This window comes from Mizuhopecten yessoensis, unplaced genomic scaffold, assembly GCF_002113885.1.
Source record: "Mizuhopecten yessoensis strain PY_sf001 unplaced genomic scaffold, ASM211388v2 scaffold10965, whole genome shotgun sequence".
Classification (NCBI taxonomy): domain Eukaryota; kingdom Metazoa; phylum Mollusca; class Bivalvia; order Pectinida; family Pectinidae; genus Mizuhopecten; species Mizuhopecten yessoensis.
In genome coordinates, this window is record NW_018408810.1 from 105,666 (window position 1) to 177,754 (window position 72,089).

The window sequence follows — 72,089 nt, forward strand, 5'->3', positions numbered from 1 at the left end:
ACCTCGCTACGTGACTGTGTAACCAGGTTTGTACCTCGCTTCGTAACTGTGTAACCAGGTTTATACTCGTGACTGTGTAACCAGGGTTGTACCTCGCTACGTGACTGTGTAACCAGGTTTGTACCTCACTACGTGACTGTGTAACTAGGTTTGTACCTCGCTACGTGACTGTGTAACAAGGTTCTACCTCACTTCGTAACTGTGTAACCAAGTTTGTTCCTCGCTACTTGACTGTATAATCAGGTTTGTACATCGCTACGTGACTGTGTAACCAGGTTTGTACCTAGATACCTGACTGTGTAACCAGGTTTGTACCTCACTACGTGACTGTGTAACCAGGTTTGTACCTAGATACGCTACGTGACTGTGTAACCAGGTTTGTACCTCGCTACGTGACCGTATAACCAGGTTTGTACCTCACTACGTGACTGTGTAACCAGGTTTGTACCTCGCTTCGTGACTGTGTAATCAGGTTTGTTCCTCGCTACGTGACTGTGTAGCCAGGTTTGTACCTTACTACGTGACTGTGTAACCAGGTTTGTACCTCGCTACGTGACAGTGTAACCAGGTTTGTACCTCGCTACGTGACTGTATAACCAGGTTTGTACCTCACTACGTGACTGTGTAACAAGGTTCTACCTCGCTTCGTGACTGTGTAACAAGGTTCTACCTCGCTTCGTGACTGTGTTACCAGGTTTGTACCTCACTTCGTGACTGTGTAACAAAGTTCTACCTCGCTTCGTGACTGTGTAACCAGGTTTGTACCACACTTCGAGACTGTGTAACAAGGTTCTACCTCGCCTCGTGACTGTGTAACAAGGTTCTACCTCGCTTCGTGACTGTGCAACCAGGTTTGTACCACACTTCGAGACTGTGTAACAAGCTTCTACCTCGCTACGTGACTGTGTAACCGGGTTTGTACCTCGCTACGTGACTGTATAACCAGGTTTGTACCTCACTACGTGACTGTGTAACCAGGTTTTTACCTCACTACCTGACTGTGTAACCAGGTTTGTACCTCACTACGTGACTGTGTAACAAGGTTCTACCTCGCCTCGTGACTGTGTAACAAGGTTCTACCTCGCCTCGTGACTGTGTAACAAGGTTCTACCTCGCTTCGTGACTGTGTAACCAGGTTTGTACCTCGCTTCGTGACTGTGTAACCAGGTTTGTACCTCACTGCGTGACTGTGTAACTAGGTTCTACCTCGCTTCGTGACTGTGCAACCAGGTTTGTTCCTCGCTTCGTGACTGTGTAATCAGGTTTTTATCTCGCTACGTGATTGAGTAACCAGGTTTGTTCCTCGCTTCGTGACTGTGTAATCAGGTTTGTACCTCGCTACGTGACTGGGTAACCCGGTTTGTACCTCGCTACGTAGGGTGAGGCTACGGTACCCAATATGGAACAATTTCAATAAACATGTATATGATGCAGCGTTTTTACGTTGCAATAAAAATGAACGGTATGTCTTCTCAATCCAGATTTTTATAGGTTTATGTACTTTCAGAAAAAATAATCTGTCTACCGCTTAAACATTGCTCATAAACTCGACCCAATTTGAAATTCTGAGTGAATCTGACTCGTTTAAATGAGCTCTATCAATAGACACAAGCGCTTTTGATACCTAAGAAATACATAAAATGAAGGCTAAAGGCATAATTTGTATGTTTTCTTGAAGTAAACAATTTGGTCTTTCAGAACTTTCATAGGAAAAAGTGATGCCGTATTCAAGAGCTTGCTTTGAATATCATGATTTAGTGATCGTTGTTGACTGCTGATGAATAATAACAATATTATTAATAATAATAATTCGAGGTTCTTACATACTGCTTTATCACAACCTAGTTCGTAGGTCGTCTCAAAGCGGCTCACTTATTATCCATGGTTATATATAGGGCCTTTACAACCAGCCAATGACTTTCTCGACTCCCTGGGAAGCATACAGCCGGTGCTGTCATTTCGGCGCTAACAGCTAGCATTCAACAATTCTAGCGCCGCCCAACCACGTACTCATTTACAGCTGAGTAGAGTAGAACAAGCGGAGTAAAGTATCTTGCTCAAAGATACAACACAGTGCCGTACGTGACATGATTCGAACTCGCAACCCTTCGGTAACGAGCCCGGCGTCCTACCACTAGACTACATCGCCTCCCGTAATAAGCCACGTTAATGTTTACATTGGGTCTCCGGTTATTCAGGTCGATGAAGACTATGGTCGCCATCATGGTTTCTTATACTTAGGTATGTTCTTGCAGATATTCTTTTAACGTCAGTTTCTGATGATATCTTTTTGTATCTGTATCTTACTTGTGCATTGACATATGTACACATATATTAGATATCAAACATATTTCCTACATACCCATTGGTTCGATCATAATCGGAAGTGGTGGATTTGTGATATTGACCCGGTATTACTAATTTTAGAAACAGCAGGTTAATATTCACTCCATGACGTAATTCAAAGGTAACATCACAATGCTCTCTCACAAATTAATTAAATGCGGCACTTTCCTCCGTGCGATTTTGATACGTTCCATTTTGTTTGACGATTTCACTTTGTCTCGGTCAATATCATTTTCTCGGGTCCATATAACCACAAATTCACCTCCACAAAAGTCCATAATTGATAAAGATACCGTCTTCACAAGTAATCTAGAACGAAAATAAATTAAACAGGTAGTGTACTTCATGGTCAATACATCGACACAAATCCAACAAATACTCTTTCTCCATAAATTAATCTGGGTCAGAAGAAGTGTACAACACTCTCATACATGTAACACGAGGACAAAGTCCGAGCTAAAAAATAAACAACAGATCTAGACCTTATATCGTATTCAGTCAGTATACATTTTAACTCTCATAACCGAACTAGTATGGCATTATATAGTACAACTTCTATGAGAAAATATAGATTATCGTTTATATGCTTCTTTATACCATCTACCAGTAGTACGATAAATCGACGAACAACTTAGAATGGATTTTCCCAGTTTGGAATATTTTCTTTTCTTTAAATAAAATATCTGCTCGAGCTAGGTGACGTCAGATCAGTCGCAGAGTCGAATCGGCTTTATCTACTTAAAAGTACTTCGCGTCTGAAAATGGTCCGTTATCAATAAATAATTATTGTAAAATCCCGAAAAAAACATCGCGAGGAAAAAAAACAAGTAAATGAAGCACCTTATGAATATACAGAGTACTATTAAAATCAGATGTTTTACAGTTGATGATAAATTCTCCACGTAACTCGTTTTTGTTTAAGTTCGCGTTGACCCTCTTGAAGTCGGTCATTTCATGATTGATGAGATATGTAATGCAGTAACTTACAATATTTTCAGGGTTTGCACATCTTGTTTTCATTGAGAGCGCGTGGATTAAATAGAGAGACCATTGCAGACAATTATCCCAAAGGAATGAAGAGTGGAGCAAAACGTGGACGAAAAACTTACTCTCTGGGGCCACTGGTCAGTTATATAGACAAAGAAACAGGGAGGCAGACAGACAGACACAGGCAGATCTGCACCCTACTGACAAAATACGAAATAAATTACACGAGCACGAGACAACCAGCGTAATTACGATATATCTGGCAGAGTAGAGAAACTGGGTTTCACAGGTGTGCTGCTGTAATGCCCAGCAGAAAAATATCTAGGGCCACGGTATCATATATTTTGTTAAAAGGCGACGAAACAACACACTAAAACATCCGGACTTTCAATATTTAGATAATACAAATGTAATTTGTGTGTAAAAGTTATAAGATTATAACGGCATAGCATTTTGCTGATATGTTGTACGAACATGCAATGCAAATGGGCTTAATAGTTTTCCTTCCTTCAGGTAAAAATACATTTCAGTGCTTTCTTAAAAGAAATCAACCTGACATATACATTTATATTTGAATTGCTATGCAATAAGAACCAAACATACAGCACAGTCTCATTAACTTAAAACATAATTGAAAGTTGTTTGCTTCTAGACATGTCTACAGAAATATTACCTTGCTTAAAGTATTATTTGCGTTTAGTTTTATAAGGAGAGTGAAACTAGAAGACGAAAACAACCTGCATTCTTTAAGCTCACAAATTGTTATGAGCTTTAAATAGCACTGTGTATTATGAACGACGGTTCTATTTTTGTCCTGTTTGCACCACCGGAAGCATGAAATATTCATGCCGGTGTCATATGTACCAGTAAATTGTCAAAGAAGGAAAACGGAATCGATAAAGTAGGGAAAGATATATTACCTTGACGAGATCTACCTCATACTTATGAAACCCTATATGTTGACACTTAGCAGAATCTATATCAGTATTGTGTGAAGTTCAGGTTTTCACGATCGTTAGTTACAAGACACGATTATCCCCTGATGACCGGACAAAACAATAACTTTGGTCAGACGACGACGATGTCAACTGAAGATTCGACCACACACCACCTAATGTCCACTGACAGAGTCCACAAAAGATGGGGCCATACAACACCTATTGTTATACACTGTATGACGACAGTGACCACTGATGGTGGGGCCACACAACACCTCATGTTCCAGACTTTAAGGCAATTGTCTATTGATGGTTTGACAACACAACACCTTATGTTACACACTGTATGAAGACAGTGTCCACTGATGGTTGGGTCACACAACACCTAATGTTCCACACTGTACAACAACAGTGGCCACTGATGGTTGGGCCACACAACACGTAACGTTCCACACTTTCCGACAACAGTGACCACTGATGGTTGGGCCACACAACACCTAATGTTCCACTATGTACGACAACAGTGACCACTGATGGTTGGGCCACACAAGACCTTATGTTAGACACTGTACAACAACAGTGGCCACTGATGGTTGGGCCACACAACACCTTATGTTAGACACTGTACAACAACAGTGACCACTGATGGTTGGGCCACACAACACCTAATGTTCCACTATGTACGACAACAGTGACCACTGATGGTTGGGCCACACAAGACCTTATGTTAGACACTGTACAACAACAGTGGCCACTGATGGTTGGGCCACACAACACCTTATGTTAGACACTGTACAACAACAGTGACCACTGATGGTTGGGCCACACAACACCTAATGTTCCACTATGTACGACAACAGTGACCACTGATGGTTGGGCCACACAAGACCTTATGTTAGACACTGTACAACAACAGTGGCCACTGATGGTTGGGCCACACAACACCTTATGTTAGACACTGTACAACAACAGTGACCACTGATGGTTGGGCCACACAACACCTAATGTTCCACTATGTACGACAACAGTGACCACTGATGGTTGGGCCACACAAGACCTTATGTTAGACACTGTACAACAACAGTGGCCACTGATGGTTGGGCCACACAACACCTTATGTTAGACACTGTACAACAACAGTGACCACTGATGGTTGGGCCACACAACACCTAATGTTCCACTATGTACGACAACAGTGACCACTGATGGTTGGGCCACACAAGACCTTATGTTAGACACTGTACAACAACAGTGGCCACTGATGGTTGGGCCACACAACACCTTATGTTAGACACTGTACAACAACAGTGACCACTGATGGTTGGGCCACACAACACCTAATGTTCCACTATGTACGACAACAGTGACCACTGATGGTTGGGCCACACAAGACCTTATGTTAGACACTGTACAACAACAGTGGCCACTGATGGTTGGGCCACACAACACCTTATGTTAGACACTGTACAACAACAGTGACCACTGATGGTTGGGCCACACAACACCTAATGTTCCACTATGTACGACAACAGTGACCACTGATGGTTGGGCCACACAAGACCTTATGTTAGACACTGTACAACAACAGTGGCCACTGATGGTTGGGCCACACAACACCTTATGTTAGACACTGTACAACAACAGTGACCACTGATGGTTGGGCCACACAACACCTAATGTTCCACTATGTACGACAACAGTGACCACTGATGGTTGGGCCACACAAGACCTTATGTTAGACACTGTACAACAACAGTGGCCACTGATGGTTGGGCCACACAACACCTTATGTTAGACACTGTACAACAACAGTGACCACTGATGGTTGGGCCACACAACACCTAATGTTCCACTATGTACGACAACAGTGACCACTGATGGTTGGGCCACACAAGACCTTATGTTAGACACTGTACAACAACAGTGGCCACTGATGGTTGGGCCACACAACACCTTATGTTAGACACTGTACAACAACAGTGACCACTGATGGTTGGGCCACACAACACCTAATGTTCCACTATGTACGACAACAGTGACCACTGATGGTTGGGCCACACAAGACCTTATGTTAGACACTGTACAACAACAGTGGCCACTGATGGTTGGGCCACACAACACCTTATGTTAGACACTGTACAACAACAGTGACCACTGATGGTTGGGCCACACAACACCTAATGTTCCACTATGTACGACAACAGTGACCACTGATGGTTGGGCCACACAAGACCTTATGTTAGACACTGTACAACAACAGTGGCCACTGATGGTTGGGCCACACAACACCTTATGTTAGACACTGTACAACAACAGTGACCACTGATGGTTGGGCCACACAACACCTAATGTTCCACTATGTACGACAACAGTGACCACTGATGGTTGGGCCACACAAGACCTTATGTTAGACACTGTACAACAACAGTGGCCACTGATGGTTGGGCCACACAACACCTTATGTTAGACACTGTACAACAACAGTGACCACTGATGGTTGGGCCACACAACACCTAATGTTCCACTATGTACGACAACAGTGACCACTGATGGTTGGGCCACACAAGACCTTATGTTAGACACTGTACAACAACAGTGGCCACTGATGGTTGGGCCACACAACACCTTATGTTAGACACTGTACAACAACAGTGACCACTGATGGTTGGGCCACACAACACCTAATGTTCCACTATGTACGACAACAGTGACCACTGATGGTTGGGCCACACAAGACCTTATGTTAGACACTGTACAACAACAGTGGCCACTGATGGTTGGGCCACACAACACCTTATGTTAGACACTGTACAACAACAGTGACCACTGATGGTTGGGCCACACAACACCTAATGTTCCACTATGTACGACAACAGTGACCACTGATGGTTGGGCCACACAAGACCTTATGTTAGACACTGTACAACAACAGTGGCCACTGATGGTTGGGCCACACAACACCTTATGTTAGACACTGTACAACAACAGTGACCACTGATGGTTGGGCCACACAACACCTAATGTTCCACTATGTACGACAACAGTGACCACTGATGGTTGGGCCACACAAGACCTTATGTTAGACACTGTACAACAACAGTGGCCACTGATGGTTGGGCCACACAACACCTTATGTTAGACACTGTACAACAACAGTGACCACTGATGGTTGGGCCACACAACACCTAATGTTCCACTATGTACGACAACAGTGACCACTGATGGTTGGGCCACACAAGACCTTATGTTAGACACTGTACAACAACAGTGGCCACTGATGGTTGGGCCACACAACACCTTATGTTAGACACTGTACAACAACAGTGACCACTGATGGTTGGGCCACACAACACCTAATGTTCCACTATGTACGACAACAGTGACCACTGATGGTTGGGCCACACAACACCTTATGTTAGACACTGTACAACAACAGTGGCCACTGATGGTTGGGCCACACAACACCTAATGCTCCACCATGTACGACAACAGTGACCACTGATGGTTGGGCCACTCAACACCTCATGTTCCAGACTTTAAGGCAAGTGTCTATTGATGGTTTGACAACACAACACCTAATGTTCCACACTGTACAACAACAGTGACCACTGATGGTGGGGCCACACACCACCTAATGATCCACGAGGTATAACAACAGTGACCACTGATGGTGGGGCCACACAACACCTAATGTTCCACACTGTACGACAACAGTGACCACTGATGGTGGGGCCACACAACACCTAATGTTCCACACTGTACAACAACAGTGACCACTGATGGTGGGGCCACACAACACCTAATGTTCCACACTGTACGACAACAGTGACCACTGATGGTGGGGCCACACAACACCTAATGTTCCACACTGTACGACGACAGTGACCACTGATGGTGGGGCCACACAACACCTAATGTTCCACACTGTACGACAACACTGACCACTGATGGTTTGGTCACACAACACCTAATGTTCCACACTGTATGACAACAGTGACCACTGAGGATGGGGCCACACAACACCTTATGTTCCACACTGTACGACAACAGTGACCACTGATGGTGGGGCCACACAACACCTAATGTTCCACACTGTACGACAACAATGACCACTGATAGTTGGGCCACACAGCACCTAATGTTCCAAACTGTACGACAACAGTGACCACTGATGGTGGGACCACACAACACCTAATGTTCCACACGGTATAACGACAGTGACCACTGATGGTTGGGCCACACAACACCTTATGTTCCACACTGTAGGACAACAGTGACCACTGATGGTGGGGCAACACAACACATAATGTTCCACACTGTACGTCAAAAATGACCACTGATGGTGGGGCCACACAACACTTAATGTTCCACGCTGTACGACAACAGTGACCACTGATGGTGGGGCCACACAACACCTAATGTTCCACACTGTACGACAACAGTAGCCACTGATGATGGGGCAACACAACACCTAATGTTCCACACTGTACGACAACAGTAACCACTGATGGTGGGGCCACACAACACCTAATGTTCCGCACTGTACAACAACAGTAGCCACTGATGGTGGGGCCACTCAACACCTAATGTTCCACACTGTAGGACAACAGTGACCACTGATGGTGGGGCAACACAACACCTAATGTTCCACACTGTACAACAACAGTAGCCACTGATGGCTGGGCCACACAACACCTAATGTTCCACACTGTACGACAACAGTGACCACTGATGGTGGGGCACCACAACTCCTAATGTTCCACACTGTACAACAACAGTAGCCACTGATGGCTGGGCCACACAACACCTAATGTTCCACACTGTACAACAACAGTACCCACTGATGATGGGGCAACACAACACCTAATGTTCCACACTGTAGGACAACAGTGACCACTGATGGTGGGGCACCACAACTCCTAATGTTCCACACTGTACAATAACAGTACCCACTGATGATGGGGCAACACAGCACCTAATGTTCCACACTGTACAACAACAGTACCCACTGATGATGGGGCAACACAACACCTAATGTTCCACACTGTACAATAACAGTACCCACTGATGATGGGGCAACACAGCACCTAATGTTCCACACTGTACGACAACAGTGGCCATTGATGGTTGGGGCCACACAACACATAATGTTCCACACTGTACGACAACAGTACTAGTGAACACTGATGTTTGGGCCACACGACACCTCATGTTCCACACATTATGACCGTTTTTGACAGGGTAATTATTTTTCTTCAAAACTACTATGCAAATCGTACTGAAAATATATAAATATCTTATCATATTGCATGTATGATTTGATGTTTTAGATATTTCTCTTGAACCACATGAGTAACCTACAGATATGCATCTTAATTTGCTTAATTTTATATATATAGAAATAGCATCGGTTCGTTGTCTTTTAAGATCTTATTACTATTAACTTAACAGTAGCCTTTATCTGATCAAGTTTCATCACTCATGACCCTATCTCCGTAATCTAATCGAGCTGTGCGCTCGGCGTTATCGTTCATTTTCTTATAAAATTTACTATCAGCTCATCTCTGGCAGATTACATATAGTATTGTCTGGCACTGAAGCTAGCCAGTACAAATTAGAACATACTGTGCGAAGTACACATATATGTGTACACAACTTGTCGTGACGTATTCAGCAGGATATATGTCAATAGACAATGTACTACCTAAAACATACAGGCATTGTTATTTTTTATATTATGTTTGTTATATAAAACATTTAAAGTTAGCAATCTTGTATGTGTCATTGTGACAGACACATGTTCTGTATTAACAATATCTCGTTGGAAATTTGTTTTACCGTCTTGACTTAAAGAGAATGAGATTGAACTGTTCATTTCCTTTTTTAAATCTGTTGGAGAAGCTGATGAATAACTTTCTCAAAAGGGAAAATATAGGAGTTTTTATCATTGTTGACATATGTGTATTTCTTTTCCTTTACAGCAGTGGTATACACACATATAATTTACATTTAGGTCGATTTTTTTTTTTTTTTTTTTCATTAAATTTTGTTGTCAAAGGACAAATGGGTTGGGCAGCAGGCATAGCCTATTTAAGCCCTTTCCAAACATAGTAACTGACAGTGGTACAAGCATAGACATAGACATTAGAACACATACAAACACATATAAACAAGTTGGTATGATCAAATTGATAATCAAATTAGGGGAAACAACTACTAATACTAATTTTTATTATAATTGAATATAATGGTTTAAATTCTAACCATTTTTTTATATTGAAAAGACAAAAAAATATATACCGGTATATATATATATACATATTATGAAGAGAAAAGAAAAATAATTTGCTGATGGAGCTGCATGTATAAACATTTGATGGGATTAAATTACCGCACCCAACAGATACAGGCCAAAAAGTCCATTATATCACACAAGGCCATCCACTGATGAATTTGGAAATTCAATCCCACCAAATAGTTTAATTTATGCATATTAAACACAGGTTAGATATATAATTAACATGTTGTAAAGCTTTATATTCTTATTTATGTAGTTGTTTCCCCAATATTTTTTAATAAAATAGTATAACTGGTCTTCTGAACCCCAGCCCCCCTCACTAACAATATTTAAATATTAATATTTTACCGTCTTGATTTAAAGAGAATGAGATTGGACTGTTCATTTTTTTTTAAAAATCGGTTGGAGAAGCTGATGAATAACTTTCTCAAAAGGGAAAATATAAGAGTTTTCATCATTGTTGACATATGTGTATTTCTTTTTCTTTACAGCAGTGGTATACACACATGTAATTTACATTTAGGGCTAAATGAGAATTGATGTAACTAACTGTATTCCTGACCTATTGAATGTCGGTTTTCGTGCGCAAAAGTTGTCTTCCAACTGGACGTGGGTCGAAACAAAGCTATGTTTAGGCGACAATAGGTTGGAACTAAGGAAGATAAATTAGACAGATAATTATTCGTCCGTGTGGCAAATCGATATGTCTGCTCTGATCAGCGTCACCTTGACCTTTGACCTACGATAAATCGTAAACGAAGCATATATTGTAGATAAGAAATTATTTCCAGAAGTGGTCTGACAAGTAGGCATCAAAGACCTGCGAAGGTATAAGTGTTGTTATCTAAAGCATAGACCGCACGAGTCAATTAAATGTGATTGATATAAGGCATTTTTTCATGCTTACAGTTATACAAATATAATAAACTGGAAATATACTGTGGTTTTCTCTATGTTTTCTTTTTGGTAATTAATAAGTCTTGCTTTCTCGTTTGTTCCATGAATAATCATGATGCATGTCAGGTTTCATTGCCGCTTGCCGCTCTGTATCCGTGTTCTATTTTTTGTCTTGATTTTTAGTTTAAACTGTATTTCATTTCTGGTAATATACAATACATTATATTATCAATGCATAATCAACAACGATTCGGAAACAAGCACTAAGTACTTATATAATATCCGTTTTGTTTTTTGTTTTGTTTTATGGTAACTGATATAAACCTTAAATAATAATTGTAACTAAAATTATGTCAATGATTATCATTGATCAGTGAAATTATTAGAATGTGGGATTTGTAAAACTAAAAAATAAATAAAAAATAAACATTGAGCGATCTTGAACACGCTTACTTTTCAGCCTGTACCGTATTCCTTTCACCTACCATACTAAATTTAAATACGCATTCAATACGAGAAGCATTTCGTTCATATTCTCAACAAATAGAAATCAAAAGCTGATGAAGTTTTAGACGATGAAAAATAAATGTACACTTTGACCTATTGGTTTACTGCGGCTCTTTTTGAAAATCTCTCCCTGTAGAAATATTAACTGGTTGATGACAAAAAATCTTCAGAAAACATCCGCGTTTTTACTTTTTGTGCCTGTGGCAGGAACTGAAATTAAAACGTCATGGAGCACCGACAAAGAGATAAATGCAACGGCTATCAGTTCCAAGATTTTCCGGTTATTTTTCATCCTTCCGGAAATAACAGATGAAGGCCGATGGAGCGTGACGTGCTTGTGACGTCATAGTACGATGACGACGTTTCATGTCTACTAGTATCAAAGTTTATGTGATAGATTTTTTTCACTCAGAATGTTTATTAGTTTTTATCTTAATAAACAAGTAAAAAAATGGGTATTGTTTTCATTATATGGAGATGTTCATGTATGGATTGAAACACAATTGTCTGTGCTTCAAAGATACACTTCCGGTTTCCCCACTGGACGTCTACTTCCGGACGAAAAAAAATAAAGGAAAGGTGTAGCAAGGGGAAGCAACACTGTTTACGCACGTATGTTTTACCATTAAAGAGCTTCGTTTTTATTATTACTGTATTAAGTGTCGCGTGTTTTATTAAAAACATGTGTGTTTTAATATGACTCAGGCATGTCTCGGATAGAGCGAAGCTCGTACATTTGTTTCAATATTATAGTATTCATTTTGAATCATAACATTACCCATTTTAATACATACAAAATGTACCTATAATTGATTTTTTATAATAAACTTTTATCTGTTTGTATTTCGCCAAACAGATATCATTACAAGATGATAACGCAACATATAAGAATTAAGTCACAGAGACACTTAGGTATAAATAACAAAACAAAAGTTTTAAGAATTATAATTGGAGATTCTTATATACCGCTTTATCACAACCCAGTTCGTAGGTTGTCTCAAAGCGGTTCACAAACTAATATGATTCAGGCATGGTGGCCTGTAGAGAGCGAAGCTCGTACATTTGTTTCGATAGTATAGTATAATTTTTGAATCATAACATTACCCATTTTAATACATACAAAATGTACCTGAAATGGTTTTTTTTATAATATAGTTGAATCTGTTGCTGGGCAAAATTATTCATTTTGAAAACAGGCATTGCCTGAAACGAGCGAAGCGTCTAAATGCTGTTTTTTTCAATCTTATTTCTAAATAACATTATTTAAAATATTATCTTTTTATTCATTTTATAGCGATAAAGTAATTAATGTAAAATTAATAATAAGTAAAGAAAAGCATTCGAATGAATTATGCAGTTCAAGAGAAAACACAAATGCATTTGGTACTGTTGCATTTAATTGCCCCCGGTTATGGCCTCAGCGTAATGTTGCGAAAAGAGTGAGGCACAGTAGAGGGACTTCATATTTGAATATGTATTGTTTATCAAATATAGCTGTTATTATCTGTTATTATAAATGTTAAGTATATTGGTGATTAACTTCCAATTTTATTTTCCGACATGATATACTTTGCCTGACCCCTCTAAATCGTGTAAAAAGAGAATCACAATAGCCCAAACATATCCGGATTTCCGTCTGGTTTGGTAGTTACTATATACTTCCGGTTTGGGTGGAGAGAAGAAAAGACTGAAAATTTGAAAGAAGCTTCAGTTTCTATAAATTTTAATATCACGAATTAACATAACCACAGAACAAAATTATCAAATAAAGAGATATTTTTGGGAATGTGTAGCAAAGCTAAAGAGCATTTGAAAAATAGGACCGCGGTAACTCTATACTAGCTACTTCCGTGACGAAGGATTTTGGAAGCATAGCATTTTGACGTTACCATGACTTCAATTGTTCGTACATGTTACCGGAAAAGAGCTTCGCTTCTTTCGCCTTCTTGCGCCGTGGTTATTGGGCCTTTGCACCGCTCTTCGGCGCAAGAACAGCTGCGCTCTTAAACCGTGGTAATTGGGCCTTTGCAACCAGTCATTATCTTTCTCAACTCACTGTGGAGCATACAGCTGGAACTGCCCTTTCGGCGCTAACAGCTAGCATTCAACAATTCTAGCGCTGCCCAACCACGTACTCATTTACAGCTTAGTAGTCTGGAACAAGCGGAGTAAAGTATCTTTCTTAAAGATAAAACACAGTGCCGTGGCGTGACTCGAACACGCAACCCTTCGGTCACGAGCCCGGCGTCCTACCACTAAACTACCGTACCTCACCTTTAGTCTACAATATTTTTCTGAAGTCAGCGTTCTGGTTATGGTGATACAGAATCGGAATAAAAAAAAACCTTAGACAATAGGAAACAGAATAAGCTTTGATGTATTCAGACGGCATTCTAGCATTCAATTTGTTTCATGACAATGTCCTTCTCATCATAATAGGATTGTGTGACCATATACTAATTGTTCACGTAAGTTGAGGAGGTTTGGTAGTCTGATACGGGTTTAACCTTGAACCTTGGTGTACATATTGGGTTGCCGCCATCTCTCTCTCTCTCTTTCTCTCCCCCTCTCTCTCCCCTCCCTCCCCTACTACTCTCTTGCCATTTTCTCTTTCTAATCAGATACATTTTTTTTTCATTTCAGAATATTTATTTTACAGAACAAATGAATTGAGCAACAGACAAAGCCTATGTGCGCCCTCTCCCAACAGGAATAAATCGTTTATACACAGTATATTGAATTGAAGCGATGATAAAACATATATATTTACATTTGCATGGCATTGTCACTATATAGCCTATTTGAAAGCTGTGTCGTTGATTGGACTTTAATTACCATGCAGCACGAGACATAATTCTTAGCGTATTAATACAACACTGACCGGAACTACAATATCCAATATAAATAAACATGACGGCTGCTGAAATATCGCTAGGCATTGTGAGATTTGACAATGCCATTGTAAATTTATGTGCAAAATAAAAAAATAAATAAAAATACTTTTATTACAACAAAAACAAGACCAAGGTCTTCAATATCGTACAAAAATGCACAATGGTTGAAATCACCAATGCCGACAATGGAAACAATTTTAACGCTCATGCAATTTATCAAACATATCGTCTGTTACACTGCACTGATCAACAGGGGTTCGTTACAAATGTCTGAAATACACATATTTTATAGACCTACTGACACATATGTTACAGACCTACTGATATGAGTCACATCACACATAAACATTTCAGACATTTGTAATGAACCCCTGTGCTCCGTCGCAAGATCACTCACTTCAAACGCTATCAGTTTCACGTGTCTCGCAGCCACTGTTTTCTCAGTTCCTGAGGACATGTCAAATAACGAGGCTGTTATAGAATCTACAGACTGTAGTCAGATTCCCATACAATCAACAAATAAATTCACGTCTGGATTCTTCACAAAATGAGCAAAGAGAAAAGTTCGAATTAACTTCCCAAAATAACTCCCTCGTGGAGGGCAAGGTCGGATTTACGGTGTTCACTGTATTTATCCATGCGCTAAATTTGTTCCAGGAAAAATCGAAACAATTGTAAATCTAACTTTCAGCTCAGAGTTCTATTGATAAACTTAAATCACCCAATGGACATATCATACGCAATTGTACTGATACTGAATTGTGGAATAAAATTGAATTGTTTGTTAAAATTTCAAAGTACTACTTTATTTGCCAATCAGCAGGCGACAATACGCTGTTCAAACTATTGAACGAAAATGTGTGGACTGTCGATAAGGCGGGCATTTTTAATTTTAAATATAAATTATAAGTTAAAAAAGAACATAAGAGGCAGAGAAAACGTAAATATAAGTATTGAACTGTTTTTGTATGGTATTTATGATCTATTTGAATGACACAGCTTTGACATTATATTGTTTGCTTGCAAAGCTGTGTCATTCAAATAGATCATAAATACAATTACAAAAACAGTTCAATGCTTAAATGTATTATACATATATTGATAATTGCATGCCATTTTTCACTTTTTTTTGAAAATTGTTATTACAGAAACTAGATTATACAAAAAATAGGCATTATTCCACACAGCAAAATCATGTGACAATAGATCAACAGATAAGTGCAATGTAGTTAAAGCGACTATGAATCATTGAACCATCTCCAGAATACTTACATTCATATTGATATCGAGTTTTCGACAAACATAAAGAAAAGTCGGAATATTTAATGGAATAGTGTCATTAAGAGCAGAAATGGAGTTCAGGAGAATTTGCTTTTGGTTAGTATACAGAGAACGGTTGAGGAAGAAGTGATCACAATCCTCAACAGGAAAATGAAAATTACATAAGCAGGTACGATCAAATGTACCAAGATATTTGTTTTTGTCACTTTAGCCAATGTTCAGTCCCATTAACCTGTAAAACAACACTATGCAAATAAAGTCAAATAATCGTGTATCTACAATTTTGTTGAATATATTAAGGTTATAAGAGAAAGCGCCTACCACTACTTTACAGAATGCATATATATTGCTAAATGCAAATAAAAAGTAAATAACTATGACTCAGGAGGTCACAACATCCTAATAGTTTAAAAACTAAAACACAAAAGTTGTTTGACCTTTCACTCTGAGGTCAAGGTCACATACACCTAACGACAATTCATTGCACATTGTCTGTGGGCAATGCAGGTATACTGCCAATTACTTCATGTTATCTTTTAAAAGTAACGGCCTGTACTAAACGTTACTGAAAAGTATGCACTTGTTTTATCTTTGACATTGAGGTCAAAGTCGCAGTGGCCTAATTGCAGTGCATGCATACTGCAAGTTTTCCTACGAAGTCTTAACGGTTTAATAGGTACGACTCGGGACTAAATGATATAGACAAGTATACACTTATTCGGCTTCTGACCATTAGGTCAAGGTCAAGGTAACAGTGACCTATTGACAGTGCACTGAACCACGTTCTCGTGTCGTTCATGTGAATGCAAATTTCATCAAGCTATCTTTGTCAGTTTGAAAGTTATTGACCAGATAAGAAATTATTAAGAGAGTAAGAAGGAGAAGAAGAACAAGTACGAAAATAATATGTAATATAAGTGTAGTATTATCTAGACTAATCATCGAGAGGTCGTTAGCTTTGATAACACTTTAGATATCTCTAATACTCATCACATGTTTTAAAACCCATTACAACTTTAAGCCAAGAGTCTTCTAAAAATTAAAAAGATATTTTTAGATTTTAGATTTAAAAGCTCAGAAATTAAGAAATTAATTTTTGCAGATGATCGCAGTCTGCGCATTATAAGAAATGTAGTTGGTAGATAATCTAAATCTGCGCATGGGGAAGGTTAAATAAAAAGATGGTCTGGAACTCCAAAAAAGTAGTAATTTCCTGAATATGTTATGTAGTGGTCGACAACTAATCTATCAATACACGTCAAGCAGGTATAGCCTCTTCTGACTCCATCTCGAAGTATCAAATCAACCTTGATTTGAAAACGCCAACTTTAAGGTTATTCTCAATTGTATGCAGGAGCGAGAAGACCATATTCTTGGAAATATTTGCTAGCGTGTAGCACTCTAACACTGCAGATCTAGCCGTTACCGGGAAAAATACACTCATCAGAGGCTTTGACAGACAGCAGCAACTTGTGTCCATTCAATCTGCATGTCAATCTTGACTATACTGGGAGTTTTGAATACGATAGATTTATGTTACAGACATAGCCCCAACAGATAAAGAAACAGAGTAGTTAAAAAGCAGAAAATCTTAATTCCAGCTAAGAATTGGCCTTCAGCAGCATAGTGGATGTTTAATAAAAATTGATATTGACTAGATATTGATTCCTGCTGGGTTTTGATGTTTTTAAGTATTCTTGACATGCTGTTGTTGTTTGAAGCCATTGAAACGGGATGCAAATCGGTGTTATCAAAAATCGCGTTGACGATATTAATTACTCAATAAATATTTCAAATTTCAACACATTGTTCTGTTATTGAGTACAAACTGCAAAACGAATAAGTGTTCTATGATTAAATTTTGCAAAAATATAGTATTCTTAATAATAAAAGATACCGAAGGCCTCGAGCGGAGAACGAATAAACCGCCATTTTGTTTTAAAGAAATACTTCACACCCTGTTTGCACCTCCTCCTCTCGTTACAACGACAAATTACTTTATTGAAAGGGTCTCCCTCTTCATGGAAATAATCCTATGGTTTGCAATATACAGGCATTCTCTATCTAGTTTAGGCCGATTTATATACTGACCACTGTAGGTCATTACTCCTTACAAACCTGAACAATCCTTTCCAAGATTTGCATTTGTTTTGTGTTTCATACATTGTCGTTTTACAGTAAACAATCTTGCTGATACTTACTTATCACGAAAATGACAAAGTACAACCGAAACTTAAAACATGTATAGTTGAATTACTGAGCACAATATTGAATGTATAACTTCTCTTTCGGAGAATTGATGTCTTTATTTTACCCATACACCATATGTTGGTTGCTGTCATTACTTACACTGTTTTGTAGATAATATATAAATATGTAAAGTGGGCGTGTAAGAATGGTTACACGTAATGAACAGGATACATTAAAAGTCGTGTCACTCTGATGTCAAACATCAAAATATTCAAAATATGCATATTCACAAGGCTGTATTAGATGGGGCGTCACCTGGCCTGTCTATCATCTGAGTACCGAGAGAGACGGGGTATCGGTTGCTACACATATTATTGCATACAATTACCGTAAAATATGAAATTATGAAAAATCGTGGCCAAAATCCTTTAACACTCATCTTTCCGAATATCCATGAATGATAAAAGTAGGAACCAGGTCTTTTGTATTGGATTTCGAAAACTTATAAGAACCCCCATGAACAATGTATATTACTTGTTATTCTAATTGCTCAACCAAGCCATTACTACCATTCGTAGTACCATGTAATCAGGGTTGCAGTCGCATTGTGACACTGTATACTCAAGAAGCGGAATAAATAGAAAGTGGATGTCGCAGAATTCAACAGATCTTTTCATCAACGTTGAACATCCTTTTCTGAAAAATATTTCGACTTTACAAAACCATACCTCATAGCAAACTTAAGGAACGTCTTATTCTCTTATTATGAGTGTTTTCTATTCCAAGAAAGTCAAAACCTGAGAAATGAATTTACAATTGTAAATTGATTTGGAGCAAATTGTGTGAAAAGTATGCCAACGGCAAAAATGAAAAATACTGGTGACGATTTGTAAGAATGATTGAGTTCCTGGTTGACTATAAGTTCATTGAGTGCATTGGCAAGATTTACCAGCAGACTTTAGGCATTCCTTTGAAAACAAGATGCGCCCCTTTTCTAGCTGTCCTGTTTTTGTTTTCATACAAAGCTTAGTCTATTGATGAGTATATCAGGACGGAAATATAAAACCTAGCCCAATCCTTCAATTTTCTAATCAGATTCATTGACGACAATAATAACAATAACACGAACCTTTTTGACTTCGTCGATTGCTTTTTTTTTTTTTATTATACCGCGAGTTTGAAACGAATGGCATTTCACACACTTATCTTTTTTATTCTTTACTTACGACATTACCAACAGGTTCGGTTTACTACAAAGTTGCGCAATGAGGTCGACGATTTCGATTTTGTGATCGTGAACTTTTCCTTTTTCGATATTAACATCCCTGCTTATCCAAACTACGGTGTTAACATGCCGCAGTTTAATAGCTTGTTTGGAATATCAAGACGACGCCTGTGATATAGATTTCGACTGCTGATGGACTATTTGACAACAGAGGGTTTCCAAAGATACAAATTGATGCAGACAAGGATAACTTATATGGTTGCTGTTATTATCTTCGTATTATATGAAGGTCGATGTTTTTGATATATGCTCAAACGCGTGATCAAATGCTTTTTTGTTACTATCACAGTTCTCAAGTTTAGGACGTCACACTAATATGATTTGACCTATATTTACATGAAGGTTGTTGTTGAGGTAAACCTTTTGGAACACGTCGTTTTATTCTCATTGACCTTTGTATGGGTCGCCATGTTTATCTTTTCTTTGTTTAAGGAGGCAGTACCCAAATCGGATCAGTACCCAAATCGGCCAAATCGGATCAGTACCCAAATCGGATCAGTACCCAGATCGGATCACTTTTTGCAAAAATACTTATAAATAAATAAATGTGTCAACAAACTAATTATAACAATGAAGTAGACTTAGAATAGATAGCCATGCACCATTTTTTGTCTACAGAAGTTTAGTTTTTAGGTTTAAATAGCAAAAGAAATCGTAATTCAAACTCAAATGTCAGTGTTTTGATAAACTTTTTAAAATATTTTGTCATATAAATTCATCATAAAATGTTAATATGCTAAAAAAATATTCATTTGAAGCGTAAGCTACTGCATAATTCAAGCCTTGATCCGATTTGGTTCCTGACATTTGCAAAAACAGGAGACGCTGATTGGTGACTTCAGAGCGTTCTATAAATATCTCAAGGGAGCCCCGGGTGCTAATTGCGTTTGTAAGATCACCCATCGATATTCTTCCTTTGATACAACCATAAAGGAATATAATTCCTCCTCAGATGTTTCAATGATTCAATAAAATGATGGTTTGGTGATCCGATTTGGGTACTGTCACCTTATATGCCATGGATTGATCGATTTGAGTTCGCATAACGATATTTTAAATATAAACAAAACAAAGACATTTGCGTGAAGATTTTATGACGAATTTAATCAATTAGAAAATAAATTGTAAACCTGTTTGTTTTTGTAATGCTATTTTATTTCACAATTGATGCAAGGATTACTCTATTCTTGAGTCACTCTTATTCCTAAAAAGTCAGCGATATGTCAACAATTATAATTACAACTGAAAAAGAATCGATTGTCGCCTTTCTTTTACTTTTAGTGTCATCCGTCAATACGCACTTCATTTTTCCTGAAGAGCAACAGAGATAGAATATTCGGTCGACACCGTTGCATTTGCACCTATATTTCACTCATGTAGAAAATGTTTCCATTTCTGCTGGTGAAATATATAGTGTTTGCCATACTACTGTTAAATATACTTAGTATTCAATAAAGATCATAAGTTATCCTCTATTCAATGAATATTTCCAATATAATATTTTTCGTCAGCGTTAATAAGATATACAAATGATATAAGTCAATTACAGAGAACATCTGCAGACAGGTACACAGGGAAGGTAATCTGCATTTAGATTAGGTTTGTCTCCTTTATCAAACTAAATGGAGAACAAATAAAGATGTTGTGATACGTTTTTATTTTTATAAAAGTAGATAATACATTTAGATCGTTTACGAAACATTTTTTAACGAAACGAGATATAAAACAACGGTTCCTAACCTATTCTCAGGCTTTTCGCACTTTTGTCGAGCGAAGGTTATTAGATTATGCATAAATAAAACTGATTTCAAAACAATAAAAACACGATTTTAACATTGTGATCGAAATGCATGAATTTAGGAATCATTGTATCTAATTTCTTAATACTTTATTAAGATCAGTTTTAAAGGTAGTGATATTGTTCGTTAAATTTGAAATATATAACGTGAAATGTTATTTTTGTCTTTTCGGTATCTAAAGCGTAAGCTCATCTGGACAAGCAAACTTTTAGAAGCCAAATCCCCCGCTTTTAGAACATTGTTGTCACCTGCAACTAGTATGAAAGATGTGATGTAGACATTTATAGGACCATTATCGTTGTGTATTGTAGAATATGGTTCTCCAAGTTTTGTTGATATTCAACTATTTTCAGGCAGGAATTGCATCGGAACATATTAACCTATCAAAATAAAGTAAATTAATAAAGTATGCATATTTATGCATTATGTTGTTGGAAGAGTCTTTAGTCCCTCATGTTTGCTGTTACCATGATGGCCACTGTTATCTCTTTCACGGTAATGACAGGGTTCTAAATAGCTACACTTTACGCATCTTTCATTTGAAATTACAGAGTACTCATCTCATTCTATTAATTCATATTTGTAAAGGAATACTGCACCTCCTGTGTTACAACAGTAGTTTAGACCAAACGGGGTTTCCACCTTTTTGGCACCTATCATCAAAAATGAGTTAAAGATTAACAAAAAGTCTGTCTGATACAGTGTTAGTTTTTTGACATACTGTACCTATTACCAAATCTATAGAAGCAGCCTGACGTTTATGTCTTACGTTCATCAAACATCACAATGTCCATTAAGCTGAGCCTGACATTTACCATTATACCGAAATTGGTTGAAATCGAACCATTTTAGAACAATTCTTAAAAGAACCCAGTAAACCAACAAGATAAAGTAACTTTTTTAACTCGTAAAAGCACGAATTACGTTGATGTCAAAAATAAGTGTATGTTATACATACCCCGTTTTATTTCGATCCAACCATTTAAAGAACAATTTGTAAATCTAAATGCATTACATGGGTGATAAAGGTGATGTGAGGCATGCATTTATGAATGTGCATACCCGATGTTGTTAAAGGAAGATATTTAAGGGCAGTGTTAAACCGAAAACCAATCAATCAATTGGAATACAATTGCCTCATTAACTATGTGTACATAAACACGAATCGAATTGGCCATCACGCTTAGCCAGAGTCTTGCAATTGTGTATGCACATACCAAAGTTTGTTAAATCGGACAATTTAAGGGTAAGACCAGTTGTTTAACGTAACAGACGGATGAAGGACGAATCGGCAGGCGGATGGATACACATTCGTTTTCTTCGAAAAGCGGATGGAGGTATGACATTGCCTTTTAATATCTCCCTTCAACTGTTTGAGACGTTAAATGACATGACAGCGAACTGACCTGAGATGCCGAAGTTTGATTTGTTTGTTGTTTGTGTTTTACGACCAGGCTGAGTGAAGGGGGTATCCTTACAGTGTGACAGCTAAATATCACAGACGAATGTTTGGTTTGGTTTGTTTGTGTTTTACGTCCTACATTTTTGTATTAACAGTTATGATAATTTAAGGACGTGCAATGTGTTGGTGGTGAAAAAAGCCGGAGTTACCGGAGAAAAAAACACCGACCTACGGCCAGTACCTGGCGACTGCCCCATGTAAGTCTCGAATTTGCGACCCAGCGGTGGGGGGCTAATGGTAGCAGAATGTCAGACGCCTTAACCACTTGGCCACCGTGGCCCCGATTGAAGTAGAAGTAGATGAACCTGTTCAGAAACGATCGAAATTTAACAAAGCGTGGGTCATCTCAGCCATTGTTAGTCTCTTTAATTTCCCAATCAAAGGGCACAGGGGAAACCTCCCTCTTACTTTCAAGCCAGAAAAAAATCACATTGGACCAATAACGAAGTGTTTATCTTAGGATGTGTGGGAGTGACATTCTGTCATCGATTACGTGCCCCATGCTTGCCCTGCTGTTTCGGGGAAGTTGACCTATCGTATCCTATTAAATGATAGAAAGAGGCGACATATGTGGGACCCTCTGCGAAATTAGGAATTATCATCTGTGTCTTCATATTGGGGGCGGCACAGGGCAGACCATAACCCTCCATTGTAACATTTAACGTTGATCTATTGCTTTTGGACTGTCTGACCTTTCCTTTCTGTCGAAGCTCCATAGGTACTTCTGGATCGGCAGTTTAAACGAAACGTGACCGTTCGGGGATTTCGTGTTTATGTATTCAAGTTATATTATATTAGTGAGATTACTCTTTAAGGTGGCCCTTTGTTGTCCCAATCTTCTTTGGAAACAGGCTGTATATTCCTTAGCTGTATTGGAGTCGCAAATTGATTCAAAATGTGTCCCACACATCAAAGCATTATTGTTTTGTAATATTTAAAAAAAAAAAAAAAAAAAAAAAATTCCCGTTTTTTCGAGANTCCCGTATTTTCGAGAGTTTTACAAAGTTATTATCGAAACAATAATAAATAACATCAGCATATTTTTTCATATATTCATATTGTATGGTAGAATACGACCCATGGTTAAAAAGGACTTAAAACTGCAAGTATATTAGACAAGTGATGTGCATATATATGGATATTTGGGATTGGCATGTCAGCTTGCGCTGTCGTTATTACGGAGTCTGAACACTCTTTATACTTAAGAGCCAACAGGAGTGTAGCGGCTATCGATCGCCTGGGAACCTGATGTACACAGTGTTACTGACACTTACTCGTCAGTCAGCGTGGCGTGTGAAAGACAACGTTCACACTAGCACAGCGTTATAGCGACATTCGAGCGGGAAACACGAGAACATACATCACACCAAGTACAAAACCAACGGTTTTGTGAAAGCGTAGAGGAAACATCGGACATATATATCGAATTAATCAATTTTTCCGAAAGTAGTCGAGGATTTGTTTACCTTGTCTTAAGAATGACATCTCTGTATCAGGAAACGATGTGTGCTGCACAATCTGTGTAATTCAACGAAGAGAAACGGGAACTTTCTTTATTTTAAGTGATTAAGTGTAAACCCTTACAGAAAAAGGACACATATGCATATTACAACAAATGTGATATATCATAGCATTATATGAGTATGATTAATAACGGAAATTAATTTGAAGAAACATTTGATAAACCTTCGGTATATGATAAAGGTAGAAAACAAGGATTTAGACTTGAACTTTCCTCACCAGGTACAAATATACTGAGATACTTGTATTGATTCCATTGGTATGCGAGGGGCAGTTCGGATCATGAAACACATGATCGTTTCAACAAGACGGGCGTCTTCACCGATCAGGAACCGAAATGTGATGGCTCAAAGGGTAAGTGCTATTACCTAAGTTACTAGAGGAAATCAATGATAGTTGAAGGTTTGTGTTATTGTTTAAGTTTGACACAGGGTAAACTTATAATGCCTAAAAAGAGTGAACGGTAACGTAGGGTCTCCAAGGTAACATGGGGCAAAACAAATAGCTAAAAAGGGTAAGTGGTATTCCTTTAGTCCAACACAGGATACAAATTAGCTTAAAAGAGTGAGCGTTATCTTAGGATTGCTTAGGTAAATGTGGTAAACTTTGATGGCTGAAAAAATGTGATAGTTATTGCTTAAGTAAATTTAACCCAGGGTAGAACTACCATGGCAAAAAGGGTGAGCATTACACTCATTAAAAAGATATACTGATATGGCATGACCTTTTTTCTGACTGATTAAAATACAGGAGAATGTGAGGGTTGCATCACCTATATATATCCATAGGGAAACATCCGGTTCACTGAAATTTAATGACTCTATACATAAAGTTGAAACTGATTTATCAAAACACTTCGGAAACAAATATTTTGGTTCAAAGTGAAAGATATTCTGGTTAGGATAATCCATCAAAGAAATGGGATTGATCGGTCGTAGGTGAAACGACGTGACCAAAATAAGATTGATGCTCCTGAAACAGAGAAAATAGAAAGGACTGCCACTGAAACAGAGAGATTAGAAACACAATATAGAATAACACAAATGATTCAGATATAAAATAAAAAAACAGAATATGGTAGGATACCTGAAGTGATTCAGAATGTATGAATAGAAAAGGTACAGTATGTTGACCAAAATAACTCTTGTGACACTTTGTGATTGCTCAAGTGATAGCGATTTTTCCTTACTTGTAAACTTCAGTAAACGTTTATGATTTGATTAATGCAGGGATCTACATATAAAACTTTCCCTAATTCATAATTTGCCAAATTGTTTTTGGTTATGATTTCCAATTACGGTCTTATTATTATTGTTTTATTTCCTATACTTACCTTAACACTTTTCAAAAGAAAACACAATGTCACTAATTTCTGTAACCTGTATCTCCGTTACCTTGGTACATAATGTTTATTTTTTATTGCAAAATTGTTTCAAAAAGGACAAATTAAAGAGATAAGATAAAATCATTAGATCAACAGTACATCAGGCTTCTTAAATCACTATTTACAAACGCTCTAGAACGACCGACTTGTTGGGATTCACCAAGATTGCTGCTTTATTTATAGATATCGATCCATCCTTTAATTTTATCACTGATTCTTATTTCAAATATCCAGAATTTATCCTGATATCGATTAAAACTTCATTTGATGAGCATCACAGTTCGATTGAATGATATATCAATAATCTTCTGACTCAAACATGTGTATTAAAAGTGTGTAAATATGTCCCTTTCCCTACCTGTAATGTAATAAAAATCTCGAAATAAAAATTAGTACCTTTAAATGTCCTAAAATAGGTTGGTTTCTGCTTTCCATGTTAGTAAATTCTACATATCAAGATTTATAAAAATACATGGAAAAATAGTATGTCCTGATTTGGAGATTTGGAAACTATTTGAAACCCTTTATATATGTTCGGTTATGTTCTAAGATTGTGATTAAGAAAAGGCGTTCCGGATACTGTAGAATCATTTATTTTCGTGGAGTAAAATGTTCGCGGTTTTCATATACTAGCCTGTTTCAAGGACATTATATTTCGCTGATTTTTTATTTTCCCCTATCTATATCATACAAAATACATGTTTTCGTGGGGATTTAATTTCGTTGATTTTTGTTATCCACGAAATAAACGAAAGTTAATGTCCCACGAAAGTTTATGATTTTATGATAGTTCGAAAATCTCTTTAATATCGAATCACATGAGGCGTATAAACACAGTTAGCTGGACTGTCAGGGATGGTACTATCCAGGAAAAGAAAGTTCATGATCCGAAAATGAACATAGTTACGCTCATCGTACAACCGTCCCTATTTGTCATTTTGTAAATGAATATCGAGGAAGGTGTGGAAGTAGATGAATCTGTATTGACCCTGATTAAAAGGTAAAGTAGGTAAATACGATCGATGTGATAAAAAACGAGAAGGTATTAAGCAATACTTTTACAAGTTTTCTGTTCTGTATGAGCAGTTTAATAACAGTGTTATACAATTTCCTAATTCGAAATCAATTGTGACATTGTTTTCATTTAATATATAATTTAATAAGTGTACCCTGATTTACCTGAATTTCATTCACAGCGACAAATTGTTTTCGCTGTTCATTAAAAAAGCAAGAGCATACACACCTATGAATTAGTTCTTCGTTAGTTGTAAGAGCATACACACCTATGAATTAGTTCTTCGTTAGTTGTTTAAGCAGTATTTCTGCATACCATGAAACTTATACCGTGTTTAAATATTCGTTATCTTATTAAACCCACCCTCATTGCCGAAGTAGAAGTTGAGCGAAAAATTTCCGTTATGTAGTATCTGGTATGATAGACTTAACAGAGTAGTTTTTATACTTTTACAAATTAAAGACGACAGGGCAAGGATGATGTAAACTGTTTCTATGGTACCATATCTGTAATCACTTGACAGACGCACTTTCGTTTATGTATGGTTAGTATAGTTTATTGGATTTGTTTCGAGGGACATCTCTTGGAGATTGTTCAACACATGGTTCATAGACTTTTACAAATCGTGAATCAGTTACCAAAGCTTACGAGGACACCTCTATCTCTGAAATCTAATTCAAAGCCTTTCGATTTTATTGTTACGTCATACCACAATTCCTTTGATGTTCATCAAAGACACTAAACCAGAACGCTTGTATCATCTGCAAGATATCAGGTAAGGAGCTTTCAATTTTGCCATGAAATGTTCCTGGGGTACTGAGAAGATATGCTTTTCGATAGGGGACTCCTTGGTTTACCTGGACACCTCATAGAAAACACTAGCAATCTGCGAAAAGAACTAAATAACGGATAGACAAATATAGGCTTGTAGCTTTGTTGTACGATGTACGTTACGTGTTGACGAGTATTTCTAGATGTCAATAAATACGTTCGACGTGAATTACGTAATACATGAAGACTATGTCATCCTCGTAATTTCATTTCTCTATACCTCTGGGATCTGTCATGACGAACTTGAAGGCTCTGTGTGTGGCTTACTGTGGATGATACAATTAAAGTAATTCGATCCTTTGATGTACATCAAAATAATTGCATAACGGTAAATTTGACAGGCTTGTAAGTAGGATGTCTCTCCTTTGTAAACTTAAAAGGGCAGGTATGTAACAGCCTAGCGATTGGCCATTTTTTTCATATTTAAAACCAATTAAATCGCTATTTTCGTGCCTTCAATTTTGTCATATTCCAGAGGTACAGAGTATCGAGGATGCGACAAGTGAAGCCTAAGGTTTTATGGTCACTAGCATGATCTCTTTAGAATTTCTTTTTTTATATATATAAAAGGTCAATGCTATTTTTACACTCAATAGGTAACCTTGTTTTTTCACTACCCCGGCTATCGCGGGTGTCGTTCATGAAGAAAAAGACAATTTCTCTTCCGGAACGTTTGGTTTTTCTTTTTCAATGGTGTCAATGTGAATCGTTCCTTTGTTTAATTTTTGACCTTGGTTTTTAGATTTTGAGTTGGAGTCAGGATTTTGTTGACACTTTCGTAATCTGTTGTTGTTTATATATAGGTACTTTACACATTTTGCTTATTATTGCTAATTACAAACCAGGTACCCAACTAACGGCATCCAACCACTTCTGTTTTCTGGACTATTGAGAGTTTCCTTTAATACTAACTGAGTGATAACAACAACTGCATTCAAGATTTATATAGTCGTTGTGGCTTACTCATAACTAACGCACTAAGTACTACTTTGTTTATCTGTTTGGCTCATATATTGTGTTGATGGCTACAAAAATGCCTTCTTTTTATAATATTTTTGGCTGTAAGAGAGCCGTGGTATGTAACACTCACTATACTTATGTTATTCCATATCAACAGAAGCAATATAATAGGCACGGTAGTCTAGTGGTAGGACGCCGGGCTCGTGACCGAAGGGTTGCGAGTTCCAGTCACGGCACGGCACTGTGTTGTATCTTTGAGCGCAAGATAATTTACTCCGCTTGTTCCAGTCTACTCAGCTGTAAATGAGTACGTGGTTAGGCAGCGCTAGAATTGTTGAATGCTAGCTGTTAGCGGCGAAATGGCAGGTCCGGTTGTATACTCCCCAGGGAGTTGGGAATGATAGTAGCTGGGTGCAAACGCCCTATAACCACGAATAGTAATCTGTGAACCATTTTGAGACGACCTACGAACTCGGTTGTGATAAAGCGGTATATAAGAACCTCGAGTTATTATTATTAATAGACAGTGTCATGATTTGATTTTGAGAGTTGAATGACCAAATGCAAAAATAATGCAAATCAAACTCAAATACTCAGCTTTCGGTTTGAAGCCATGATGTGACACTTCCTTGTGTACGAAATATATCTACAACTCACGTGTTTACCTGATCCTATATTTGTTTGCTACATGTATGCTGAAATAAATTTCGTAAGGATTACAAGAGTATCTATGGGTTCATATTTTAAGCAAGAGATACGTGTGCTGCTAATTAATTATTTTAATTAAGAGGTGCATAATAATAAAGGATATGTTCTTGTGACCCAAATCACATTCGATAAAATATTGCCATATTAGTGAGATCACGGAAAAACATATTTGTATTTCATTACGGTCAGGTGACAAAATACATTATGTAAACGCTTGTCACTGGGATCATTTGACAAAATATTGTCATTTCACTATGATTATGTTACAAATTGACATTTTTCTGTGATCAAGTGAACATTGCTTTTTTATGTTGTTGTAGGACTTAAAACTGTCATAAATCTGTATTCATATCAAAAATACAATTATTAAGCCTTGAAATAAAGTTACGCTATAAGATAAACAAGACATCAAAGATACCTGGAGTGACATTAATTATTATGCAACGTTTCAATAATTTTGATAAAAAATGAAATCTGCATTTTATTTGGAACATCCTGGATCAGTTAAAAAGTGTAACAAAAAATTGTAACGTAGGATATTTATTTAGAAATTAAAAACATAGATAAAAATGAAATTATATTCTCAGTATCGATGCTGATAGATGTTTTGCTGTGTGCCAATCCTAGGCTCTACCAACAAATCTTAAATGAAGTTATTTAACAAGATGTCATATTTGAAAATCGGTAAAAAATGCCTTACGTAGCTAGAAGCGTCACTGGTAGAAATCCTGGCTGGGTAGTATTTTATGTTTATTGCTTAAATCTACTACACAGTATACAAAACATAATTAAACATACAGTCGGGAACATTAACATCTGTTGTCAATACCATGTGACCGTGCGGAATACTGTGCTGGTGCTTCGGCATGGTATTTCAATAAAGTAGCACTCTCAGGTAGGCATCAACAACAAACCGCCTTCAACACACGACCATGCATTGCACACATGGAGGAACCTAAGCTGCTAATAGGACATGGGATCCTTTAAACAAAATAAAACCATGCTTTTCGGAATGAACAATTTTTAACGGAAAAACCCAACATAAAAACAGATTTGATGAAAGTGCATGTCAGTTTATGTATGTGTGCCTTGTCAAACAGAAAATAATTTATCGTAAGGCGAGAATCAGAACAATGATGGAATACTATAACTCATCTGGAAATCTCTGAACAAGATTCTAAATATTACATTTAGAATTATCGATTGTCTTTTGATGCACTCATTCAGGGTAACTACTCTTTCAGAACAACGTTAATTGAAAAATGCTAGGAACACACTAAATGTCTAATAGAGCGTTTCAAACAAAATTGGTTACGTCTGACCTAATTAGAGTTAATTATAGGAGAAAGTGTGATAATGTAATATAAACGCAACCGGAGTTAACGGAACAATAAATATGCATGAACAGGTAATCGTATAACAATTACGGGGAGGGAGGTCTAATCTCAATGTCTTTCAAATTAGGTTTTCACTGTGATAAGTAAAATGCGCCAGCCTTATTCGATTACAGTTTTTTCGAACAGTTTCATAATATTTCTTTTGTTACAAAATAGATAGGCATGGTTATATAATTGTCTTAGTAATATATAATTATATGTATTTTTATACGGTAGTTTAAAATAGCTTAGAGAAAGTAATTGAAATGTATAATATATATAAAAGGATCAAGTTGAATAAAGTCACAGCGATACATTCTTTTCAAACCTAAACCTAGACTATGATATAGCTATATAGATAAACCTAAATGAATTTCGCGTACAGAATGTGACAAATATGAGTCAAATTAATTCAATCCAATATAATAAACATTACAGCGATAATATTGAGCTTTTGACTGGATAAGTACAAGTGAATAACTGAATAAGTATAAGTGAATAAACCTATCTTTATTAATAAATAATAACCAAACTAATTGTAGTATTTCTTACTATCGACATTAAAGTTGCTTTCATTTTTTTTCCAAACGCCTTATCCATATTATAGAAAAGAATAAAAACGATGAAACGTATACAGTATGATATTTCATGAATCTAACAGAGGCCCGATAAACGTAGCAACCATAGAGAGGAGTTTAAACGGATGAGTTTCTTTACATCGGGTTTCAAAACTGATGCAACAAACTAGGTCAATGGGTCTACCGAGGCTGCCGTGAAAGTAGGGTAATCATTTGCAAGAGCGTCAACAAATGAGGGTAACATCAAAACCGGCATCGTGTCAACAATAAAGAACAGTAACCTACCATTGTTGTTCCTAGGAATCAAAGTAATAAAGCATACATCCTTCTAAGTCTCTTGTTAGTGGACAAGATTGCATATTGCTTTTTTCTCTGAATAACGTTCTTACATGACTTTTTTCCCAAAGACTGCATTCTTTGATGTCACTTAACTACATTTAGCTATTCTGATTATCGCTTACTGCTAGGAAAAAGCAATTGGTCAAGTGGTCAAACGGCCGTAGACATGGTACACGAGGCTCAATCATTAACCGAAACGAGAATTGGTCGAGTATTGAACGGTAGCGGAACGAGGAAAATCCCTTAATATAACTCTGGGGTTCAATTTGGACAAATTTTTAGATTTAGGGCAATCCAATTTGGGATTGGCGAAGAAAAGTTTCATTGACGAACTGCTTGTTCTGCTACTCTTGCTGGTTGAAGGCGAAAATTAAAGAGAATTGCTGTGTCAATATAATGTCATTTGTGTTCCAAAATCTTCACCAGTAAAACCGACGTCTCCGAATCACCAGAGATATAAGCTCAGCTCCGAAAGTCAATTTGTTAGACTAGTTGGCCTGGCTCGGACAAAAATCGATGACCAATGAGCAAAGCAAACTGCAGCCAGAACATAATGGAATAATATAGCGAAACCACCACAGAAATGTAATTGTTTCCTTTAAAAGAAATTAATACCAAGTTAAAGAAAATTACGTACTGTGAGGATTTGCACGTCATCGCAAACCCATCACTCCCCAGAACTGTTATAGCCAGTAATACCAAAGAGAAGTGTTAGTGCGACTAATTTGTTTCCCCTAAGGTAACCATCTTTCAACATCTGTGTGACACTTTTCTTCTCTTCAACCTGTTCCTGCAGGGCATTGTTAGATTAACCAATCATTATTAACAATATTTAATGATCACTTTATTCTAAATGATACGGTCGAACTTCGTTATCATGAACAAATTGGATATCTCGACACCAATTTTTACTGTAGACCAGGGCACGCTTGTTCTCGCTTTATTTACCCTCTTTTGTAAATCTATTTTAAAAATGACGTCTAATGTTAGTACGCAAAATATTGTACATTCATACTCACTGTGACGGGCAAAACATATTTACATTATGTTGATAAATATGTAAATAGTGTCTCCAAGTTGACGTTTTCATGATGGGTGTTTTTTAATACACTTATATATAAATATATTGACTACATCCGCTTATCACGATAACATTATATAGCATGAACGCATGTTGCTCGATACATCAAGACTTGAATCTGTTCGTAATTAAAAAAAACCACAGATCCTAATTGATATATTAATTGTAAATGCTTCTAATCCACTATTGTGTCTTTTGTATAGTAATTAATAATCATTTTATATTTAATAGGACGAGCCTAATGTGTTACATAATAAAATAATATTTACAAGAGACCTGCATAGAGTATTCTTGTTATTTGTTACAAAGAAGCTGCTGTATCCAATATATTGACAAATTCTGGAAAGCCAAACTTCATCTAAATGTTTGCTTATTACGATGTTCACACGTTTTGCTTTGCGGGGGAAAGCGTCAAAATAACACTGATTTATTATATTTGCTGCCATAGTCCTATGAATGCAATTTCCACTAGTAATGATGAATATGGAATAGAAACTTACATGTACAAATATATTTTTATAAAGGCGTGTAAACAAAAATCAAGCGTATCATAAATTATTGTGAACTCGGATTAGCTATACTGGTATTGTAATCTTTAATAAGATTGTCTAAAGTATCGACTGCAGCGTTCTATATTTGGTTACCTAGTTATAGTGAATTTTAAATTGGTAAAAACAGTTAAAAAAAATCTTAGTTATTAGCAATCTTTCATTTTATTTCACACTTTTTTCTGGTTTTTGAGATTGATAGTTAAAACGGGGTTATTGCTTTCTTCTTAATTCCATCATTTATCCCCGATTGGAATTGTCTACCTTACAGGACCTCTTGTATAAGAATTATTTGAATGTAATTATATATCTATATATTCAGTCTTTGCATAGTGCAGAGTTATCTTCTCCTGGGAGCAGGTATTGATTGTTACGTCACTTGTTTGTGAGAATAACGTCATCAATTTTTGAGAAAATGACGTAATTTTCTCACACAAACCAATGACGTAACAATTAATACCTGCTCCCAAGAGAGGATAACTCTGCAATACGCAAAGACGGAATACATAGGATACGTTTTATTTTAAAATATTTATGATCCCTTGTATGCTCATTGATGATGTATATCAATTATATTATACCTCATATGGCTACATCGCGGTGACTGCGAGACACTTCTAAGACTAGCTTCCAAATCATTAGAGCAAGCTAATACTTAATTCGTTGAAGCGCGTAAGTGCACCCCAGGGGACAATTATGTGGCCTATTCGTGCCAGTCGTGTTGCAACACATAGGGAAAGCAAATAACGGGTTTTGCATAGCTCATTCATCAATTGAATGGCTCTAGTTCAAGACGTAAAGACAAAAACGTTATTAATCACTGAAAAGACTAGATATTGCGCTTGCAATTCAATCCTAGGATAAATGGTTGTACCAACACATGCTACTGTCACTTTTACCAGAAAGAAAATAAAAACATTCTGAAGGAATCTAACAGATACAATTTAGTTTGTTTTGTTATTGGACTTCGGGCAAGTAGTGCTAACTCTAAAAAGAAAGGCTATCAAATTTTCTAAATTAAGACAAGCCCTTTTATTTGATCGGCAAGACTGATTTTATTCCCTTGAAACTGCAAAGAGGCCGAGGCTTCCCGTTCCACGCTATGTGTACACGCTGAGAAGATTGAATTATGTCCATGTTGGGCGCGACTGGCATTATGAGATTAAAGAGCCTGCTTGAATGGGATGCGGAGGCGACTAATTTGTTGAAATAATAATCTTAATAAGGTATTCGAAGGGTAAAGCTTGTTACTTGTTTTTCTATTTCCTGAATGCGCAGTTCTGTAACGGTAAAGGAGCAGATTAAACAACGCATACATATTAACCAAACATGATCCACTATCGATCTTAAAAAAAGTTCTTTTTACATTGCAAAAGATGAAATTAGGTCGAATTTGTGTTGGTTTCTTTTTATCCGTTGTATTACATTTATATCGCAACAGTAAAAAATCATTATCGATTTTAATTTCAATTCATTTTAAGCAGAAGAGCTGAACTTATTTGTGTTAAAAAGTATCATGTGTTTTATTTAAAGATTGAAACATTGACTATATCGATTAATATAAAAATAAGCAAGAAAATGAAATAATAATAAACTAATTGCTGTTTATTTTGGGTAAAAATAAAAATACTATTGTGTGTGTTTGGTTTAGATTGGTTATATTTGTGTAACGTCCTGATTACACCTGAGGTCATGTAAGGACGTACCTCCATGTGTGTATGCGTGCATGTGCGGTTGTGTGCCGGAGACAGAGTGTGATGGTGTATTTGCCTCCTTGTGATAGCGCAGATCTGATGCCGACTTTATAGTGCTATCTCATTGAAATATCATGCCCAAGCACAGTATTCCGCCCGGTTACATTATACTGACAATGGGTGAACCAGTTGTTGTCATTACCCTTATCGCTGAACGTTAAGCAGGGAATAACAACTACCTTTTTTAATGACTTTGATATGTCCCGCTCTGGGGAGAGGACCCATTGCCTTTCCCACCTGGGCGAACGCCCAGCATAAAAGGCAGAAGTGAGGTATCGCCAAGAAAGCCGCTAGGATACAAAAGCTAGTCAAAAGTAGAAAGAAAGATAAAGATCCCAAATGTTGCAATGGGTGCAGCAGATTTATTTTGGTCGCTTTCTTGTCCCCAAGTAGCACAAAAGCAAATCACAAATTATGCAGGGGTTCCCATAAAAGGCGCCTCGTACGATACAGGCAGTGGGTAACAGCAGGTGTATTATTTTCTCAATCTATTGTGTGTCGTCAATGAAACGATATTGATTAAACACTCCAACCGTCTAAGACCATGAGTGATGAATTCAAATATACAGGTTGGTAATTTGAGGGACTTCAAAGCATCAAACCATCAGGAATCCAAATAACATAGAAACCAAACTTGACCAAGTGTTTATTGAAAATGCGAACTAATTTTTTGTTTATATAATTTGAGGAATTTATTCTGTACCCATTGATCAGGATTTCCAACTATCTAAGTTGTAAAACCTATATATCTACTTTTGAATTACAGGTGCAGAGGTCATACAGCGTCAGCGATATTGAGCTGACAGAAGATCAGAGACAAGGTACAGTATATATATCATCTGAAGAATCACCTTGATGTTAAGATTGTTTCTTTTAACATTATCATCCTAGACAATAGTAGGATAGCACAACGTAACACGATGTGTGGTGTGCGCGCGATGTGTGCACGATGTGTGAACGGTAAAAATCTGGAGGATTAATGCTTACGCACATTTGTGCGGACAATGGACAAACATTGTGCGATGACCATCGTGGTTGGTGTAAATTGAGAAATGACTTAGCAATATCTACGGTTTCGTGTTTAAACAAATAAACTTGATTTTTAAGTATGATTATGGTTTAGCTACATATGTCAAATGATCTTTCTATCATTATTTTTCTTAAATTAAGAAATGTTTTTTTTTTTTTTTTTTTTTTTTTTTTTTTTTAAAAAAAAAATTTTTTTTTTTTTTTTTTTTTTTTTTTTTTTTTTAATCGATCCAAATCGACACATGAAAAATTATACCACAAATGAACATGGTCTAATAAACAGATAATTATAACCACTTATACATGTACCTGAATTGTAGTTTTCCCCACCCAGGGCACTTACGTAACACATCAAGGTGTGAAAATCCAAGTAAAAAGAGGAGATATAGACCAACACGAATGCAAATAACAAATACTTAACATAGTGATTTTTTTCATAACAGCGATACGGTATCACATAACAGCTCTGTTTGTCAGGCACAGGCGAGGTATAACTCTGGCCAATCCCATTCTTGACAGTCTAACGGTCACTGTCATACTGCGTAACACGCATTATCAACTTAAACATGATCTTAATTAATATAATAAGAAATTTACATAAACAGTATTTCTTATTTCATACGGCCTTCCGGATTTGTTTTCATTCCGTAGTATTGATCAACCAATTGTACGTAATCACACAATTGCTCGGAGAGAAGTGCACAACGAGGGGAACGACGGTTAAATCGCACAGCTGTGCGCACCATTAGTGGTCGATGTGCGGATGGTGTGCGCACGATGTACGGACGATGTGTGCACGATGTATGGATGATGTGCGCACGATGTATGGATGGTGTGCGCACGATGTATGGATGATGTACGCACGATGTATGGATGATGTGTGCACGCTATTTTTGGTGTGTATGGCGGTCACACATACATGTATACTTTTATTCACTGCTCTTTCTAAATTCAAGAAAGATATTAAGACCCTCCTTTCTAGATCTGCATTTTGGGCTCTTCTGCGCAGACGTCATGTACACACCACCTTTTATATCTAATTAGTTATGCATATATAGCGATACATGTGTTTAGGTCAGATACAGTTATATAAAATGCTGTTTTAAATGCGTTTTTATCTATTATATATATAACTGTCACTGTAGGAATACTATTAATCATGAACTATAAGCGCCTTTCAGTAATTTTGCAAATTAATAAGGGCACTATACAAATGTTGTGTATTATCATTATCAAAATTATAAATTTTGGCATGGGTCAAATGACTTTTTTAAGAATAACGTGTGTACTTTTTCCAAAATTTGCAAAAAGAGGATATATAGGCACCTTTCCCCTTCGGTATATTTCTACATATATTTCTTTCATTGTTTTGAACTTAGTTTTACTGACGACTCCTTAATGGTCAAACGTGACTTTGTTTTGCTTTCCTCGTCAATAAACTCAATATTTACATAGGTGCGTCCTTGCAACATATTTCTAGTGATTCTTTTATACCATAGTTAATTTGATACTCAAGAGGAAGAACTGTTCGAAGTTTTAAGAACTTTCTATGGAGGTTTCCTTTACTGATAACTTCTATGCCTTAACGGACAAAAGTTAAACATTGATTATAAGAGATAAAGTGCTGTAATAGGGTAAAATAATGAAAACAAAACTTCATAAATTGAAATTGCGGTTACCTGTAGCAGATCAGATTTTTTCGTTGATATCCTCATAGCAGAGAATGCATAATAATATGCTCAATTCTGTCATGAGCTCCATTTTGTCATTAACAAAGATACAACAACAACACTTTTGTTTGCACCTGATTGAGACAGTGATGAGATACAAAAACTGCTAGAAATTGCAGTTACCATAAATCAAATCATATTGTATATCGGGAAACATGGAACGTTGATTTGTCAGCGAGTAATGTTTAGACGAGTAATAGTGATAACATTGGTTAGAACTACAGATACATTCACAAGTAGCAATGTTTTCATTTCACATTCGAAAATGAAAAGACAAGCTCATTTGATTGATATTTATAGTAATTTGATGATAACAACAACCCATAATGGACATAAAAAACACATCTGTTTTACCACAGCTTCGACAATTGTAAATTTTCAATTTGCAATTGAAAAGAGTAAATAAACAATCCGATTATATTGATGTTTAACAATGCTATGCTATTAACATGGTGGGTAATTCATCCGTGTTACCACATATTCGGTCATTGTTTTACAATCAAAAGAATGACTAGACAAGGTCACATAGTTAAATATAGTACTTGGCATCATTGTTGTATTATATGAATTATATTAATAACAAACAAATGGTACAACGAGGGATAACCATAGCGATCAGCAATCCTCATAGCAATTCTCTTCCTCAAAATCAAATCTACTTGTCCGCCTTAATCGACAAATTCTGCAAATACTTCTCACAAATCATGAAACACGTTTCCATGATTAAAAGATAACCATACACACAGCTATATGATAATATCATTTATCTGTGTATTGATATTCTGTATATACTTGTATTGTGAGTGAAAAATTTCTGTCATTTAATCAAGACAAATTGAATCTTCTCTCCCGAAGTACAAATTGTATTCCTTCAGTAGGGTATTGTCAGTAAATCGAAACACGTATTAACATAAATAAAAGAATTAACTACATACAGCGGTAGATGTGGAAGGAAGTTATCAGTATAAAAAAAAACATGCCGTTTAGTTTTAACACTCCGAATCCGTGTAATAAACATAATTGCAGTGAAGAAGAAGACTAATGTTTAATATTTGAAGGAAAAGATAAACAAGCCTCTTGAAAGATGCTATGTTCCCTAACAATTTCAACCCCTAAATATGTCTTTTTAAAGACACGAATTAAATATTGGAATACACGCATGCACTTTTTGATACATTAAACGTGTGCTGTAGTTATTTAAATGGTTTATAGCGCGACGTTTGGCAAGTTTGTCATAAGGGATTAAAATCAATGTCTTTGGTTCACCGGAAGGAATTACAGCATGTCAATAACCTTTGCGATCCGACAGAGTGCTACAAAGTGACATTTTTTTAAGGTTCATTTAAATACTATGGTCGTAAGGGGCTACATTTCGCTATATAACGCGAGGTATTACAGCTTCCAATCAAGGTAAATGTGGCTAGGTGAAAACCACGAAATCATAGTAAAAAGCTCCGATATTACAATACGAAAAATGACGGTACCATAACTTCTCTTACAATGGAGTATGATGCGTGAAATAAGAAACAAAACCGTCATATGCGCAATTGATATTCGCAATTCGGGTTGAAAAACATTATCTGATAGGAATTATTACAAATATCAATGGGAAAGGAAAGACATGTAGTAAAGGCAGCGTTCAAATAACTCGTAACGTGGACCTGATGTTATATATGGTTAGGACATAGCAAATTATATATCATGACCTTATATTATTGCGACGTCACAATTTGAATTAACAACAAAATTAGGCATCAAAATCTGTCATCAGTACCTGGATGAACGCCAACATGCTAAATAAAAATCTGAAGAATAGGGAACTAATAGTCATGTATAGCCCATATATGGAGATGCATGACAGACTTGTATTTACTTGTTACCTCTATGTTGGACTTGTCTATGGTATATCTGACAAATTAACAAGTCGTCTGCAAAGTGTCTAGAACACAGTAGCACGTCTGGTTACTCGTACCAAAAGACAGAGCACATCACACCAATGCTGGATTTATTGCGTTGGTTGCCTGTAAGATACAGGTGGCAGTTTAAAATTACCGTATACACATACAAGGCATTGGATGACTTCACGATCGCTTTTGTTGAAAGCAGAATCCCTGCTGTGTATCCTCAAATCTCGTACTGTGACATATGGAAACAAATGCTTTGGAATAGTTTCCGTCACGCTGCGGAATAGCTTACCATATGCTACCGTGTAGTCAAAGACTGGCCATATTCAAGAAGACTATACAATCCAACCTGTTCAAGTCTCCCCAAAACCAAATATAAAATCCTAAATTATTTAATTACCCAACATGACAAGAAACAGTTGACAAATACTATATATATTGGCAATTTCTATGGCAGTATTTTTTCGTTGTATTCGCCATTCGATGAATGTTCAGGTCTTCAAATATGGCAAATAATGGAAAGGTAGGGGACATCCATATAATCTCGAAAACGCGAAGTCAATCACTTTGCACATATCCGTTTCTATTGCAAAAATGCGCAAATGGCACTTCATGAAAAAATGCAATGCATGAGATGTACTTAGATAAATACGGATATTCCGATATGACTACTAGCAACGCCCTAAACTCTCGAATCGAAGTTAATCATTTACGCATCGTTGTGCAGTTTGTTCTTCGGACACATTAGCCCACATTCTTGACACAAAGTTGTAGACCACGTGATATGGTAGATATTAAAAGCGGAATTATTAATGTAAACGTGCAAGACAGATAACTCATATTTGATTACGAAAATAAACTCGTTTTTAGGCATCGATAAAAACTATTAGAAATGCAATGACAAGACTAGAGACAAAGAATAATAAATCAAAGCGTTTTGATATGATAATGTATTAGATAGTTGTAGTCAGAGCGTTCATAAATGACTGCCTCTGAAACGTAACACGAAACAAAGATGAGGATGGATGTCTAGTTTCTGTTTGAATAAGACTTTCTGTGATTGGTACAGGAAATTGATTGATAAGATGACCTCAATGATGCTGGAAGAATTTTATTCTGTTAAGGGGAAATTTGATTGATTAAATGCTTTGGAGGTCATGGCTGGGTCTATGTCATGGAAAGTTTAAGAAGATGTGTCAGCGTAGTTAATTGTTTTATTCGTAAAAACTCTGTACCGGGCAGCTATATTTATACACAGTGTTACCGTATCTTACCGTTTATGCGCTGTAGATATTTAAATATTGATAAACGGATGCCGGTCATATGTACTGATCATTCCTGTGATTATATTGTAAATAGACATTTAAATAAAAATTATGAATACAAGAAAACTGCTATTCATTCATATCTTTATTTCCTCCAAAATAATGAAGAGTACAATGTGGATGAGAACGTGTAAGTGACATGAGAACAAAAGAAAAATGTGCAGACAAACATTTAGATACAATTGATATTAATATCATTTCATAATCACATCTTGAAAAAATGTAAAGACACGTTATAAGTCAATGAAAAGTGTTTAAAGGAAGACTCATTGCAATGACAGCTACATCATTAGCTAGATTTATTGGAAGGTCATTCAGAACGCTTTTTCCGCAAATATTAGGCAATCTTTGATAAAAGACGTGAGCGATTTAACATCGTCATTAAGAGTATCACAAATAATATCGCTTGGAGCACCCAGCCACATGAACCTCTCTGTCTGACTGGTCGAAAGACACATAAACATACACAGGATATTTATTTACAAAATTTGTCGAAAGAGTATCCCGCAAATTTGCTAATTCTAATTCGCCGCAGTCAAACAAACATAGGCGACTGCGTCTTCAAAAGTGACCTTGCAATTAGCGCAAAATAGTTTGCAATCAGGTTGAGCAATCCACATTTTGGAAACAGTTTTGCAAGTTCCAATAAAAGAAGGATGATATTTTGAAAAGTACCAGATCACTAAAGTTGTCATTTCAGGATGAAGATTTTTGAAACTCGAAAAATAAGACGAATTATTTAAACGAGTTTTCCAGTCATCTTATTCTTTACAAAGAAGAACATTTTTAACTAGATATTTCCAACGTAACTTTGGACGAAAATTACCCGCCTAAAAGAATTAATTTAAAAAGTCATGGAAGTTGTCCTTATACAGTATGTCAATTGCATCAACAATAAAACCCTTTATAGCTTTATTTACACCAAGGCGATTGTGATACAATCGCAATAAAAACAGATGTTTAGATGTACAATTGGTTTTGGTTTTACAAAATGCCGCAAAAATCGAAGCTTCCATCGATCTACATGTAAATGAAGCGATGATAAACCAAGGATACCTAATGCGATGTCAGATCTGGTCCTCAGGGGGATATTTTGAATTAGTTTGGCACACAAGTGATGTACTGATTCCAGACGACGCAAATCTGAGTTTGTAAGTGAGTACCACAACTCACAGCCAAACATGCTTCTTGGGAGAACAATAGAGAGGACTAGTTTCACTCCTGTTAAAGGGTTGATGCTGTGGCCGAATAAAGTACAATTCAAAAGAGCAAAACATTGACCACGTAGTTTGTGGATAACTTCATCGACATCAGGGCGACCTGGTTTAAACTTATTTACACTAATCCCAACATGTTTAACATTTGTACATTCAGTGACGTCATTGTCGCCTAGGTGCCACCTACGGTTCGACTGTGAATGGTTACTAGTTCGATCGTTAAAAACAATAATTACTGAGTTGGAGGGATTGTATCTAAACCTCCATTTACAGCTATACTTATAACAAATATTCATGAGCAAATCTCAATTGTGTTTAGAAAAAGCAAGAAGACATATATTGTCTGCCTGTGTTGGGCAAGTAATGTTGGTTTCACAAATACTAAAGGAATATTGAGATTCACAAAGATCATTCAAGAGATCATTAATATAAACCAGAGTATAACCAAGGGGAGATAATACTTCCCTGACGGGTTCCCTGGCATATCTTAAACATTTTCGATGCCAAGTTTTGATGAATAACAACACTAAACATATCTTTATACAAAGACATAATTACACATACATATTTCCGACTGAACCCCAAACGTGCGAATTTGAGAAACAGACCGTCATGCCACACACAGTCAAAAGCTTTCGAAGCGTCTAAGAAACATGTAAACAACTTGCTAGCATGTTCACTGGCATACTCAATGGCTTCATGTTCAATGTATGGTGTCATGGTACTACTAACTTGTTTTTGGAATCAATGTTGTAATGGATTCACGCAAAAAAAATCTGAATTTTCTAATCATGTCAGTTACAGTTTTTCATAAACTTATTAAATGACTGATAAAAGCGATATTGCTCTATAGCTATTTGGGTCATTCTTTGGTTCGTTGTGACCTTTATATGATGTGCATATCAAGCCTCGTTTAAGAAAAGTTGATACATATTCTAATTTTGCGAAATTTTGAAAAAAATAAAGTCTCTGGGAAAAATACAATGAATACACCATCTGTAATATCTTTTGGTATAAACGTCACTCTACAATTCAATATCTACTTCAGCCAATCAGTGTCTGTTTCACACTTTGATACTTCCTGCAACACAAAGTTCTTAAAAGTGATTATAGTTATAGATACATTGTAATGATTACTGCGATGAAGCTACTGTATAAACTTGATATCTTTACGAATTGTTTAATACGAGTCTGGTTATTTGATTTCACGATGGCCAAGTGGTTCAGGCGTCTGACATTCTGCTACCACTAGCCTTCCACCACTGGGTCGTGGGTTCGAGGCCTATGTGGAGCAGTTGCCAGGTACTGGTCGTAGGTCGATGGTATTTCTCCGGGAACTCCAGCTTTCCTCCACCCCAAAGCCGTGCACGTCCTTAAATGACCATAGCTGTTAATAGGACGTAAAATACAAACAAACCAAAATTATATCATGCTCTTGTATACAGATATCTCTGTGCTGTAATTGTTTTAAGACATTTGTCACATAGAAGTCAGTTTCGGGTATAGCATTCAATAATTCCTCTAAAAACGACAGCAGAACATCAATGCATAGTCAAAGGACAGAAAATGAACAAAACGAATATTTACATGAACAATTTTAAAAAGTACAAGGAGAATAACATTATGTGTTGCGAAAGTGTGTTGTCAAACGTGTACTGCTTCATCGACGTAAATCTAGGTCTAATCCAAGTAATGTCAGGTCTCAAAAATTCGCAACAGCTTAGTGACAGCGAAACTATTAGGCACAATTATGATTTTGAAAAATAAAATAACGGAAGGATTTTGTTAGCTTGTTTGTCAATCTCCAACATCCATCACGGATATTTTGTTATTCAGGGCAATCTCTTTAAAAACCGAAATATTGGCAACAGGTGAATATCGTACTTGGATGAAGGATGCTACTATCAAGAAAGGAAAAGTTCAAGATCGAATCCAATCAACTTTACCGAACGTTTGATTATTTTTGTCCATTTTGTTTTTCAAATCATTTAAATGATACAGGGCATCCAAATTCGTATATTTTATCTTAAAAATGAATACATGATAATGTGAATAGCGTTTGCACCTGAAAATCATTAAAATTCACCGTAGATATGAAATGTTTATATAAATTCACAATATTCAGGAGATACCTCGCTCTAAGCACATATAGCATATTGCTGGCAGAATATTTTACATCTAATTTAGGAGTTTATGTCTTTATAAAAAGGGATCACGTTTACATTTAAACTTCGGATTCGTGTATTGTGAATCGTTGGCTGAACAATTAAGTATTTTAAAATACTAATAAAATTTGGTTAATTTCAAATACATAAACCCTCCCATCGTCTTGCAAAACACAACAAATATAAAAAAAGTAATCAGCTGTCGTGTATGGCCAGGATAGGAGTTGATGTATAATGTTTTTACATTATTTCCTACAATACAAACTTCACTGAATTTCTCTTGATGTCTTCCCTAGAAAACACTTTGCTTCTAACAAAATCCGTACCGTTAGCATTTTCCCTGTGGTAATTGTTTTCTTTTTTATAATATGTCGTCTGCTGGATTCTGGAGATACGTTAGGAGTTGACTGGTTGCTACAGGAATGGTGTCATTGAGTGAGAAACTTGACCTTTTGTTTAATGGTTTTGCACTTGTTATTTTTCACTTTAACATCCCGCGATTGCCAAATTGCTGCCAAATGCACATAGTTTCCCACGTTAACAGAAAACTAACTTGAAAATAATAAGAGCATTCGTCGTGCAATAACGCTAGGAAGGGCGACGTTGATATTATGGGGCTGCTAGCTTGAGATGGAGGATTTTTATAAGGGAAGCCATTATAAGTATTTTGTCAGTAAAAGGGCATATAGGATTATTGTAAGAGATTCATTTATTTTAATTTACTTTAATTGATGCAAATTACAAAAATTAGGGGTTTTACTGATTCAACAGCAGTTTATACCAGTTTGTGTTTCCTTATTTTCGATTTCAAGCAGATGAGTCCTGAAAGGACAAAGCAGTTGTTTAGTGCATACAAGTGCAATCACTTGTATTCGGCATTGACATTAACATGTAAATTTACAAATGACGAACAAACCATTGCTGACATTATTTCCGTCTCACAGCAATTTCTCCGACTAGTAGCAAACCCTATTATCATTCAATATCAATAGTTATGTTATTTGAATTACACGGGATTTACCTAGAAAGACGTATTGACACTCTAAATAGCATCAATAGTATAGTTATCTTGTTTCTTAATAAAAATATACCAATTGGTAAAATTAAGCCTAATAGATCCTCTAGCATAGTTCCTTGCTTGCGTATATGTAACTGAAAGTCTGTTTTGGCACGTGACACACTAGATAGCGCACCCACATTTTAGCAAGAGAGCCGTTTTTTCTCTCTCCGTTTCGACTTGAACAGGTATAGGGTCACCATACCCGACAACTTGAGTTTCTCCGGAATCCCTGGTTTTCTCTTAAACTAATACCCTCTCCCGTTAATCACCCGGGCCAACAAGAGGAACAATACCTCATATATGAAAATCTGCGTTTAAACAAATCACCTTATCTCAAACAATAATAAGAAATACTCATTTAAATTTTTTAATAAAATGAATAAATTTGTGGAATGGAAGGAATAACAGAGTAGAACAGAATCAACAAAAATCATGTTAGGATTAAGGAAATGTTGTTTTTATCTTTAGTCTTCGAAATTTACTTACGTTATTTCTGTTCTAACAAAATTATACCAGATAATGTGAGAACAAATTAGGCATTTATTTTTTTGTATTTGCTAATTTTCAGAGTGTATTTCACATTACAATATTATAAAAATTTCAAAATAAATTATAAATAGAGGATCTCACATGAGTTTCCATTTGATATGAGATTTATGTGAAGCTCTCATGTAAGATTCTGTTTATCACACGACGTAAAATGTTGATAAAACATCAATTTTGAACTCATTTATTTAATTCCTTCCTTATCAATAGTAACCGAATAACGTTGCTCAAAGAATATCATTCCATAGATTGCCATGAAACAAAGTTCCCAAATATGTACTTAATTTTACAATGGTATCAACTCATTTCATTATTTAAATTGTAAGCTTTTGTTTGAATTAGCAAATTTACATCGAAAATGCGTGTTTGTTATCATTAATGCAAGTGAGACAATGTTTTGAACACAACGACCTAAATCATGACCTCGCCAGACTGGCAGACAGACGAGTCATTGCAGAAAGTCGCGTCATAGCGCGCGCACGCGCAAGTACAAAATCAAGGTCGCATATTTCCCCCCGCCTGACTAGTCACTGTTGCAGTCTTAAACGATTCTTCTACGATTAACGACTCTTGGATGACTGCCGAGGCCGTGTTCGTGGTTGTTGTTACAAGTTGGAGTCAACTTATTCTGTTGACATTGTTCCTGCAGGGATGGAGAATATGCGCGAGCTGAGCTTTGTGCTGATCAGAGTTAATGAATTTTGTTAAAGATTGTATATTCCTATGACTCGTTATCTGCATGATTCGGTTGGTATTCGCGGTAATATGGGGTCTAGTTGGCTCGTCTGATACAAGTTTCAGATGGTTTCCTGGCATTAATCGCAAAATCAACCCCGTACATCTACACTCTTTATTTGTTAGGTCCTTTATCAAGACGGATTTTCGCGATACCACTGTTGCCTATACTAAAAATATCATTGATTGTCGAAGTAGCCATATTGTTTTATACTACGACTCGTAGTAAAAAAATAGTTCTTTTTACAGGCTATGTCAACTGACAAATCAAAACCCTCTAAGGTGTTATTACACTCATAACAGGGTAGCCATGTGATACATTCCACTTTTACACATGCTTTCACACTAGTCCATATACCGCTTTTGGCAAGTGAAATTTTATTTATTGTAATATTCGGCATGATTTTTAAATGTTTGTTATACGTGCATGTTCTCATCTTCTCTGATTATATTATCATCTTTAAACGATATATTTACATACGGACTGTTAAAGTCATGTTAGTCAATGGCATAAGTTTGTATAAGGCAATTAACCTATAATCGCACAATACTTGAGTATTATGAATTATTAAAATTACCGAGATTTCTCTATTCTTTTCTTAAGCTAAACAACCTTTTCAACAACTTTACCCAGAGGTAACCTTTTGAAAATTTTAGTAAAAGTCGTCAAGCTTTTATTTTCTTCACAACAGACACATTTTTGTTTTCAATGTTAATGTTCAACAAGCTGAAATATTTAATAGTCACCCAAAATGTCAACCCCCTGCAAAACATATTCAAATACCAAGATCTAAACACGGTATTTCCAACAGGAAAATGATCAAAGATATGTTCTCCGACTGCTCTCTCGCTTCCCTTCGCTTCTCTTAGCTTCCCTTCTCTTACCAACCTTACCATAGGGTCAAGTTATTTCTGAACAGTCAGCATTAATAGAAAGCTGTTTAGTGTTTCTTTCTTCTGCCCCCTCCCCTTTGTGGGGATGTTAATTACCTGATGTAGTTGTGTTTGTCACCTCTGTTATTTGGACCCACCAACACCAAACAACAGTACGTATGCTGATGGTTACACAGGCAATGGTGATTGACAGCTCTGTTAATTTGACTGAGCAACATCTAAGTCTAGGACGGACAATGACTCATAATATTGTAGACAAACTAGAGGTTGAGTTTTCTGTTAGAGTTGTTTCCCTTTGTACAATGTGACGGAAGTATTTTGACCATTCTTTAAGAAATCATCTGTCATTAAGCTATTTATGTGCACTATGATGCTTTGACCTTGAAACTTTAAAATTATCCTCATAAGAATGCACTCTTAAAAATGAAGTGTACAAAAAAAAAAAATGATTTTTTATTTTTTTTTTTTTTTTTTTTAAAATTTGNGAACATTTGACCCCTGTGACCTTGAATGAAGGTAAATGCCAACGATATGTGTTATTGTAAAAAAGTATTCTTGATTTTTTCATTTTTGACCTATATTTGACCCCATAGCGAGGCCTTGAATTTGACATATTCTCTGATAACATATCATAGGAAAAAGTTAGCCCCGACCATGTTCATCAAGAAGTATGAAACGTTCAAGCAGTACAACGAAAGCTTTCGAAGTTAGGGTCATTCGAAAAACGTTTTAAAAAAACTCTATTTTTAGATCTGTGACCATGACCTCTGATATTATGATCATGAATTTGTTCGCATACCATGTGTTCGTTGACCTCTAATACATACTAAAATATGAACGTTATATCTTTATTCGTTCTTGAGATAGAGTGTCTACAAGAACATTTGACCCCTGTGACCTTGAATGTAGGTCAAGGTCAATGATATGCGTTATTTTTGTAGGTAAGGATACATCGATGGATGTACTAAATAACAACTTTGCCTGTGTCTTGATGACGGATAAGAAGAGTTTTAAGTGCATTTTTGAAAATTTTGATTTTTGGCGGGAAATTGAACATTTTCAAAGTGGAATATCTTCGTCATTGTTGATGCTATGATCTTGAAACTTTGGAAATACCTTCATTAGAACATGCCCTTTGCGATATGATACACATTGAACTTATTTTGAGTTTTTAATTTTTGACCCCATAGCGAGGCTTTTAACTTCACATATTCTCTGAAAACATGTCATGGGAAAAAGTTAGTCCCGACCAAGATCTACAAGATCCACATATCGTTTATGCAGAACAACGAAGGCTTTTGAAGTTATGGTCGTTCTTGAGATAAAATGTCCAAAAGATTTCTGGAAATAAGAATAATAAGAATGAGAAAAATACATAACAATAACAATAGGGATTTCCATCCGAAATGGAAATCCCTAATTATCAGAAATTGGAATATTTATTTGTAATTTGAATATATTGAACTTGTACAGATTTATAACATGTCAATGTCTTAAGCGACCCAACTGAATATTACGAAGTGGCATGTTATTTGAAGGTCATTTATGTACTTATGTCATGCGGGGCTATATTTCTCTTTAACTTCGGTGGGGAGGTATACCGGCCTTACAAGAAGATGATTGTTGCTATTGGAAAGTACCAGAAACGTCCGCGTAACATATGTTACCGATATATATGTGTAAAACCATAGACCTTTGACCATAAACACTACTTAAACTTCATATAAAATGTCCTTTCTTAACAATCATTTTTTTATAAAAGAGCTAGACTTGTCATAAACATTATTGTTCTTTTCATCTTCAATGTTTATAACATGTCTAGCGCATTCGTATAATCACAGAATGTTATCAAATGGCACATCATCTAAAGTTCATTTATCGATCAAGGTTACTTAGCCTTTGTTTTCTTATTTATAAATTGCTAAAATGTATGACCAGGGGATTTTACTATTATTTTAGTGATTTCCCATGGCATCATCTATTTTTTATTTTATGTCGGAGTTCCTCTCAACATCTAGTAGAAGAGAAACAAAGCTCCGCATGACCTAAGTATATAAATAAACTTTAAATTATGGGTCATATCTCACCACTCAATTGGATCGCAAAAGAGATTGACATGTTATAAGTCTAGTGAGACATCAGTTTATGAAGACATCAGCTTTAATGCCATAATTTTGACTACGTTAACCTGGCTATGTATGTTTTGTATAGCCAATGGACAAGTTCAAAAACACAAATAACGTATACAAGTTCCGATTTTTTATTTAGGTCTTAGAACATGACTTATCAGGGGTTGCACTTTTAGGTGACTACAGCATCTTGTAGGGGGCTTGTTGAACCTTATGATTAATCTGTTGGTGCCCATGTTGTAAACTCATAGCTGTCACCTTTTCGGTATTTCAATATAAGAAACAAATATTTCTATTTTATGTTCATTCGTACGTTGCAATGTCAGTACTCGTATCTCTAATGAAATAAACAAAAAATAAGAAGAAATATATACTGCATAACACATAAAGACAAAAATAAACATTAACTAACACCTAGGACAACAACAGGAACTGCTGTAAAAACAACGATACAAATTACACCGTCTATTCCGGCAATTATTCCAAGAACTGGTGCTCTGAAACGACAAACATACCGATCAAAAGTAAATAAACCATCAGCGAGAGTTACGTCACCATTGTTTTGAGCAAATGACGTAATTTTCTCACACAAACTAATGACGTAACAATCAATACCTGCTCACAAGAGCAGATCACTCTGCAATACGAAAAGACGGAATGTATACCAAACCGTTACCTAATCATTACGGACATTGAAACCATATCTTGTGAATATGATTATAAGAATGTAATTGTAGCTATTTTTTTAATAAATACCGCACGTGAAAAGGAATAACAGAGCTCCATACACCTATATCGTCCTTTAATGACTCATCTGTGGTACTAGGTGCAAAAAAACACCCAGATTCCATTTGCCAGTACAATATAGATAGAAAATTCCGGAGCGAAGCTTCATTATATCTCTTCATTTTTCAAATACTGGTCAATAAGATCAAGTCACATTGTAACCCAAATGTACTTGTTATGGCGAAAAGGCGACAATGGCAACATTTTTGCAACCAGATATAACATTTCCGGCCAAGGAGTCCATAAGCTAGCATACATATACTGCATAGTTGTTATGTCGATGGTAAGAAAGTTGAAGATGATGCATACTTATATATACATGTACTTTGCCGTTCAATCTTCAATTGATATATTTCCCCTATATTTCACTTATGCGTTAAGATAGAAAGAATAACAATGATGATTGTATTTTTCAGACCTACAGCAAGCCTTTGGAATGTTTAAAACGTCACGAAAGGGTAAAATATCAGCACGAGACTTAGGTCCTATGTTAAGGTGCTTGGGGTGGAATCCATCAGAACGAGATCTCGAAGAGGCAAGACAAGAACTTGATGTCAGCGGTAAGAATTATCCTCAAAACAATCACAAGGCTTAATTCAGATTATGATTAGACATCTTGGTCATTTTGCATTCAAAGTGTTATGATATTGATATAAAAATAAAATATGTTGTTTACATCATAGAGTTTGCATTTTGATTTACTTCTTAGTTGTATGAACGTTCAAGTGTCGCCGTATGATTCTTGTCATTATTTATAGTTTGCCCTAGTTTCATATATTTGGATTTTTTATTATATTCTATTATACTTCAGTATTTTTTTGTTGTATACTTTTGCAACAATCACAGCCTTGAAATATAAAAACCCGGCGATTGAGTTGCCCCGCTAATAGAGAACTATTTAGGACCATTCACTGTCAACAAATGAGGCACCATAGAGTATTCAACAACAGGATATGTTCAGTGGACAATTATTTAACACTTCGTACGTATTTCTTACGTTTCTGTACACATACAATAACGTCGGTCTTATTAAGGAAATACAAAAATGGTGAATAGCATTGAATCTACCAGGGGTTTTATTATAGGTTAATGACAATATTGCATATAACCCGGAATATTTTATGACAATGTTAATATGATTCAAACAATTAATAACCACAAAGTTTAAACAAAATATACGTAAACCTGTGCGTTATTCATTTTCAGCTAGCGGGCGTTTAACATATGCTGATGTGGAGAAATACGTGTCTCGTCATGGGGGGATATGTCATAGGACGGAAGAAGAAGAGGAAGATGTGTTAGGCGCATTTAAGGTTCTTGATAAACTCGGAACTGGTAAAATACCAGTGAAGGATTTCCGAAGGTATCTGACAACTATGGGGGACAAGATGGCGCCGGATGAAGTTGAAGAAATTATTCGATATGCAAAGAAGGACAGCCGAGGACAAATCGAATATAGAGGTATGTGGAGAGTATATGTCGTTAACATGTTGCACATAAACGTACTGCAACGTATTTCTTTGATTTTCAATTTGATTGGCTCAGCTTGATTGGACAACAGATATTTACATGTACCTTTACTTAAACTTACTTTTATTGACACAAATTGTTTAATTACGGTACAAAAATAACTGAAAAACACTTTATAGCAATACTATAACATTACAAACATAAACAGAAGTCCACACATGGTGCGCACAACTGTTTTTGTACCTGGACTGTAGTTTTCCCCAACCGGGGCACTTACGTAACGCCCAAGTGTGAAAATCCAGGTAAAGGCGAGTAATAGTCAAAAATGTATGCAAAAAACAGAACGTAACGTTCAGTTTTTTTATAACGGTAAATCAGCTCTCTTTGTCAGGCACAGGCCAATTCAAGCTTCGGTCAATCATCAAAGTATTATTTACCAGTTCTGTTGCCAGGGAGCCATCTTTGACAGCCTAGTTAATATGATGAGAGATTCATATATACAGTGTTCCTTATTCCACACGAGCGTTCCTGATATTTTTCATTATATTGATCAACCAATTGTACCAACTCGCATATCTGTGCGAAGAGAAGCGCACAACGGGGTGAACGATTGATAAATCATGTGCGAACGATATGCGGACGGTGTGTGCTCGGTGTATGCTAGCTGTACGCACGCTATTTTTGTGCGGTTACACGACTGTATTTTTAATAAATGAAATACAATAAAAATAACACTCGTCTATTATTCGCGAGGATATCTTGTCGTATTTTTAATTAATACCATATATTGTATATATCATATCATTGATGATTGGATTCCATAAACACGGACATAACAATAGGCATTTAGAATCAATATCAATTCTTGGATATTCATCCCGTTCACCACTTGTTTCATCAAATCAGATATGTGCTGTGACAAAGGTTAAACAAAAACAGCTGACACACCATCATCATTCTTACGACTTCCGGTTGTTCCTTAGTAAAGGTAACATTGTGTGAGTTGAATGGTCATATCATCAGTTCTTTTTTTGTTTTTTTAGATCTAATCAAGGATCTTCATTCTAGTCCCTGATGTTGATGACATCATATGCTGTTTCGGTGTGACCCCCATTCATTTCCGATGAAATTCTGCTAAAGGATGTCGGTTCCTGCGCATGCCCAGAAGAAATGCTATATTGTAGTATATAGGAATCATAGAATGTATAAAAACCTGTGGAAGTTCGTCAATTTTGGCGTAGGGACTGTAAAGGCATGATTCAGACGATATAAGGATGTCTTCTCTTTAAGACTGTGTATATTTATCGCAAAATTCAGATTTTGTGAACAAGAGATGTACATATTAATGGAAAGACTTCCAAAATTGCTCTAGACTGCAATTGATTGACTTAAGGTATAATTTAACAAATGAAACACATTAAAACGATGAACATTGATATGTTTGTGTTGTGAAAACCGATTCAAATTGATGAAGTATTCTTTAATTATATGTACATAATTATATATATAAGCAATACGGAAAAAGTGAATACGTATAGTTAGCTTCGATTCATTATCAATTATCATCTTTTCTTGTCACACAACATACTTTGTATACAATGTACTAGCCAATCCTCCCTTTGATAGCCTAGTATCAAATCAAGAAAAAAGGATATGTTTATGAGGTTCTATACGTCTTTCAAATTACTTCATTTTCCAACAGGATTCCATTTTTATTTTTAACTTTTGAACAATTAGTTTTACTGGCTTTTTTTGGTGTGAAAATTTGATGATATTCGGCACATTTTCTAGCTCCTCTCTTGGTAATATTAATATGATTATCCGTTTCAAACATTATGGGTTTCAAGACAAAACAATTTTACGGAAAATTCTAAAATTGTGCCATTTGGAAATGTGACGTCAAATAATTACCTAGATGTTGGGATGAAAAATAATATCTCAATAACTGAACCAGGGATACTTATATAAATATTACCAGAAGAAGCACATGATAATTCACTGACAGGATGTCAAGTTTGATCAAAATTGGACGTCAAACCAAAAGTTATAAAAAAAAAAGTACATAAACATAGAATCAAATGGGAAAATAACGTGATATGAAAGACTGATGACACGTTATTGTTTATACAAGTATATATATATATACATTACATAAACAATTGTAATAATACGACATCATGTTAAATATCACATGAACGCTATTTTCAATCTCAGGACTTGCTTGTTTGATAAAATTGTCTTGAAATATTGTTTCCGTTTTCACAAGCATGTTTCATCAAGATAATACTCGTAGGGTTATATCATGTTGGTTTCTAGAAGAAGGAAAACATACGATAGTATCGGTTTTAATTGGTATCAGTGCAAACCATGACCTTGTGTTATATGAATCAATACACAGTAGAATAATGAGGTGTTCCAGATACCTAGTCTATATATATGAGGACGCGGGCTCGTTTTCTCTTTCATCTGCGTACAAAGCAACATCATCAAGCATATTTGCTGTTTTTCTGACAGAGTATTGATGTCTTTTTGTGTTAATTAATCGATAAAAATCATTCATTGAAAAAGAAAGTTTTAAGAATAATTTTCATGTGCAGAAATTTGTAAAACGAAAAATGAATGACAATCGACCGGAAATGATATGATAAATACATACAATGGATCCTTTTGTTGTATTCGATCAGTCAGTTTTACAAAAGCCCATCTATCATTATACGTCTTTTAATGGATCGAACATGGACCTCGAAAGGGTTAACTTCGTTATTATATTTGAATACTATCTGACATGTCTGATGGTATAGAACAATACACAGATATTGTCTCTGTCATTCTTGACTTTTATATATGTAGCTCATTTTAACCGTACTGCAGGACAATAGTTGTAATCGAGGCATAGTTAAAATGATTACATATTCTTATATTCTTATTCATCTGAAATGCTTTGTTCAAATAAACAAATATTTCATTTTAAATTAAACGAGCCTAATGGTAAATTAGTCTACGTACTTTCACCTTGATCAATATTAACGTACTAAATAATTAAGGTATCTTAAATAATAACATGGCTGAAACGCCATACGTAATATATATTTTTCTTGAAGAATTTTGATTTTACTGTTTCATTGAAGTTTAGATACAGCAATCGAATCGTGTTTCTAGAAACTGATTGTCAAGGTGATTGATAACATGATAATAGAACTCAAACACCAGAAATCACTTAAAATTAAAAATACACCATTTATATATTATAATCAGACGCTGAATATTGTAATTCAAAATACTATTTTGAATTGTTTTACAAATCATAGTGTATACATTGATTTAAAGAAAATTTCTGGAGACATGATTGTTCGACAGAACTTGGGGTAAAGAAATAATTTTACAATAGAATGAATAATGACCAAGCTGTCTTGATGTTTACTTAATAACATATGAAACATTGAATTCATATTGTTATGCAATAGTGGGTCAGGTTAGCTTCGGAAGTACCAATGAGTAAGAAATAGTTCTGTTGTTGTTTCCCCCAATAAATCAAGTGAAAACATCGCTTTGAATTATTATCTCACCATACCGATTGTACATTGGTAGCTTAACTTTGTTTTTAATGAGATGGCTTCCAGAGCTACTTTGTTGTCTACCACGAGACTATTATTATACAACAAATGGCGGTGGTAGTTTGGAAGCTGTTTGTGATGACGTAATAACACTTCATGGTGATTTGTTTGTGGTACAGTCAAACTTCCATAAATCGAACTTAAAAATTCGAATGGCTCTATGTGTCGAAGCTCCGGCAAAGTCCTGTTTTTCTCTTAATAATAATAATATACAACATTTGATATAGCGCCCTATCTAGCTTACATAAGCCACTCTAAAAAGCTTTTATATAAAACATGCATTTATATAACAATTCTAATATTCTAATCATGAACTAAAGTTTTATGAATTGAATTTCTCGCTGTTTCGAAATATTATCGAAGCCAGTTTGTTATGAAAACATTGAAATTTCAACTAATAAATCGTTATGAATAACGGACTACAATTAATTTAATGGACAAACAAAGAAATGTCGGATTGATAAAATACCCACGCAAACAACATGGTGTAAATAAAAAATCTATTCTTAATAATTTATTTTATATTTACACATATAAAATTATACTCTTAGCTGTTGCTTCAGAATCACATCCTGTCTTATGTACAGGATTTCTATGGTCGATGTTCAACATTCGTGAGTGGAAGTTGCAATGATTCAATTTGTTCTAATGTTCCCTCAAAGTTCGAAACATCAATGTTCGACTGTAGTGAGAATCTTATAATTGTGTGGCCCCTGGCTTCTTTGAAGAATCATAGAAAGACGAAATATCTGTCTGATGCAGTGTAATTCGTTTTTGGCAAACTGTATCTGTTACCAAATTTAAAAAGTCTGTCACTGTGTTTGTGTGTGTTGCGTTCATCTTTAAATGTTTTCGCACAGTGTACATGAATGCATATATTTCTTCTTAAATAAGAAAAAGAAAAAAACAATATCTGAACTGTCAATACAACGCTGCGCGTTTAGTTTTTTTTATTTTGATGATCAAATTAACACTACTAGTTATTTTCAAACATCTCAATATCTAAGCTTTGTAATCTCAAAGTCAACTAAACATAACAGAAATATTTATATGCAACTGTTTTATGTACATATATGTAAATCACCATTGACGAATTTGATTTGTATTTTGAAAACCATATAATTCATGAATATAATGTTTATTTAAATCAATACGTCAAAGTCGATGTCTTATCGTTATAGGCAAAAACAATCTTGTAATAAACTATTAATTTGATATCTATATTTATCAACATTATTTATCGATTCATCCTTGAATATTTATCATCTTTATGGGCGTTTTCATTCTGATTGAAATCAAGGCTTCATGTTAAAACAAAGGAAGACGAATTTATACAGAGATGTATTTTCTTACTAAATGTATTTTTTAAAATTACGGATATGACATATTTCATTTTTGTGTTGATATTAGCAGAGTTAGACTACGCAATTATAATTAGTATTGTCACGTTGAAGATGCACTTACAAGTAGATCACGTAATATTGTAAGCAGAAATATAATATTCGGGCTAAGATTCGTAATTATCCCGACCAAAGATTTCGTCGTGATCGGTTCTTTACAGAGTATGAACTCTAGGACACTGTGCTGATTAAACAAACTCTCTCAGCAACAGGTAATAGACTGTATTTGTCTTCAAGGGAAAATTAATTCATTTTTCCTGTGTGATAAAAAACGGTAAAATCACGAGCTTTCTTTCTCTAGCTAGATGGAGACAGGTTTATTCTTACCCTAGACAGATGAACCTACACTTTTTCCGAAGTGAGATATCCTTGTTTCAACCTAGGGTTGAGACGGAGGATTTCCCCTATTCATAACAATTGTATGACGTCACGTCAACAATGCATTGACGTCACGTCAACCCTGGATTTAGCCTGTAACTTTTACTTTATTTTTTAATGATACACAATGAGGAATCAGGGTAAAATAAAAAAATCATTCACCCCTTGGGATGAGATTCGGAATCTCGACCTTCGGGGAAAGATTCTTAGGTTGCAAAACACTCGGCAAAGCCTCGTGATTGACACATTAAGAGTCTTCTGCATCGGGTTGAGACTTCCCTAACCAAGAGGGAGAGATATTCTTTTAATGTTTGTCCTAATAAAAATGGAATTGCACATGTAATGCAAGGGAGAAAACTCAATCAACGATAGTGCAGTTGGCGACTTGTGGTTCCGGAACCATACATTTCCTTACTTTTGACTAGGATTTGCATTTTATCAATTTGTTTGAGTTAATATAGTTCGTACCATATCTGCTGACATTCAGAAACCTGACGTCATTTCAATATTGACTTGACATCATTATTGTTTAATTTAGTAAGAAAAAGACTATTGACTGCTAAAACAAAGTCAGCAACTGACATCGCATTTTGAAAATAAACAATTGTTACGCAGATTTGCAACGAAGCATTTGCATGCCATTTTAATTGTAAAGCATTCTTTATGTATACCATACGTTTCCGTCTAAATATGTTCATGGTAAATTATGTATTGTCTAAAAAAACTACTTAATAATATTCTTACATTTGCAAAGTCATTGTCGATCTTAACCTTGTCCCCAGGTAGGTGGTGGACGACAGAGTGATTTGTAGGGTAGAGATGATATAGAAATTATGCTTTTTGGTCTACAAGATGGATTCTGGACCTCTGCAAGACTCGATTTTCCCCAAAGGCTTCATGACATCCTCGTCTCCCCAATACACACTATAAGTCATTTTAAATATTACCTAGCATGTACATATGAACGAACGAGCAAGCAAACGTATGTAGGAGATATGAATTATAGATGCGTTTTTATTGTTTGGAGGGTTCGGAAAAAACATACTGAATGCGGTTTTTATTGTCAGGTAATCTTTACTGGTCTTGTCGACTGTAATATGTATAAAATGATCTGTACTCTAAACACGTTTCATTCCATGCCTTTTTCTCAAAACGTGTCATTGTCTAATTTTAAAACAATGATGAATTTTAAAACATGATAGAAGCAAAATTGTATGTTACATTAAATGATGTTTCCATCACGTAAACAGCGAGTAATGAACACAAAATCGGGAATTTGTGCTATTAAATACTAAATTCCAAGATAAGAAAGGTGTTGAAAATGAACAATTCAACAAAGGAGATAAATGATTCTGGTCAAAATTTTTCATCTTTAATTTTTATGATGGTATTTTTTATTACAAGCAAAACTAAACCTACGTTAGATAGAAATGGCGTTCAGGTATATATTTGAATGCGACCAAACATAAAAGCTGTTTCGGAACGATACTAGCTGTAAGACTCTTAATACATGTGATATGACATGTTTCTCAGTTCATTATGGAATATACAAAGGTCATAGAGGCTGTGTATATCACAAATATTGTATATGGTTATGATGTTATAACAAATCACTTATTCGCACGTTTAAGTGTATATATTCGAATTGTATACACCTTTCACATAATAAAGTTCATTTTTTTTATTATTATCAATTATTTTGTTTTTCATTTGCATGCAACATATATTAATGCAGCATGGTCTTTATGCATAACTCAATCGTTATACAATGAAGGAAATACAAAAATGAGAAATTTTCAAATAGTTATACTGAATTACGTAAACTATCTGGTGAATATATGTATCTTGCCAGCAGAATGCTTCCAGCTATAACCTCACACGACGTTGCTTTACAGTGAAACACGTCCCAGGGTTATACCGCATCACTGTAAAAGGTAATATTTCCTCACGTATTCCAGCAAAATTCCTTCTCCGAAACTTAGCTTTGGAAGTACGCTTGGTTCTGTACGTAATATTGTACCTCCCTAGCCATCGGACACTGCCCTTACAGGATACTCTAGGGTCACGACGCTGTCGCGAAATGCAACCTGCAAGAGGCACCCATCCATACATTGACGTTGCTTGACGTTGCTAAACTAGTGAGCGCCTCCCATTTAAACAACAACACTTGAAAACAGCCAGGTAGCAGGGAGACAAATTTACCCCCTTATATCTATTGGCTGCTACAGATATACAAAATATATCAAAACGTCTATGAAGACATTGGATTACTTTTTATTACTCTTTATACAAGTAATCATGGTTGGCATTTTGCATCGACAAACTAAATGTTTAAATGTGTGTTTTCTTTCTTCTATTTCTAGTGATTATTTCACGTGCCTTACTGCGTTTTTCGCGTTTCTAACACGTACTTTATGAATTGTCATTGTCTTTAATTTGAGGAAAATAACAATATATTTGTTCATACAATATAATTCTGCAATTGTTCAAATTTGAGAAACAAGTATTTGTTTGTTTGTTAGTCATGTGGCTTGTGCAAATAAATGCTATAATGAAACACACTGTGTTTATCGGGATTTAGTAACAGCTAAAGTATGTAGTTGTAATGAGCGAGCAAAAATTGAATAAAGCGCTAGGTATATTAAAAGTAAATATTCTTTCGAAATACCATTATTTTTTTCAAATATGATCGTAGAAGCCATATACATGTACATGTAGTATACCATTACCTCCGCCTAAACGTTTAACTGGAAATCACATTCGCTATCGAATGTCTTATTTAGAAGTTCAATTTTCTAATGTCATTAATGAAAATGTTATGAGCATTTATTCAAGTCACATACCTTTGAACTTGGTATAACTAATATAATCAATTTCAACGAAAAACGTCTGTGATATAAGGGAGTTTTGATAAGCTAAATTTAAGTTTGTGTAGCATTGTGGAACATATGATTTGTCACTATAGCCATCTTTTCATTTCATGTCTCACTTGAAACATTGTTTTTCAATTAGATTGAATATGCCACGTGAATTTAACCAAGTATTGTTCCTATTTGATGTAACCTATTAGAATTTAAACGAACATTGATAAAATCTCAAATATTTGGTATTTGGTTTACTAGTTCAACCAAACATACATATTTACCTACGGTGATTGATATCACAAGATACATCAGCTAAAACCCAACGCAATTATACAGCGTAACACTCAATCTAATCTTACCGCGTGACACCTATTCAATCTTACCACGTGCAAATAAGATATATCACACACGTGACTCATATACACCAAGTAAATGCGATTTCGATAAGGCTAATAGGAGGTATCTAACAGAGATTAAGAAGATACAGTTAATCTGTGAATGTCGTCGTTGTCACAATTTTAAGTTTTTTGACCGATCCATGGATATGTTCGTGGTTACCTCCGAGACATTGATTAATCTTATGTAAAGGCAGTCTTCGTACTAGTCTGACCCACTGACGCAAAAATCCACTCTGGTCATATAGGTCCAGCTGGCAGTGTATGAGTAACGTTATTATCACTCTGATCACATGTATCGCCGGCAGTGTATGAGTAACGTTATTATCACTCTGATCACATTTCCCGCTGGCAGTGTATGAGTAACGTTATTATCACTTTGATCACATGTACCGCAGGCAGTGTATGAGTAACGTTATTATCACTCTGATAACATGTACCGCTGGCAGTGTATGAGTAACGTTATTATCCCTCTGATCACATGTACCGCTGGCAGTGTATGAGTAACGTTATTATCTCTCTGATCACATGTACCGCTGGCAGTGTATGAGGAACGTTATTACCACTCTGATAACATGTACCGCCGGCAGTGTATGAGTAACGTTATTATCTCTCTGATCACATGTACCGCTGGCAGTGTATGAGTAACGTTATTATCGCTCTGATCACATGTACCGCTGGCAGTGTATGAGTAACGTTATTATCGCTCTGATCACATGTACCGCTGGCAGTGTATGAGTAACGTTATTATCGCTCTGATCACATGTACCGCTGGCAGTGTATGAGGAACGTTATTATCACTCTGATCACATGTAACGCTGGCAGTGTATGCGTAACGTTATTATCACTCTGATCACATGTACCGCTAGCAGTGTATGAGTAACGTTATTATCACTCTGATCACATTTAACGCTGGCAGTGTATGAGTAACGTTATTATCACTTTGATCACATGTACCGCTGGCAGTTTATGAGTAACGTTATTATCACTCTGATCACATGTAACGCTGGCAGTGTATGCGTAACGTTATTATCACTCTGATCACATGTACCGCAGGCAGTGTATGAGTAACGTTATTATCACTCTGATCACATGTTCCGCTGGCAGTGTATGAGTAACGTTATTATCACTTTGATCACATGTACCGCAGGCAGTGTATGAGTAACGTTATTATCACTCTTATCACATGTACCGCTGGCAGTGTATGAGTAACGTTATTATCTCTCTGATCACATTTACCGCTGGCAGTGTATGAGTAACGTTATTATCTCTCTGATCACATGTACCGCTGGCAGTGTATGAGTAACGTTATTATCACTCTGATCACATGTACCGCCGGCAGTGTATGAGTAACGTTATTATCACTCTGATCACATTTACCGCTGGCAGTGTATGAGTAACGTTATTATCACTCTGATCACATGTAACGCTGGCAGTGTATGCGTAACGTTATTATCACTTTATTTCCTTTAACGGGATAATTAAGTAAAGAACACTTTTTTATAATCTTATTACAAAATCCTTCTTGATAATATACATGTAATGTGATACTCCTTATAAACCATTCATGTCGAGAAATTGAGACAATGTTTTCTTGGCGTTCTTAATCTGAAATGAAGAAATCTTTAACGTTACTGTACAACAATATCTTTTAGAGGCATCTGTCTGTGAACGTCTATATTTGTCTTTCCAGCCGGAAATATGTATTTATTGTAATTGTCACATCATCTGCTTTAACTATATATATTGGGGTACTTTATTGTTTCGCTGTCATTATCCCGATTTTCACGTTAAGAAAGACATAACATCGAATTGAAATAGATTGATATGACGAGTGTCATCGATAAAGTAAACTAAATCTACTTTTTCACAACACATGTCCCATGCTCCTTGTACTTTTTCAAGTGTCCCAGAAGCCATCTGGATATACCACAGTAGGCCTGTTCTAAATCGAGATGAGGGGTTTCATATGCTCTCGAACAACTATGACCAAGGATTAAATAAAGCGTAGCGAATCAAGTCATTTCGTTACAAATATAACAACAGATCGTACACACGCTTACGTCGTAGCTGAATCGACATCGATTTGTGGACAACTCCTACATGTTTTACACCTTTGTGTACATACCCTTCACTTGCCATGTGTCTGATGAAGGTGCCAGAGTACAAACCGTACTGGTCATCGAAACGTCACATATAAACACTTATTGGTTGTGCTACATGAATCTTTTCATAATAAATGTTTTGATCATTTATCATTGTTTATGAGTCATATTTTATGAGACATCGATGTTAAAACGTTTCCATTAGTAAGTCGTATTTTTTGCCTGAAATATTTTTCACTTTGTACATTCAGAACTCTTTAAAACCAAGTAATATTACCAAAAGAATAACTCAACACAACGTTAAATTAAGTATGTATGTATTTATATTTCTCAAAAATAATAATAGGTATATGTACTACAAGCGCTGTTTGTCTCGCAGTCTCAAAAAGATATATAAGGAATTATAATTTTAAAATATGGTAGCGAAAATTTGATTTAAAAAAATAAGTAGTCGCTTTCACTTATACCTTCTTAATACCCTTTTCTACAACACTAGTTTTTGCTCTTGTACCTTAACTGATTCTAGAAAGTTTGCACATCTAGCATTTGAGTAGGTTGAACTCCACAGAATTTTAGAAGCAATAAGACGTATCTTACTTGAATATTCATAAAGTATAAACGTATAGACGGTAATACATTTTCTGATATAACAATCTTCAAACCCCTTTATATTACAAGTATATCACTTTAACTAACATGAAGGAGATACAGTGTTGTATACTATATTATATATATCTAACAACAGAACAATTGAAAGTTGTACCCGTGTTTTTTCTCAAACACAAACGTATTAAAAATCTTAAATATATCAATTAAATCTACAAATATGAACAGATACAATTTGGTTATGGATACAGTTTGTCAAAAATGATTTGTATTAAACTATACATTTCTATTTGTTTTGTTTCTTCTGAACTCATCAGTGATGCTAGGGGCAAAACAGTTGGAAATCTGAATTGGTGCGCACTAATATTAAAACAGAAGGGTGGTTCAAACCCTAAAATTAAAATTAGAGAACTAATCAAAAAGTGTTTATTAACAAAATGATAGAAAGTAAAGTACATAAAACTTTTTCCTTTGTAAGAGTGTTCCAAGGTTTAATATTAGGGACCATTTCTTTAAATCATTAAGGTGTTAAATAGCAAATGGATAAAAACAAAGAACACAAACTGATTCCTGTATTACAAGTGAACCTATATCTGTGTTACAAGGGAACTTATTTAAACATCCACTAGCTATTAACGTTAGAATGAGATAAAGAAGTATGTATAATACTTTTTCTAATACGAGAGTGCTCTAAGCTCTAGTATCATAGAATGCATCTGATATCAAACCACTTTTCAAAATTTTGATAACAGAATTAGGACATGTTATCTTATATCAAACTATTTTTTTAACAATGAAATAGTAAAAAGGAGTACATATGATAATATCTCTAATACGAGAGTACTCCGATCTCTAGTATCAGGAAATGTATATATTTTCGAACAAATATTCAACAATGAAATAGCCAAAAGCATTACATATGATAGTTGCTCAAATACGAGAGTGCTCCAAGCTCTAGTATCAGAAAATTTATCTAATGTCAAAAAACCATTCAAGAATTAATAACAGAAAGTAATTCATATGTAAATTTCTCTAATACGAGAGTGCTCCAAGCTCTAGTATAAGGACATGTTATCTTATATCAAACTATTTTTTTAACAATGAAATAGCAAAAAGGAGTACATATGTTAATATATCTAATACGAGAGTGCTCCAAGCTCTAGTATAAGGACATGTTATCTGATATCAAACTACGTTTTAACAATGAGATAGCAAAAAGGAGTACATATGTTAATATTTCTAATACGAGAGTGCTCTAAGCTCTAGTATAAGGACATGTTATCTTATATCAAACTACTTTTTAATAATGAAATAGCAAAAAGGAGTACATATGTTAATTCTAATACGAGAGTGCTCTAAGCTCTAGTATAAGGACATGTTATCTTATATCAAACTACTTTTTAACAATGAAATAGCAAAAAGGAGTACATACGTTAATATTTCTAATACGAGAGCGCTCTCAGCTCTAGTATAAGGACATGTTATCTGATATCAAACTACGTTTTAACAATGAAATAGCAAAAAGGAGTCCATATGGTAATATTTCTAATACGAGAGTGCTCTAAGCTATAGTATAAGGACATGTTATCTGATATCAAACTACGTTTTAACAATGAAATAGCAAAAAGGAGTACATATGTTAATATATCTAATACGAGAGTGCTCCAAGCTCTAGTGTTAGGACATATTATCTTCTATCAAACTACTTTTTAATAATGAAATAGCAAAAAGGAGTACATATGATAATATCTCTAATACGAGAGTACTCCGATCTCTAGTATCAGGAAATGTATATATTGTTGAACAAATATCCAACAATGAAATAGCCAAAAGCGTTACATATGATAGTTGCTCTAATACGAGAGTGCTTCAATTTCTAGTATCAGAAAATGTATCTAATGTCAAAAAACTCTTCAAGAATTAAAAACAGAAAGGAATTCATATGGCAATTTCTCTAATACGAGAGTGCTCCAAGCTCTAGTATAAGGACATGCTATCTGATATCAAACTACGTTTTAACAGTGAAATAGCAAAAAGGAGTACATATGTTAATATTTCTAATACGAGAGTGCTCTAAGCTCTAGTATAAGGACATGTTATCTGATACCAAACTACTTTTTAACAATGAAATAGCAAAAAGGAGTCCATATGGTAATATTTCTAATACGAGAGTGCTCTGAGCTCTAGTATCAGGAAATTCAGCTAATATCAAAGTACTTTTCAACATTTTGATAACAGAAAGTAATTTATATAGCAGTTTTCCTAATACGAGAGTGCTCCTTGCTCTAGTATTAGGACATGTTATCTTATATCAAACTACTTTTTAATAATGAAATAGCAAAAAGGAGTATATATGTTAATATATCTAATACGAGAATGCTTCAATTTCTAGTATCAGAAAATGTATCTAATGTCAAAAAACTCTTCAAGAATTAAAAACAGAAAGTAATTCATATGGCAATTTCTCTAATACGAGAGTGCTCTAAGCTCTAGTGTTAGGACATGTTATCTTATATCAAACTACTTTTTAACAATGAAATAGCAAAAAGGAGTACATATGTTAATATATCTAATACGAGAGTGCTCCTTGCTCTAGTGTTAGGACACATTATCTTATATCAAACTACTTTTTAACAATGAAATAGCAAAAAGGAGTACATATGTTAATATATCTAATACGAGAGTGCTCCTTGCTCTAGTGTTAGGACATATTATCTTTTGTCAAACTACTTTTTAACAATGAAATAGCAAAAAGGAGTACATATGTTAATATATCTAATACGAGAGTGCTCCTTGCTCTAGTGTTAGGACATATTATCTTTTGTCAAACTACTTTTTAACAATGAAATAGCAAAAAGGAGTACATATGTTAATATATCTAATACGAGAGTGCTCCTTGCTCTAGTGTTAGGACATATTATCTTTTGTCAAACTACTTTTTAACAATGAAATAGCAAAAAGGAGTACATATGTTAATATATCTAATACGAGAGTGCTCCTTGCTCTAGTGTTAGGACATATTATCTTTTGTCAAACTACTTTTTAACAATGAAATAGCAAAAAGGAGTACATATGTTAATATATCTAATACGAGAGTGCTCCTTGCTCTAGTGTTAGGACATATTATCTTTTGTCAAACTACTTTTTAACAATGAAATAGCAAAAAGGAGTACATATGTTAATATATCTAATACGAGAGTGCTCCTTGCTCTAGTGTTAGGACATATTATCTTTTGTCAAACTACTTTTTAACAATGAAATAGCAAAAAGGAGTACATATGTTAATATATCTAATACGAGAGTGCTCCTTGCTCTAGTGTTAGGACATATTATCTTTTGTCAAACTACTTTTTAACAATGAAATAGCAAAAAGGAGTACATATGTTAATATATCTAATACGAGAGTGCTCCTTGCTCTAGTGTTAGGACATATTATCTTTTGTCAAACTACTTTTTAACAATGAAATAGCAAAAAGGAGTACATATGTTAATATATCTAATACGAGAGTGCTCCTTGCTCTAGTGTTAGGACATATTATCTTTTGTCAAACTACTTTTTAACAATGAAATAGCAAAAAGGAGTACATATGTTAATATTTCTAATACGAGAGTGCTCTAAGCTCTAGTATCAGGAAATTCAGCTGATATCAAAGTACTTTTCAACATTTTGATAACAGAAGGTAATTTATATAGCAGTTTACCTAATACGAGAGTGCTCATTGCTCTAGTATAAGGACATATTATCTTATATCAAACTACTTTTTTAACAATGAAATAGCAAAAAGGAGTATATATGATAATATCTGTAATACGAGAGTACTCCGATCTCTAGTATCAGGAAATGTATATATTGTTGAACAAATATTCAACAATGAAATAGCCAAAAGCGTTACATATGCTAGTTGCTTCAATACGAGAGTGCTTCAAGCTCTAGTATCAGAAAATTTATCTAATGTCAAAAAACTATTCAAGAATTAATAACAGAAAGTAATTCATATGGCAATTTCTCTAATACGAGAGTGCTCCAAGCTCTAGTATAAGGACATGTTATCTGATATCAAACTACTTTTTAACAATGAAATAGCAAAAAGGAGTACATATGTTAATATATCTAATACGAGAGTGCTCCTTGCTCTAGTGTTAGGACATATTATCTTTTGTCAAACTACTTTTTAACAATGAAATAGCAAAAAGTTGTACATATGTTTATATATCTAATACGAGAGTGCTCCTTGCTCTAGTGTTAGGACATATTATCTTTTGTCAAACTACTTTTTAACAATGAAATAGCAAAAAGGAGTACATATGTTAATATATCTAATACGAGAGTGCTCTAAGCTCTAGTATCAGGAAATTCAGCTGATATCAAAGTACTTTTCAACATTTTGATAACAGAAAGTAATTTATATAGCAGTTTACCTAATACGAGAGTGCTCATTGCTCTAGTATAAGGACATATTATCTTATATCAAACTACTTTTTAACAATGAAATAGCAAAAAGGAGTATATATGATAATATCTCTAATACGAGAGTACTCCGATCTCTAGTATCAGGAAATGTATATATTGTTGAACAAATATTCAACAATGAAAAAGCCAAAAGCGTTACATATGATAGTTGCTCTAATACGAAAGTGCTTCAATTTCTAGTATCAGAAAATGTATCTAATGTCAAAAAACTATTCAAGAATTAAAAACAGAAAGTAATTCATATTGTAATTTCTCTAATGCGAGAGTGCTCCAAGCTCTAGTATAAGGACATGTTATCTGATATGAAACTACTTTTTAACAATGAAATAGCAAAAAGGAGTACATATGATAATATTTCTAATACGAGAGTGCTCCTTGGTCTAGTATCAGGAAATGTATATATTGTCATACAAATATTCAACAATGAAATAGCCAAAAGGCATTACATATGATAGTTGCTCCAATACGAGAATGCTCCAAGCTCTAGTATCAGAAAATGTATCTAATGTCAAAAAACTATTCAAGAATTAAAAACAGAAAGTAATTCATATTGTAATTTCTCTAATGCGAGAGTGCTCCTTGCTCTAGTATAAGGACATGTTATCTGACATCAAACTACGTTTTAACAATGAAATAGCAAAAAGGAGTACATATGATAATATTTCTAATACGAGAGTGCTCCTTGGTCTAGTATCAGGAAATGTATATATTGGCATACAAATATTCAACAATGAAATAGCCAAAAGGCATTACATATGATAGTTGCTCCAATACGAGAGTGCTCCAAGCTCTAGTATCAGAAAATGTATCTAATGTCAAAAAACTATTCAAAAAATTAATAACGGAAAGTAATTCATATTGTAATTTCTCTAATGCGAGAGTGCTCCTTGCTCTAGTATAAGGACATGTTATCTGATATCAAACTACGTTTTAACAATAAAATAGCAAAAAGGAGTACATATGTTAATATCTCGAATACGAGAGTGCTCTAAGCTCTAATATTAGGAAATGAATTTTATGTCAAAAACTATTCAACAATTAAATAAAAGAAAGTAGTACATATGATAATTTCTCTAAAACGAGAGTGTTCCAAGCTCTAGTATTAGTTTTTTCCTGATATCTAGCAATAATCTAACAATTATAAAACAGAAGAAAGTGCATGTAGAACATACTATTATAATAAATTATATCAAATACGAGAGTGCTCCAAACTTTACAATTAGTAAATACCTGATATCAAGCAACTGTTTAATAATAAAATAAAACAAAGTAGTACATCTGATTGTTTATCAAATACGCTCAAAACTCTAGTATTAGGAAACCCTGATATCTAAAAAAAAAAATTAGATTTCTCTTATACGAGTGTGCTAAAGTATTAGGAAATTAATTTGACATCACATCATTATTCAATAAATAAATAAAACAAAATAGTAAATATAATTATTTTTCTCACACGACAGTGCTTCAAGCTCTAGTTTTTGGAAATTCAGTTAATGACAATTCAACGATTAAAGAAAAGATGATAGTTATTATTACAATTTCTTTAAAACGAGAGTGCGTCAAGCTCTAGTATAAGGACATCCATCTGATATCAAACTACGTTTCAACATTTAGATAACAAAAAGTAGTACATATTATAATTTCTCTAATACGAGACTGCTTCCAGCTCTATTGTTAGGAATTTAAACTGATGTCAAACAAATAGTTAACAATTAAAACACAGAGAGTAATACATATGATAATTTCTCTGATACGAGAGTGTGCCAGCCCAGCTCTTGTATACGGAACTCAATATGATGTCAAACAATTATTGAACAATTGAATAACCGAAAGAAGCAAAATGTGCATATGTTTATTACTCTCATAAAAGAGTGCTCGACACTCTAGTAATAGGGAACTAAAATCAAAATAATACTTCTCAACAAAAGTACTATATTTACTGCCTTAAACACATTCTCTGAATACAAGAGAGCTCCAAAAGTTTGTTTCTTAGATATTTTTCCATTTGGATTTTGTTACATTTGTATTTAGGGGAATAACTATTAACTGGCAAATTTACCCCCTTGGCATTGATTTGTGGGTTGATGGGTTCGGGGGTAGGAGGGTTATTTACAGACTAAAGACAGACCCCCTCCCCCCTCTGCATTTATTTATAAAGGAGAGGGAGGTATTTGCTAGCATATTCTTGTCTTTTTAAAGGAGAAAACTATCAGCTGGCTGATTCATTCCCCAATCCCCTGATGTTAGTTTTGTGGGGTTGGACATTTTTTGTTGGCTGACCTGTTTCCTTCCCTGTATATTAATGTGGTTAAAATGGTTGCACAAATGGGACAAAACGTGACCTACCTAACAGATAACATAAGTAGAATTTGTGAACTTATAGTTTTTGGATTTGGATTTCTTAGTCTGAAAGTTGCAGAAAAAAGTCATATAAAACTGATTTACTGATTTTTTGTTACAATTTTCATTTTTAGCCCATCATCATCATCATCATCATCATCATCATCATCATCATCATCATCATCATCATCATCTCAAATTTAAAAGGTAGTTTCCTCTTGGTCCGTAATTGGGCATGTTTCCTTTGAGACAGATCGGATTAACACAATCGATGAATGGTTGTTATTGCTAACTCTCAGAAAGTACAAGGTGGATCTTTCTAAAAGTTGTTATGTAAGTTCCACGTGGTCCTTTATCCAGCATGTTTACTTTGGAGACTGACGGAATAAACAATATGGTCGACAGGTCATCATCTTGGATTTTGATATTTTAAGAATATTATCACTATTTCACAATAAGTACTTGTACATATATTTCTCATATTGAAATTATCAGTTGTTCACATCAAGTACTGTACTAGTACATATGTGGAACGACAATCTCATTTTGAAGGTTGTCTTTTATACACAGCAGAATGAAGTTTAGATCAAAAGCTACCTCAAGGTGCATTCACTGTTTACATTACTCGATCAAACAGATAAGAGTAAGGAAGAGAAAAGATTGATTTGACATAGAACTAGTGAAGTATGGTACGATGCTGGGCACCAAAATCCTGGATGGATGGGGGATAACAGCCAATAGAACCCCCCCCCCCCCTCTATCAACTAATATAGAAGGTGCAAAGAATAAGCTAACAAACAGTTTTACCCTTTAAAGCAATACATATGTCGGAAAGATTCGGCTAGCCAAAAGTTCCCCCTATTTACTAATGGAGAGGGTGAACTTATAAGCGAGTCAATAAGTTCCATACATTAACCGACACTGATAGGGAAAGGACTTAACTACCCAATAGTTTCCCATGTTAACTAGCTCACACAGATGGGGAAAAGGAATACACTGGTTCCCCTCTATTTACTAGCCAATAGCTTCCTCAGTATTCACTTATACAGTGTGGGGAAAGAAAAAGCTAACAAATAGTCCTCCCATTGAAAGCAATATGGGGGGCGGGGGGGGGGGCGGAGGGGGATAAGCTAGCGAATCAGCTATTAACTAATAAATCCTCTGGGAATCTTTCAGATTGGGAAAGAAATTACTTCTACACCGGTAATTTAAAGTTGGGACTATTAAACCTTTTTCTGATACAATGTGTAATATAAGGTCATATAAACTAAAATCAAATAAGTAATTAAATTAAAGAAAATGTTTTCAATAATGCAGAAGGGATCAAAGTTTTAGATCAGAAATATTTTCAAAATGAAAATATTCGAGTGATTTCACTCGTCCTCGACATCTTTTAGATAAAATAATATAATCATGACACTGCTTTGTCTTTAACTCAGAAACTGATATGTTATGCACTCCATAATAAACACTTTGATGTCATACTAGTCAGCACTCCTATTGTCAGTGGTATGTTTACAGTGAAGCATCACATCCTCAATCTCGATATCCTGGGGTTACGTTCACTTTCGCTCTCTACACCCCTCTACACAATATGTCATAGCGAAATTGAAGGCACGGAAATAGCTGTTTGATTGGTCTCAGGTAAAACAAAACCTGACCAATTACTAGGCTGATACCTGTCCTTTGAAGATATCAAATAAGAGACGCCCGACTTCAAAGACTCTTAATTGTTACCGTTACGTGACCGCGAGATTCTGTTGATGTACATAAAAGGATCGATCAAGTTTTCTTGTCACATCAACAAAGTGGCGCACACCGAGCCTTCATATTTGATATGACATATTCAAGGGGTACAGAGAGCGAAAGTGAGCGTAACCCTTGGATATCGAGGATGCAATTCCTTAGCATAGCATCAAAAAATTGTTTTGCACATAACAATCAGCT

At 35.4% G+C, this 72,089-nt stretch overlaps 2 protein-coding genes across 2 annotated transcripts in view; one reads left to right on the forward strand and one right to left on the reverse strand.

The window, feature by feature from the left end:
• The first annotated feature begins 24,687 nt into the window (after positions 1 to 24,687).
• LOC110464137 (calmodulin-like) lies at positions 24,688 to 53,044 on the forward strand. The gene is made up of 5 exons (XM_021519204.1): positions 24,688 to 24,759; positions 35,746 to 35,800; positions 50,916 to 51,059; positions 51,706 to 51,960; positions 53,013 to 53,044. The coding sequence occupies exons 1-5, from the start codon at positions 24,688 to 24,690 to the stop codon at positions 53,042 to 53,044; spliced, it is 558 nt and encodes a 185-aa protein (XP_021374879.1).
• Positions 53,045 to 71,856: 18,812 nt separating this feature from the next.
• LOC110464138 overlaps positions 71,857 to 72,089 on the reverse strand; it is a 14,521-nt gene continuing 14,288 nt past the window's right edge. The window contains exon 9 of the mRNA XM_021519205.1: positions 71,857 to 72,089. This exon is cut by the window's right edge and continues 747 nt beyond it. The gene's annotated coding sequence lies outside the window, so the exon portion shown is untranslated.

Coding starts and splice junctions, on each gene's coding strand:
- LOC110464137 (XM_021519204.1), top strand. CDS start 24,688: ATGAAACACATGATCGTTTCAACAAGACGGGCGTCTTCACCGATCAGG. Junction 51,060..51,705: donor ACAAGAACTTGATGTCAGCG/GTAAGAATTATC, acceptor ATTCATTTTCAG/CTAGCGGGCGTTTAACATAT. Junction 51,961..53,012: donor AGGACAAATCGAATATAGAG/GTATGTGGAGAG, acceptor TTGTTTTTTTAG/ATCTAATCAAGGATCTTCAT.